Source organism: Triticum aestivum, chromosome 5B (genome assembly GCF_018294505.1).
Source record: "Triticum aestivum cultivar Chinese Spring chromosome 5B, IWGSC CS RefSeq v2.1, whole genome shotgun sequence".
Taxonomy (NCBI): Eukaryota; Viridiplantae; Streptophyta; class Magnoliopsida; order Poales; family Poaceae; genus Triticum; species Triticum aestivum.
In genome coordinates, this window is record NC_057807.1 from 270,337,611 (window position 1) to 270,409,699 (window position 72,089).

Here is a 72,089-nt window from a genome sequence, read left to right on the forward strand (position 1 = left end):
ACTGGTTGAAGTGATGGTTCAATAACCATATCAAGTCTCCACCATCCTCCCACTCAACTCTTTCGAGAGAAACCTTTCCTCGAGAAAGGACCCGATTCAAGAAACAATCCATATTGCTTTCGGATATGAATTAGGAGGTATACCCAACTGTTTTGGGTGTCCTATGAAGATGCATTTTATCCGCTTTGGGTTCGAGCTTATCAATCCTGAAACTTTTTCACATAAGCGTCGCAGCCCCAAACCTTTAAGAAATGACAACTTAGGTTTCTCCAAACGGTGTCGTCTCAACGGAATTACGTGGTGCCCTATTTAAAGTGAATGTGGTTGTCTCTAATGCCTAACCCATGGACAATAGTGGTAATTCTATAAGAGACATCATGGTACGCGTCATATCCAATAGGGTGCAACTATGATGTTCGGACACACCATCACACTATGGTGTTCCAGGCGGTATTAATTGCGAAACAATTTCCACAATGTCTTAATTGTGTGCCAAAACTCGTAACTCAGATATTCATCTCTATGATCATATCATAGACATTTTATCCTCTTGTCACAATGATCTTCTACTTCACTCTGAAATTACTTGAACCATTCAATAATTCAGACTTGTGTTTTATCAAGTAAATATACTCAACATCTACTCGAATCATCTGTGAAGTAAGAACATAACGATATTCACTGCATGCCTCAGCACTCATTGGACTGCACACATCAAAATGTGTTACTTCCAACAAGTTGCTATCTTGTTCCATCTTACTGAAAACGAGGCTTTTCAGTCATCTTGCCCATGTGGTATGATTTGCATATCTCAAGTGATTCAAAATCAAGTAAGTCCAGACGATCCATCTGCATGGAGTTTCTTCATGCGTATACACCAATAGACATGGTTCGCATGTCTCAAACTTTTCAAAAACGAGTGAGTCCAAAGATCCATCACATGGAGCTTCTTCATGCGTTTATACCATTATGACTTACATGGCAGTGCCACAAGTAAGTGGTACTATCATTACTATCTTACATCTTTTGGATGAAAATGTGTATCCCTACGATCGAGATTCAATAAACCATTCCTTTAGGTGCAAGAGCACTTATTCAGGTTTAATACTAATCTTGATGGTAGCGGGAGCGTGCGATGTTTGATCACATCAAACTTGGAAACACTTCCAACACATATCGTTAGCTCACCTTTAGCTAGTCTCCGTTTATTCCGTAGCTCTTTTATTTCGAGTTACTAACACTTAGCAACCGAACGGTATCTAATACCCTGGTGCTACTAGGAGTACTAGTAAAGTACACATTAACATAATGTATATCCAATATACTTCTATCGACCTTGCCAGCCTTCTTATCTACCAAGTATCTAGGGTAATTCCGCTCTAGTGAACATTCCCCTTATCACAGAAGCACTTAGTTTCGGGTTTGGGTTCAACCTTGGGTTTCTTCACTAGAGCAGCAGCTGATTTGCCGTTTCATGAAGTATCCCTTCTTGCCCTTGCCCTTCTTGAAACTAGTGGTTTCACCAACCATCAACAATTGATGCTCCTTCTTGATTTCTACTTTCGCGGTGTCAAACATCACGAATACCTCAAGGATCATCATATCTATCCCTGATATGTTATAGTTCATCACGAAGCTCTAGCAGCTTGGTGGTAATGACTTTGGAGAAACATCACTATCTCATCTGGAAGATCAACTCCCACTCGATTCAAGTGATTTTTGCACTCAGACAATCTGAGCACAAGCTCAACAATTGAGCTTTTCTCCCTTAGTTTGCAGGTTAAGAAAATCGTCGGAGGTCTTATACCTCTTGACGTGGGCACGAGCCTGAAATCCCAATTTCAGCCCTCGAAAACATCTCATATGTTCCGTGACGTTTCGAAAAACGTCTTTGGTGCCTCAACTCTAAACCGTTTAACTGAACTATCACGTAGTTATCAAAATGTGTATGTCCGATGTTCGCAACATCCACAAACGACGTTTGGGGCTCAGCACACTAAGCGGTGCATTAAAGACATAAGCTTTCTACTGTTCGCATAATCGCTACTGTCAACTTTCAACTATATTTTCTCTAGGAACATATCTAAACAGTGGAACTAAAGCGCGAGCTTACGACATAATTTGCAAAGATCTTTTGACTATGTTCAGGATAATTAAGTTCATCTTATGAACTCCCACTCAGATAGACATCCCTCTGGTCATCTAAGTGATTACATGATCCGAGTCAACTAGGCCGTGTCCGATCATCACGTGAGACGGACTAGTCATCATCGGTGAACATCTTCATGTTGATCGTATCTACTATACGACTCATGCTCGACCTTTCGGTCTCCGTGTTCCGAGGCCATGTCTGTACATGCTAGGCTCGTCAAGTTAACCCTAAGTGTTTTCGCTGTGTAAAACTGTCTTACACCCGTTGTATGTGAACGTAAGAATCCATCACACACGATCATCACGTGGTGCTTAGAAGCGACGAACTGTAGCAACGGTGCATAGTTAGGGGAGAACACTTCTTGAAATTTTGTAAGGGATCATCTTATTTACTACCGTCGTCCTAAGTAAACAAGATGCATAATCATAATAAACATCACATGCAATTATATAGTTGTGACATGATATGGCCAATATCATATAGCTCCATTGGTCTCCATCTTCAGGGCTCCATGATCATCTTGTCACCGGCTTGACACCATGATCTTCATCATCATGATCTCCATCATCGTGTCTTCATGAAGTTGTCACGCCAACGACTACTTCTACTTCTATGGCTAACGCGTTTAGCAATAAAGTAAAGTAGTTTACATGGCGTTCTTCAATGACATGCAGGTCATACAATAAATAAAGACAACTCCTATGGCTCCTGCCGGTTGTCATACTCATCGACATGCAAGTCGTGATTCCTATTACAAGAACATGATCAATCTCATACATCACATCACATTCTTCTTGGCCATATCACATCACATAGCATACCCTGCAAAAACAAGTTAGACGTCCTCTAATTGTTGTTTGCATGTTTTACGTGGCTGCTATGGGTTTCTAGCAAGAACGTTTCTTACCTACGCAAAACCACAACATGATATGCCAATTGCTATTTACCCTTCATAAGGACCCTTTTCATCGAATCCGTTCCGACTAAAGTGGGAGAGACTGGCACCCGCTAGCCACCTTATGCACCAAGTGCATGTCAATCGGTGGAACCTGTCTCACGTAAGAGTACGTGTAAGGTCGGTCCAGGCCGCTTCATCCCACAATACCGTCGAAACAAGATTGGACTAGTAACGGTAAGCATATTGAACAAAATCAACGCCCACAACTACTTTGTGTTCTACTCGTGCAAAGAATCTACGCAATAGACCTAGCTCATGATGCCACTGTTGGGGAACGTAGCAGAAATTCAAAATTTTCCTACGTGTCACCAAGATCTATCTATGGAGAAACCAGCAATGAGGGGAAGGAGAGTGCATCTACATACCCTTGTAGATCGCTAAGCGGAAGCGTTCAAGAGAACGGGGTTGAAGGAGTCGTACTCGTCGTGATTCAAATCACCGGAGATCCTAGTGCCGAACGGACGGCACCTCCGCGTTCAACACACGTACAGCCCGGTAACGTCTCCCACGCCTTGATCCAGCAAGGAGAGAGGGAGAGGTTGAGGAAGACTCCATCCAACAGCAGCACAATGGCGTGGTGGTGATGGAGGAGCGTGGTAGTCCTGCAGGGCTTTGCCAAGCACCGTGAGATATGAGGAGAAGGGAGAGAGGTAGGGCTGCACCAAGAGGAGAAGTTCTCATGTGTTGGCAGCCCCAAAAACTCAAGTATATATAGGGGGGAAGGGGGCTGCGCCCCCTTTAGGGTTTCCCACCCCAAAGGGTGCGGCCATCCCTAGATCCCATCTAGGGGGGCGGCCAAGGGGGAGGAGTGCCTCCCAAGTCAAGTGGAGGCCTCCCCCTTTAGGGTTTCCCCTTCCCATGCGCATGGGCCTTGGGGGGGCTGGTGCCCCTGGCCCATTAAGGCTAGGGCGCCCCCCTACAGTCCATGCTACTGTATTGGACGTGGTGGAACAATTTCCGGACCTCCGGACCCCTCCGGAATCCTCCGGAACCTTCTGGAAGCTTCCCGGTACAATACCGAAAAAACCCGAACTTTTTCCGGAACCCGAACAACAACTTTCCATATATAAATCTTTACCTCCGGACCATTCCGGAACTCCTCGTGACGTCCGGGATCTCATCCGGGACTCCGAACAACATTCGGTAACCACATACAAACTTCCTTTATAACCCTAGCGTCATCGAACCTTAAGTGTGTAGACCCTACGGGTTCGGGAGACATGTAGACATGACCAAGACGTTCTCCGGTCAATAACCAACAGCGGGATCTGGATACCCATGTTGGCTCCCACATGTTCCACGATGATCTCATCGGATGAACCACGATGTCAAGGACTCAATCGATCCCGTATTCAATTCCCTTTGTCTATCGGTATTTTACTTGCCCGAGATTCGATCGTCGATATATCGATACCTTGTTCAATCTCGTTACCGGCAAGTCTCTTTACTCGTTCCATAACACATCATCCCGTGATCAACCCCTTGGTCACATTGTGCACATTCTGATGATGTCCTACCGAGTGGGCCCAGAGATACCTCTCCGTTTACACGGAGTGACAAATCCCAGTCTCGATTCGTGCCAACCCAACAGACACTTTCGGAGATACCTGTAATGCACCTTTATAGCCACCCAGTTACGTTGTGACGTTTGGTACACCCAAAGCATTCCTACGGTATCCGGGAGTTGCACAATCTCATGGTCTAAGGAAAAGATACTTGACATTAGAAAAGCTTTATCATACGAACTACACGATCTTTGTGCTAGGCTTAGGATTGGGTCTTGTCCATCACATCATTCTCCTAATGATGTGATCCCGTTATCAACGACATCCAATGTCCATAGCCAGGAAACCATGACTATCTGTTGATCACAACGAGCTAGTCAACTAGAGGCTCACTAGGGACATATTGTGGTCTATGTATTCACACGTGTATTACGATTTCCGGATAATACAGTTATAGCATGAATAAAAGACTATTATCATGAACAAAGAAATATAATAATTGCCTGTAGGGCATATTTCCAACACCTCCAACAGCCACTCCACCAGCTCCCACTACATCAATTGATGCCTACATCCTTGGAGTTTTGTCTACACCACCTCCCAAAGACCAAGCCTGAGAGACGCATAGCACTATGCATTTTCGAATTTTTTGGTAACTTGTTGCCAAAGGGGGAGAAATGTATAGATCATAGGCTTCGAGAGAGAGTGTTTTGCTTCTTTGTCTCTCTTGCTTTTGATTGAACTTTTTGTGTGCTTGGTTGATACTCTATGTCTGTGTGAGACACTTGTTTTGATCATGTGTTTGATCATATGCTACTTTAATGCTTGCTTGGATGATATTATCTCTTATATCCCTTATATGACCATTCACTTTGCTTGGTGATGAGTGCATGCTTTTAATTTCTATCATTTTGAGCGCTCCATCAAGATGTATGTGACATGGAAGAGTAACCCATGATCCTAATCAATTGTGCACTTGCATTCAAAAGCAAATTTTAAATAATGCACAAATTTAGGGGGAGCTCTTGCTTATCACATACTTCTCAAAGCGACGATGTATTTCAATCTTATGATCAATTGCCGAAGCTTTGATCTATATGTTGTCATCAATTACCAAAAAGGGAGAGATTGAAAGTGCAACTATCCCTTGGTGGTTTTGGTAATTCCTAACAACATATAGCTCATTGAGCTAATGCTATTTCAAGATAAATATTTCAGGAAAGCTCAATGATTGGCATGGCATGGATTAGAAATGTGGACCCCTCAAAATGCTAAGGACAAAAGATTGGCTCAAGCTCTAAAGCTCAAGACTCTACATTTTACTTTTAGTGATCCAAGATCACATTGAGTCCATAGGAAAAGCTAATACTATTAAAAGGGGATGAGGTGCTGCTTAATGGGTTGCTTGCTCAAAGTGCTTAGTGATATTCTCCAAAACACTCAACCACTTTCTCATATCCACATATGTCTCAAACCAAAAAGTCAAACTTGGCCCCACCGAAACATTCTATCCGGCGCCATTGAGTTCTCTTGACATAGCCACTGCCACAAACCCTAGTCACTTCGATCTCGTCGATAGGGGTCTCGGTCTCACCGAGATGGTATTGCAAACTCTTTGTTTGCCTTCGTGACGTTTTGGTCCAACCGATATGAGTGATCGGTCCCACCGAGTTCGCAATGCAAACTCTCTGTTTCCCCTTCGTAACGTTTCGGTCTCACCGAGATGAGCGAATCAGTCCCACCGAGTTTGCCTGACCAACTCTTTGGTTAACTTATTACCAAAATCGGTTCCACCAAGTTTGTGTAATCGGTCTCACCGAGATTAGTTATGCCCTAACCCTGATGGCCATGGTGGGATAGACAAGGTTGCTTCTTCATGGACCCTTCGTGGGTGGAGCCCTCCATGGACTTGCGAAACTGTTACCCTTTGTGGGTTGAAGTCTCCATCAACGTGGATGTACGATAGCACCACCTATCAGAACGACGCCAAAAATCTCCCTGTCTACATTGCGTTTGCTCCCTCCAAACTCCTCCCTTTACCTTCATGTGCAATGTTTTACATTCCGCTGCTATACTCTTAGACTTGCATGTGTAGGTTGATTGCTTAACTAGTGCTAAGTTGCTAAAATCTGCCAAGACTTAAAATTGGGAAAAGGCTAGATTTTTATTTGGTCAAGTAGTCTATTCACCCCCCCCCCCTTGTCGGTGTCAAAACCGGCGGATCTCGGGTAGGGGGTCCCGAACTATGCGTCTAGGCGGATGGTAATAGGAGACAAGGGACACGATGTTTTACCCAGGTTCGGGCCCTCTTGATGGAGGTAAAACCCTACGTCCTGCTTGATTAATATTGATGATGTGTGTTACAAGAGTAGATCTACCACGAGATCAAGGAGGCTAAACCCTAGAAACTAGCCTATGGTATGATTGTTGTTCGTCCTACGGACTAAAGCCATCCAGTTTATATAGACACCGGAGAGGGCTAGGGTTACACAGAGTCGGTTACAATGGTAGGAGATCTACATATCCGTATCGCCAAGCTTGCCTTCCACGCCAAGGAAAGTCCCATCCGGACACGGGATGAAGTCTTCAATCTTGTAACTTCGTAGTCTTGGAGTCCGGCCGATGATGATAGTTCGGCTATCCGGACACCCCCTAGTCCAGGACTCCCTCAGTAGCCCCCGAACCAGGCTTCAATGATGACGAGTCCGGCGCATATATTGTCTTCGGCGTTGCAAGGCGGGTTCTCCTTCAAACTTCATGTTCCTGTCGAATAGTGTCTGGCTTCCTTATAAATGTTGCGCTCCTTGGCTTCTACGCCCAATAATGGCCTTCTTCCACGTCTCGTATAATGCGAAAAGCTAGGGTATTTTTACATTTTTCCCCTAGCCGTGCGAACGAGCCGCCTATAAGAGAGGCGAGGATCTAGATCCAACTCACACCATTCTCCTTCCGCAAGTACTCATCAAAGCGCCTTTGACAAAAATCCACTCTATCATGGATAGTCGACGCGGCTCCTCCTCTCGCGCTCCCAGCCCTAAGCCGGGAGATTGGGGAAGATGCTCAGTTCCACACAGCGAGCTAGTGGCGCTCCAAACCAAGGTATATCTTCCCCCAGCCTTCATGGTTCCGGTTCGAGCCGGACTGGCCACCTTCAGGGGTGGAAAGCAGGCGGAGAGCGTCCCCAACCCCTCCAAAGGAGAGCGGGTATGCTTTGTCCCTTATCTAATAAGGGGACTCGGATTTCCCATACATCCATTTCTCCGGGGGCTCCTGGAGTTCTACGGACTCCAGCTTCACCACCTTACACCTGCCTCCATTTTGCACATCGCAGGCTTTGTAGCTCTTTGCGAGCTGTTCTTGGGCATCGAGCCCCATTTTGCGATGTGGAAGAGATTGTTTTGCCTCGTACCCCGTTCTCACGAGGGGTCGATATATCAAGTGGGCGGAGCCGAAATATGGCGCATCGCCGGGACCGGATATCTATCCGGCACCCCGAAGAAGGCGTCCGAAGACTGGCCTTCGGAATGGTTCTACATGGAGGACGCCCCTTTGCCGGATCCAGTTCGGATCGGCCTCCCGGAGTTCAGCAATGCTCCCTTGAAGAAACGCCTGAGTTGGCGCCCGCGGAGCCCTCAACGGGAGGATGATGGGAGCGTCCATTATCTGATGGGCCGGATTAGGTTACTGGCCCACTCCGGATTGACCATGATTGGAATCATGGCCACGTGCATTATGCGAGGGGTGCAGCCGCTCCAATATAGGGGCCACCCCATGTGGGATTTCAACGGGGAGAACGACGCCACCCGTCATGGCCGCAAGGGGCCGGGATCGGCCGCGGATCTGGTGAAGATCCTGTCCAGCTTGTACAAGGGGGAGAAGGAGGACTTCCTCCAGACGAGCCCATTGAATGGGTTCTCCATGAATAACCCTCGGAGCTGGGTAAGCGAACGTTTATTCATCCGACCCGTGCTTTCGAAGTTAAATGCCTTACTTTATGATTTTGACGCAGGAACTGCGTCGGGATGTGGAGGGCATACACAGTCCGGCTCCACAATCCGAGGATCCGGGAAGATCCCTTGATCCGGCCTCCGAAGAGGATCCGGACACAAAGGTGGAGCTAATTGACAGGGTGTTCCACCAACTCAGCATGGACAATGCTTTAGTCACCATTACGGCTGACTACCCCGGTTTATGTCCGGCTTCTCGGGTAATTATGACCAGAGTTCTGACACCATTACTTCGTCCTTGCGTATTTCAGATCACCGTATACCAACGGTGTCTTGTAGGAGGTGCCTTCAAGGCGAGAAGCCGAACCCGCGGCGGCTGACCAGCAAGGGTCAGTTCGGCCCAGCAGGCGGAAAAGGAGTGCAACGCGAATCAAAGCGTCGCCGCAACGGTACGGTGCACCGCTGTTTTTAAGGGAAGGATCCCTAGGAGGTATATTACCGCCCATAACTTTTCCAGGAGAAAGAGTGCTTGCCGGACAATGTCCGGAGAGGTTGCCAATCAAGCCTCCGCCAGCCATGCTCCAACGCATGGTCCGGAAGGGGAGGCGAACACAAGGCATGAGTCGGATGCTCCTCCAACGGAGGATGCCGACAGGCTGTCCGCCACCCGTTCCGAGGTGGAGAGCGCCATGAATCACAGGCGTCGTCGGACAGTTCTTCGTGACGTGTGTTTTTCCCCGGAGGCGTTGAATGCCTTTGATGCGGGAGACGTGCACCTCCGTGCCGCTCAAGATGGTTTAACCAGAGCCATGGAGCAGTATGTGAAGGACATACGGGTAAGTAATTTTAATAGTTATATATGCCAGTAGCCCCCGAGACTTAAAATAGTTAAAATAACTGATTTAAGGATCATTTATTATGCAGGATCTTACGGAGAAGAATACCCACCTGTCCCAGGAGCTTCAAGAGTGCAAGGCCCAACTTGAGGGCGCACTGACAGCCGCAGGAGGAGACACAGAGACCCCCTCCGGTAACACATATTTCAAAAATGTTTTATGGCGTGCGGCGTGCGTATAAATCTGACAATAATATTGCAGATGTTGCCGGACTTGATCCGGACAAGCAACAGCTACTGCGCCAGTTGAAGGCCGGCGAGAGGGTGCTTATGAAGGTGCAGCAGGAGAGGAACAAACTCCAAGATGCCCACACCCAGCTTGGAGAAGAGCTAAAAGGTGTTCGGGCCCAGCTGTCTGGCTCCTTGAAGGAGAATCAGCGGCTTCGTCGCGGCATCTATAGTAAGTGCTTGAGCAAACTCTTTTGAAAAGAAGAGTTCGGCGAGGAAGTCGGTTGACAGAAATATGTCTGTAGGTGTGCTCACAGGTCGCCCTATGGAGGAAATGCCCGGTTCAACGGGTGACCAACTTCCCGAGCTGGTGCAACTGCTTGAACGTGTTCGGCAGGCGATGAGTGGCGTCGTTCAGGCCTTATGGCCTTCCGTCTCCCTACCTGAGGGCCTTGGAGGGCTTGCTGAGAAGCTTCAGGGAGTACGGCGACGTCTCCGTCTGTGGAAGATATCGGCCTGCCGTCAAGGCGCCAGGGAGGCCTGGGCCATGGTGAAGACGCGGTACCCGAAGGCTGACCCAAACCACATGGCCGAGGTCGGACCTGTGGGGCCTGATGGGAAGGAGATCCCTGTGAGCTTGATGTACGGCCAAGTAGAGCTGGCCGCGAAATATTCCCAACAGGACTGTAAATTAGACAGCCTGTTAGATGGGATTGAAGAGGAGTACAATCAGTCAGTTTGACGATGTAATTTTAAAATGACATGTAAAATGCCTTCTAGCCGGATTGTAGATCGTTTGCCTTTGCGGACCTTTTCGCTTCAACCTCGGGACCCAACAGTCCGGAGTGTGTCCGAATACCCTGACGGTTATAAAAGAACCGGGGCATGCATGGAGACAAGGCGTAGGGGTCATAATTGCTTTATCAGACAAGTGCCCAACTAGCTATGTTATATTACATGGTTAGTAAGAAACATCTTCCAGGGAGAATAGTTCCGTTAAGGGTTCCTTTCCCTGGGAGGCATGCCCTAAAGTGCATGTCCGGACTGCGAAAATAGCAGAAAAAGCATCTGGGGGCAGATAAATAAGTAAGTAATAAATCATCTTTCAGGTCACCGACCGAATATTCCCTTAAGAACGCTAGCCTTCGGCTTCACCCAGTCTGAGGTACACATCCGGCTGACCCGGCAGTAACAATCGCAGAGGTGCTCCCTTTACCTCCTAGCCGAACAATCGGGAACGTAGGGGTAAGCACAGGAGCCAGGCAACCCGGCTTGGCCAAAACTTAAGTCATATCGATGCATATAATGGTGATCAAAAGGTACATGCGGAAGTGTGACACATGTGGTGGGCATGAAGCCCATATAAATAAGCTTCTGTTAAAGAAGCCCCCAGGTATAACGAGTGCGAGTAGCACATCGAGCGAGTGCGAACAAAGCGCAGATTAGCCCTCAAGAGGTTTGTACTGAAAGAGGGAGGAAAAGGGAGGGAAAACAAAGACAGCGAAAAAACATGAAAGGTGGACGGAGGAAGGAGACGAACCCTGAGTCCGGCGCTAGGCGTAAAATCTTCGGAGACGGGCTGCGTTCCATGGGTTTGGCTCGAGTCGGTTGTCAGATGCGTTGCGTAGACGGTATGCACCGCCGGTAAGGACTTGGTCGATGATGAAGGGACCTTCCCATTTGGGCTTAAGTTTGTCCTTTTTCTTGTCCGGCAGGCGTAGAACTAGCTCGCCAACATTGTAAGTTTTGGCCCGTACTTCTCTGCTTTGATATCTTCGAGCCTACTGTTGATAGAATGCGGAACGGGATTTTGCCACGTCGCGCTCCTCCTCTAAAGCGTCCAAACTGTCCTGCCGATCCAGCTCGGCTTCTCTTTCCTCGTACATGCGCACGCGAGGTGAGTCATGAATTATATCGCAGGGCAAAACTGCCTCAGCACCGTATACCATAAAAAATGGTGTGAATCCGGTTGTGCGGTTTGGCATGGTCCGCAGCCCCCAGAGTACGGAGTCGAGCTCCTCTACCCAGTGCGTGTTAGATTCCGTGAGGGACCGCACTAATCTGGGTTTAATGCCGCTCATGATTAGACCATTTGCTCGTTCCACTTGACCATTAGTTTGAGGGTGGTAGACTGAAGCGTAGTCGAGCTTGATGCCCATGTTTTTGCACCAGAGTTTAACCTCGTCGGCCGTGAAATTCGTGCCGTTATCAGTGATGATGCTGTGGGGGACGCCAAAACGGTGTACTACCCCGGATATGAAGTCTATCACAGGTCCGGATTCTGCCGTTTTAACCGGCTTGGCCTCTATCCATTTGGTGAATTTGTCCACCATGACCAATAAGTATTTGTGCTTGTGGGTTCCCCCTTTAAGGGGTCCAACCATGTCAAGCCCCCAGACCGCGAACGGCCAAGTAATGGATATAGTTTTGAGGGCGGTGGGTGGCATGTGGCTTTGATTGGCAAAGAGCTGGCAACCGACGCATCGTTGGACTAAGTCCTGAGCATCTGCCCGGGCGGTCGGCCAATAAAATCCTGTACAGAAGGCCTTGCCTACAAGGGCCCGGGCGGCGGCGTGGTGCCCGCCGAGTCCGGCGTGAATTTCAGCCAGGAGATTTCGCCCTTCCTCTTCAGAGATACACCTTTGAAGGACTCCGGATGTGCTTTTCTTATAAAGTTCTCCCTCATGGACCTTGTAGGCTTTAGATCGCCGAACTATGCAGCGGGCCTCATTTTGGTCTTCGGGAAGTTCCTGCCGGATTAGGTAGGCTAGGAATGGTTCCATCCATGGGGCAATTATTACCAGTATTTCATGGGCTGAATCTGTTATTTCATTGGCTGAGCCACCGATTGTGTCAGAATGTTCTGCGTTAGGTGATGCAGTTGGTTCCGGATTGTTATTTTCGGACTCCTCTTCCCATAATATGGATGGCTTAAAGAGCCGCTCCAGGAAGATGTTTGGAGGGACGGCATCGCGTTTTGCACCGATGCGTGCCAACACGTCTGCTGCCTGGTTATTATCCCGGGCTACATGGTGGAATTCGAGTCCTTCGAACCGGGCTGACATTTTTAGGACAGCGTTTCGGTAGGCTGCCATTTTCGGATCCTTGGCATCAAAGTCTCCATTTACTTGGGATATTGCGAGGTTTGAATCCCCGCGCACCTCTAGGCGTTGAATACCCATGGAGATTGCCATCCGGAGGCCGTGTAGAAGGGCCTCGTATTCAGCTGCGTTGTTGGAGTCCGTGTACATTATTTGAAGCACGTATTGGACTGTGTCTCCGGTTGGGGGCGTCAAGACGACGCTAGCTCCCAAGCCAGCCAACATTTTGGAGCCGTCGAAATGCATGATCCAATTGGTGTATGCGCCGTACACTTTAGGGAGTTCGGCTTCGGTCCATTCGGTGATGAAGTCAGCCAGAACTTGTGACTTGATAGCTCGCCGTGGCTTGTAGGTTATATCAAATGGTAAGAGCTCAATGGCCCATTTTGCAATCCTACCCGTCGCATCACGATTGTTTATAATGTCGTTGAGAGGTACTTCGGAGGCCACCATTATGGAATACTCTTGAAAGTAGTGTCGCAGCTTCCGGGATGCCATGAACACCGCGTACGCTATCTTTTGATAGTGTGGGTACCGGGACTTGCATGGAGTTAAGACAGTGGATACGTAGTACACTGGTTTTTGAAGAGGGAATTTGTGCCCTTCTGTTTCTCGTTCGACGATGAGTACCGCCCTGACAACTTGATGTGTTGCTGCGATATATAACATCATTGGTGCGCCCAGGTCGGGCGCGGCCAGGACCAGATTTGTTGCCAATACGGCCTTTATTTCTTCGAGTCCGGCCGTGGCAGCATCCGTCCATTCGAAATGTTCGGTGCGCAGGAGGAGGCGATAGAGGGGCAGTGCCTTTTCTCCCAAACGGGAGATGAAGCGGCTTAGAGCCGCCACGCATCCAGTTAGTTTTTGTATTTTCTTGAGGTCTTTTGGGATATCCAATTGTGACAGAGCTCGGATCTTGGCTGGGTTTGCTTCAATTCCTCTACCGGATGCAATGAAGCCCAAGAGCTTTCCGGCTGGTACGCCGAAAACGCATTTTTCCGGGTTGAGCTTAATGTCATATGCTCGGAGGTTGTCGAATGTCACCCTCAAGTCGTCTACTAGAGTTTCGACGTGTTTGGTCTTGACGACCACATCGTCTACGTATGCCTCTACTGTTTTGCCTATCTGGGTAGCCAGACATGTCTGAATCATGCGCTGATATGTTGCGTCGGCGTTTTTGAGTTCGAAGGGCATTGTGTTGAAGCAGAATGGCCCATATGGAGTAATGAATGCCGTTGCGGCCTGGTCTTTTTCCGCCATCTTGATTTGATGGTATCCGAAGTATGCGTCGAGGAAGCACAATGAATCGTGCCCTGCGGTAGCATTGATGATTTGGTCGATGCGAGGGAGAGGGAAAGGGTCCTTTGGACAGGCCTTGTTAAGGTCTTTGAAATCGATGCAAAGGTGCCAGGATTTGTCCTTTTTTGGTACCATTACTAGGTTGGCTAGCCAGTCCGGATGTTTTATATCTCTGATGAATCCGGCTTCTAAGAGTTTGGCTAGCTCCTCTCCCATTGCCTGTCTTTTGGGTTCGGAAAATCGCCGAAGAGCTTGTTTGACTGGCTTGAATCCTTTTAGGATATTTAGGATGTGCTCTGCCAGCCTGCGTGGGATTCCTGGCATGTCTGAAGGATGCCAGGCAAAAATGTCCCAATTTTCCCGAAGGAATTCTCGTAGTGCAGCTTCTACATCAGGATTTAATTGTGCCCCAATGGAGGCCGTCTTTGTGGGGTCCATTGGATGGACCTGGAATTTGACTATTTCGTCTGCTGGTTTAAAAGAGGTGGACTTGGACCTCTTATCGAGTATCACATCGTCCCTATCCACCATGGAGCGCAGCGCAGTTAGTTCCTCTGCCGCTAGGGCTTCGGATAATGCCTCTAGGGCCAGTGCGGCTGTCTTATTTTCAGCGCGGAGTGTTGTATCCTTGCTGTGGAGGGATTTAGAGCGGCACCGCTGACGCCGGCGCCTGGGCTGTTTCTTGGAGGGGTCATCCTCCGCTGTTGCTTCGCCATTTCCATCCTTTGGGATATCCACCATGTGTATGTCATATGATGAGGTGGCTTTCCAGTGCCCGGTAGGCGCTGGTTCTTGGTCGTCTCCGGCATCGTCGTCCATACCGTCGATGTCTTCGGAGTTGTAGTCTAGCATGTCGGTTAGATCATCGACAGTGGCTACTAAGTGTGTGGTGGGTGGGCTTTGAATTTCTTCGTCGTCCGCATCCCAACCGTCCTGACCGTAGTCCGGCCAGGGTTCTCCTGATAATGAGAGATACTTTAGCGAACTCAAGATGTCGCCAAAAGGTGGGTGTTGAAAGATGTCCGCTACGGTGAACTCCATGACCGGCGCCCAATCAGATTCGATTGGAGGGGGCGCGGGAGGTTCGGAGTCCGGCAAGGAGTCCGGCACCTCGGAGTCACGAGCTTCATGAGGGACAAGGTCAGTGTTCGGCTCTATCGTCGTAGAGGTTGCAGCCCCCGAGGAGGTGTCTAGCCATCCGTCCTCGATCTGCGCAGCCGGCTCCGAATTGAAGATCGGGGCGGACTCGAGTGCGGCCTCTAGGGTACTGTCCGGCTGCAGAGCTAAATCATGCCCATCGTGACAGTGCGGCGCGCTTGGCTGTGGCCCGAACCCATCGAAGATCAAGTCCCCGCGGATGTCAGCCGTGAAGTTCAAACTTCCAAATCTGACCTGACGGCCAGGGGCGTAGCTTTCGATCTGCTCCATATGGCCAAGTGAATTGGCCCGCAGTGCAAAGCCGCCGAATACGAAGATCTATCCGGGGAGGAAGGTCTCACCCTGGACTGCGTCGTTGTTGATGATCGAAGAGGCCATCGAGCCTATCGGTGACGACACAGAGGAACTCTCAATGAAAGAACCAATGTCGGTGTCAAAACCGGCGGATCTCGGGTAGGGGGTCCCGAACTGTGCGTCTAGGCGGATGGTAATAGGAGACAAGGGACACGATGTTTTACCCAGGTTCGGGCCCTCTTGATGGAGGTAAAACCCTACGTCCTGCTTGATTAATATTGATGATGTGTGTTACAAGAGTAGATCTACCACGAGATCAAGGAGGCTAAACCCTAGAAGCTAACCTTTGGTATGATTGTTGTTCGTCCTACGGACTAAAGCCATCCGGTTTATATAGACACCGGAGAGGGCTAGGGTTACACAGAGTCGGTTACAATGGTAGGAGATCTACATATCCGTATCGCCAAGCTTGCCTTCCACGCCAAGGAAAGTCCCATCCGGACACGGGACGAAGTCTTCAATCATGTATCTTCGTAGTCTTGGAGTCCGGCCGATGATGATAGTTCGGCTATCCGGACACCCCCTAGTCCAGGACTCCCTCACCCCCCCCCCCCCCCCTCTAGACATACTTCCGATCCTACATAAAGTTGTTATTTATATTTCCTTATATCATGATAAATGTTTATCATTCATGCTAGAATTGTATTAACCGGAAACTTAGTACATGTTGAATACATAGACAAACAGAGTGTCCCTAGTATGCCCCTACTTGACTAGCTCGTTAATTAAAGATGGTTAAGTTTCCTGACCATAGACATGTGTTGTCATTTGACAAACGGGATCACATCATTAGAGAATGATGTGATGGACAAGACCCATCCGTTAGCTTACCATAATGATCGTTAAGTTTTATTGTTGTTGCTTTCTTCATGAGTTATACATATTCCTCTGACCATGAGATTATGCAACTCCCGAATACCGAAGGAACACCTTGTGTGCTATCAAACGTCACAACGTAACTGGGTGATTATAAATATGCTCTACAGGTGTATCCGAAGGTGTTTGTTGGGTTGGCATAGATCGAGATTAGGATTTGTCACTCCGAGTATCAGAGAGGTATCTCTGGGCCCTCTCGGTAATGCACATCACTATAAGCCTTGCAAGCAATGTGACTAATGAGTTAGTTACGGGATGATGCATTACAGAACGAGCAAAGAGACTTGCCGATAACGAGATTGAACTAGGTATTATGATACTGACGATCAAATCTCGGGCAAGTAACATACCGATGACAAAGGGAATGACGTATGTTGTTATGCGGTTTGACCAATAAAGTTCTTCGTAGAATATGTAGGAACCATATGAGCATCCAGGTTCCGCTATTTATTATTGAACGGAGATGTGTCTCGGTCATGTCTACATAGTTCTTGAACCCGTAGGGTCTGTACGCTTAACGTTCGATGACGATTTGTATTATGAGTTATGTGTTTTGGTGACCGAAGTTTGTTCGGAGTCCCGAATGAGATCGCGGACATGACGAGGAGTCTCGAAATGGTCGAGAGGTATAGATTCATATATTGGAAGGTAGTATTCAGACATCGGAATGGTTTCGAGTGGTTAGGGTATTTTACCGGATTACCGAGAGGTTACCGGAACCCCCCGGGGAAGTGTTGCACCTACATGGGCCTAAGGGAGAGAGAGGGAAGCCCGCGGGGGGGGGGGATGTGCCCCCCTCCTAGGGAGTCCGAATAGGACAAGGAGGAGGGGGCGCGGGCCCCCCTTCCCTCTCCCTCTCCCTCTCCTTCCTTTTCCCTCCGGTGGAAGAAAGGAGGGGGGCGTGAATCCTACTAGGAGTGGAGTCCTAGTAGGACTCCCCCATGGCGTGCCCCTCCTGGCCGCCGGTCTCCTCCTCCCTTCCTTTATATACGGGGGCGGGGGGCACCCCAAAGGCACATCAATTGTTCTCTTAGCCGTGTGTGGTGCCCCTCTCCAGAGTTTACTCCTCCGGTCATAGCGTCGTAGTGCTTAGGCGAAGCCCTACGCGGATCACATCACCATCACCATCGCCATGCCGTCGTGCTGACGGAATTCTCCCTTGACCCTCTGCTGGATCAAGAGTTCGAGGGACGTCATCGAGCTGAACGTGTGCTGAACACGGAGGTGCCGTACGTTCGGTACTAAGATCGGTTGGATCGTGAAGACGTTCGACTATATCAACCGCGTTAACCTAATGCTTCCGTTTTTGGTCTACGAGGGTACGTGGACACATTCTCCCCTCTCGTTGCTATGCATCTCCTAGATAGATCTTGCATGATCGTAGGAATTTTTTTGAAATTACATGCTACGTTCCCCAACAATGACATACCTTTGAAAAAGAGCTATAAAGTGCAGAAGCTAATTCAACATTGAAGTAGTAATAGATTTAATCTCCTTATCCTACTATAGATTAAAAAGTGTTGAATTATCGAATAATATATGCATGATGACTTGAGAAAGTCAAAAGGCTGATTAAATTTAGACAAAGATGTAACAACCTGATCAGATGTTGCAATGGATTGTGAATGAGCTACACCAATCATTGAGAAACAATGTTGAAATAGCCGTTGACAATAGATGTTTTGAAAGGTGATCTAAGGCAGCATTATGCTGAATAACAAAGCATAAAAAAGAGAAGACCCTACCATAATATTCATGAGTGCAAATATAATGGAACTGTAAAGTTTTTCTTGAAGGAAAACAGAACATATTTGCATTGCTAACGGGCTTATCGGTTTCAAATATCTACCATGATCAACAGCTAGATGCCAATACGTCGACTAACATCCATGGAAGAGTCAACATATTTGTGTAGCTTGTCGGTGCAACCAAATTAAGTTAAATAGTCAACGATTAGCTAACTTTGTCTTAATAGATGGAAGATATAGTTACGTCACAAATAAAGTCTAGAATCAATAATGAAGTTTACTAATCAAATAGCTTTCATAACTACTACCTCGATCACACCTTCAACTATAAATTCAGATTTGGAGAATGCAAGGGGATGGAAACATTCATAAAACCTATATGTAAGATGCATCGGATGAAATGCAAGGCATTAGTCCTCGTACCATATAAAGAATTAAAACTCAAGGATACATGTTCAATCGGCAAAAGTAAATTCAGATTTGGATAAACAAAAAATTATAACATGGAAAATAACATAAAATACATAGCTATGTATTTAATCTAGTAAAATTAAATTGAAATATAGTACTCAAGCACACCAAGATTCAGAATTAGTGATGGATGGATACAATATCTACCTATAGGATGAGGTGCCTGGGTATGCAGCGAGGGTAGAAGAACCAAGATGACTACTCGGCTGTCCAAATCGTGCAGCACCTATTAAAGTCTAGATTTGTTATTCAAACATTATAAGTCATGAGCAGAATAAATTAAGCATACAAATCCAAAAATAACGGTTAAATACTAATCAAGCACACACAAAATCAGAATTCACAATAGATGGCAACAATATTTACTACTCCCTCTACAAAGTTTTATAAGACGTTTTAGGACACTATTACCTATAGGAGCCATAAATCCGAGGTGCCTGGGTATGCAGCAGGGGAAGAACAACAAAAATGGTGGCCCAGGCATCCAATTCGTCTAGTACCTGAGAAAGTCCAAAATTGTGATCAACCAACAATATATCATAGGGATGTTGAGGAGGAGTGGGGAGGGAGTTGCTCACCCATGGTAGCGCTATGAGCGATATGGCAGACGCCCAGTATGGAGGATGATGGGAACAAAATGAGTTTAGGTGGAGCACCGAATTTAAACGGGAATCCATCAGTTTCTTGTGGAGATTGTGGGGAGAGGTAGTGAAGCGTTAATCATCAATGACCTGCAGCAGAAGGGTTTCTTAGCTTTTTAGGATATAAGCGTTTATTTGGTGGTCGTACATGGCAACGTAGAAGATAAATAATGCCGGTCATTTGGAGCATTGGGCTGCACAGGTGTATCTGATTTCCACTAGACGACCTATACACCTGGACGGGTGCTCCTATTCGGCGCTTCAGGCGCCAGGGAAGCTCCCTGGCGCCAATGTGCCTATGCTGGTGGGCCGGCCCATGTAGATTTCGCATTTTATTCCCCCATGGTTTGCTCAAACGCATTTAAAAAATGAAAAAATTCACAAAAACAAAAAAATGTGAATTAAAAAATGTTCAGGGATTTTAAAAGGATTCATGAATTTGAAAAAAATTCATCAAATTTGAAAAAAAGTTCATCAAATTTGGAAAAAAAAAGTTCATCGAAATTGAAAAAAGGTTCATGGATTTTAAAAAATAAAAGTCCAAAAATTTGAAAATTTTCATCAAATTTAAAAAAAGTTCATCGAATTGAATAAAAATCATTAATTTTGAGAAAAAAAGTTCAGATTTGACGAAAAAGTTCATGAATTTGGAAAAAAAAATCATCAAACCAGAAAATAAAAAAAAGGAAGAAAAGTTGGAAAAAGATGTTAGTTATCAGATCGTGCTAGGTAACGTGGTGGTTACTGCCGCGTATCTCGATGCCAGAGATCGCTAGTTTGATTCACCATGGGATCACTTTTTTGTGTTTAAAAAAACAGAAAAGAAGGGGAGACACGCCGGTCCAGCGCGAAGGTGGTGTGTGCGCCCGTTTGAAAATTGCATGCTAATGGGCGCTTGAAGCGCCAAATAGGAAACACCCATTTAAACAGAGAGAGTAGCAAAGCAGCCATCTACGACAGAAACTACGATAGAAGCTCTTTTTTCTGTAATCCTGATCAGTAATAGATCCAGTATGCACCTGTACCGATAATACAGCTAGGTTCAGAGAACGCTGGTTCGATTCAGCACGGGGTCAGTTCTTTTGCATTTTAAAAAGCAAAAAAGAAGGGGAGATGGGCCGGCCGTGGTGTGTGCGCCCGTTTGCAAATCGCATACCAACGGGCGCCTAAAGCACCAAATAGGAAACGCCCATCTGAACAGAGAGAATAGCAAAGCAGCCATCTACGACGGAAACTACAATAGAAGCTCTTTTTTCTGTAATCCTGATCAATAGGAGATCCAGTATGCACCTGTATGTACCAATAATACAGCTAGGTTCAGAGACGCTGGTTTGATTCAGCGTGGAGTCACTTCTTTTGCATTTTAAAAAGCAAAAAAGAAGGGAAGATGGGCCGGCCGTGGTGTGTGCGCCCGTTTGCAAATCGCATACCAACGGGCGCCTCAAGCACCAAATAGGAAACGCCCATCTGAAGAGAGAGAGTAGCAAAGAAGCCATCTACGATTGAAACTATGATAGAAGCTCTTTTTTCTGTAATCCTGATCAATAGGAGATCCAGTATGCACCTGTATGTATCAATAATACAGCTAGGTTCAGAGAACGCTAGTTTGATTCAGCGCGGGGTCTCTTCTTTTGCATTTTAAAAAGCAAAAAAGAAGGCAAGATGGGCCAGCCGTGGTTTGCAAATCGCATACCAACGGGCGCCTGAAGCACCAAATAGGAAACGCCCATCTGAACAGAGAGAGTAGCAAAGCAGCCATCTACGACAGAAACTACGATAGAAGCTCTTTTTTCTGTAATACTGATCACTACAGCTAGGTTCAGAGATCGCTGGCTCGATTCACCGCGGGATCACTTTTTGGCGTTTTAAAAAACAGAAAATAAGGGGAGATGGGCCGGCCCACGGAGAAGGTCCGTGCACCCGTTTGCAAATTGCATACTAGTGGACGCCTAAAGCGTCAAATAGAAACACAGAGAGAATAGTAAAGCAGCCATCTACGGCAGAAACTACAACAGAAGCTCTTTTTTCTGTAATCCTGATCAGTAGGTGATCCAGTATGCAACTGTACCCATAGTATAGCTAGGTTCAGCACGGAAAATACTCTACCTAAAAATTCTCTTGTCCATGCAAACCTCACACTCAACATGGAAGAAAATATAATAATAATGTAGAGAAATCTAGCAATTTAACCGACTTCAGCAGCCAGAAACAAAATGTAAACAAGAGTAGCTGCACTTATTTTTTTGGAGAATCGGCAGTTGCTCATTTATCCACAGAGATAATCATGTTGAATACAGTCAAAAAATAAAGTCACGCTCATCTAAAAGAAAGAGAAAAAGACAGGCACATCCGCCGACCATAGTCTGCCACTCCAAAATCTGAATATTTGTGCTGCATTGTACAAAGCAAAATCTGAATATTTGCAATTAGCACCTGAGTGATGTAAGGTACAGGATGGGATTCACTCGAACTAGCTTGATCTCACTCACGAATTCAAGTCTGGTATCTCGATTACAAGGGAATTGGGATTACAGAAAGAGGAATATCTGAAGAGAAGAACTAGGGTAAGCCGCCGCCGCCGTTTGCCTTGATCCACTGGATGTCCTGATCACCGAGGGGCGTGCCTTAAGTAGCCGGCTGTGCGGTTGGGCTCAGCGGGCCCACTACGGCCCAGAGTTGGTTGGGTTGGGCTTCTTGGTCCTGATGGGTCGAGAGGCAGCGACGGGGTTGCTGCCGCCTGGGTCCTTCCTGTCAGCGATCAGAGTAGGGTCACCTGGACTAGGGGCACTGACATCCCCTCCTCCTTGCGACGAGGCTTGCCCCCAAGCCTCTGCTGCAGGAAAACGTGCTTGAAGAGCCGCTCGGTCCTCCCAAGTATCTTCCAGGGCAGATTCATCCGACCAACGAATGCGAGCTTGCTCAATCATGGTGCCATTCTTTTTGCGCCATCGGCGCTGCAGAACTGTGACTGGAACAACAGGAGCATCAGTATGTTGAGGAAGAACAGAGTGAGCCATCGTACCCAGTTGCAAGCAGTGCCTCAGCTGGGAGACATGGAAGACGGGGTGCACTTGGGCTTGCGGAGGTAACTCCAGCTTGTAAGCTGCGTCATTGACCTTGGCGATGATCTGGTACGGTCCATAATACTTGAATGCCAATTTGTGGTTGGCACACCTTGCCACTGAAGTCTGAATATAAGGTTGCAGTTTGAGATAAACCGAGTCGCCCACCGAAAAGGTGCGCGGGGATCGACGCTTGTCTGCTTGAGCCTTCATGTACTGTTGTGCTCTGTTCAAGTGCTGTTGCAGCAGGTCCTGGATGACGACACGCTCGTCCAGCCAAGAGTGCAGTGCTGGCACCGTGCATTCACTGGTCGGAGTGATCCCCCAGTGTCTTGGTTCATGCCCGAACATAGCTTTGAATGGCGACATGCCGATGCTGGAGTGGTGCGAAGTATTGTACCAAAACTGCGCCAATGGTATCCAATGACTCCACCTGGTTGGGCAGGCATGCACGAAGCAGCGGAGGTAAGTTTCAAGACACTGATTGACTCGCTCCGTTTGCCCGTCAGTTTGCGGATGATTTGCCCTACTCAACCGCAGCTTGGTGCCCGCATACTTGAAAAGTTCCTGCCAGAAATGGTTGGTGAAGACAGGGTCGCGATCGGACACGATCGATGCTGGGAAGCCGTGGATCCTGTAAACACTGTTCATGTAGAGAAGTGCAACCTTGGCTGCAGTATAGGGGTGCGCCAGAGGGAGGAAATGGGCAAACTTGGTGCGCTTATCGACAATGACCCAGATGCAATTGTGTTTACCGGATTGCGGGAGCCCGTCGATGAAGTCCATCGTAATCATCTCCCAAGGCTGTTGTGGGATTGGAAGGGGTTGAAGGAGGCCTGGAGATGCTGCTCTGTCCGGTTTCGCTTGCTGACAGATTGAGCAACATCGCACGTAATGCAGCACGTGTGTCTTCATCTTGGGCCATGCGAACAGACGACGGATGCGCCGGAAGGTAGCTGGAACCCAGAGTGCCCTCCCAAGGGGCTATCGTGAAATGCCCCCATGATCTTTTGTTGAAGTGCCGTGGAACCCCCGAGCCAAATACACCCACGGAAACGAATGACGCCATTCTGCAATGTGAAACGCCCTTTGGAATCCTCTTTGATAGCTAGTTGTTCCAGCAGCTTTTGCGCCTGAGGATTGCAATTGTAACTTGCCACCACATCTTCGAGCCATGTTGGTTGACACGAAGTGATAGCTGAGAGAATCTCTGAAGAGCCCGCACGCGACAACGCGTCTGCGGCTGTGTTTTCGGTGCCTTTCTTGTACCGAATGGTGTAATGCAAACCCAGAAGTTTTGTGAAAGCTCGCTGTTGCCATGGGGTGGAGAGGCGCTGTTCCTCCAGATGTATCAGACTTTTTTGGTCTGTGTAGATGACGAACTCACTGTGCTGCAGATATGGTCGCCATTGGTCCACCGCAACAACAATGGCGAGGTACTCCTTTTCATAAGTTGAAAGGCCTTGGTATCTGGGACTAAGGCTTTTGCTCATGAAAGCGATAGGATGCCCCTCCTGTTGCAAAACTGCCCCTATCCCTTTGTCACAGGCGTCCGTTTCAATCGTGAATGTCTTGGTGAAGTCCGGCAATGCCAAAACTGGAGTTGTGATCAGTTGTTGTTTGAGCAGTTGGAAGGCTTGAGCTGTGTTGTCTGTCCAAACGAACGGGATGCCCTTCTTGAGAAGATTGAACAGAGGCCTTGCGATGATGCCGAATCCACGCACAAAACGGCGATAATAACCCGCAAGGCCGAGGAATTGCCGGACCTGTTTGGCGTCTTGCGGGGTTGTCCATTCTTGCACCGCACGAATCTTGCTGGGTTCCGTGGCCACGCCTTTCTCGCTGATGACATGGCCCAAGTATGACAATTGTTGCTGACCAAATTCACATCTAGATCTCTTAACTTTCCATTGATCCTTGCGCAGCAGCTCGAGAACCTGGCGAAGGTGAGAAACATGCTCTTCCCAGGTACGGCTGAACACCAATATATCGTCGAAGAACAGGAGTACGCAGTGCCGAAGTAGTGGTTGCAGGGTGTCCGTAAGTTCACTGATGAATGTCGCCGGTCCGCCTGCTAGACCGAAGGAGAGTACCTTAAACTCATAATGGCCCGAGTGCGTTTGAAATGCGGTCTTGAATTCTTCCCCCTCTGCCAGCCGGATCTGATGATATCCGGCGTGCAGATCAAGTTTGGAGAACCACTTCACTCCATGTAATTCATCAAGCAGCTCGTCGATTACAGGGACAGGGAATTTGCTGATGCGCGTCATGGCGTTGAGATGGCGGTAATCAATGCACAGCCGCCACGTCCCGTCCTTCTTCTTGACCAGGATCGCCGGCGACGAAAAACTGCTGTGGATGCGCTGAATAACCCCCGACTGAAGCAGTTCAGCTACTTGCCGCTCAATTTCTGTCTTGTGCTCTGGCTTGTGCCGATATGGTCTGATATTAACTGGTTGTGCGCCCAGCATCAGTGGTATGGTATGGTCATACGCACGATGGGGTGGCAAGCCTGTGGGTTTCTGGAACACATCCTCGAATTCAGTTAGCAGTTGCTGCAGCTCTCGCGATCCCTCCGAAACAGACGACTCCTCCTTGATCGGGCAGAGCAGGATGATGTGAAGGAGAGAGCCTTGATGGTGTAGGTTCATGAGCTGAACCCGATTGATCACATGGCATGTTGTGGAGTTGGCTTCGTGGCCGAACAGGTGAACTCATCCCATAGCAGTGGGAAATTGGATGTACTTGGCGCGCCAATCGACAGTCATAGGGCTGTGCTGTTCAAGCCAATCCATGCCGAGGATGGCATCGTACGTGCCCAGCGGCAGTATCTTCATGTTGGTGTTGAAATCGTGGCCCTGGGAAGACCACTGACAAGAGGGAATTGCAGCAGTGCAGGTGAGTTCCCCTCCATCAGCAACACGGACACGGCTTGGCTGCTCGAGTGGCACCACTCCTGTCATTTGCCGTGCCACCTTCTGGTCGATGAAGGACGTTGAGCTGCCGCTGTCAACGAGAAGAAGCACCTCGCGCCCTTGCATTGTGGTGAGCAGTTGAAAGGCCTTGGACGAAACGCTGCCATCCAGTGCTGAACGCGAAATGGCCATGGCTGTGTCGCAGGTGGATGTAGTGGCCTTGGCCTCGTACTGCTCGACGTCCACGCCGAAGAGTTCGAGCATCTCCTCCACCACATGGAGTTGTACTGTGGTGGGGCAGACATGGTCTTGTCCCCAACGCTCTCCGCACTTGAAGCAAAGCCCTCGGGCCCGGCGGTAGTCGCGGAGCGCCTTCACCTTGGATGTGTCCGCACGCGCTGCCTTAGTGCCACGGCGATCGGTGGTGCCGTTCGGTGGAACCGCGCGCGGTGGAGGTGGAGGTAGGGGCAGCGCCACTCCCGGTCGGTGGTGTGCTTCGGGTGCTCGTGTGAGGGAGCCCGAGGCCCCATCCGCCACTTCCTCTTGTAAGAGCGCCAGCGCGCACGCTGTATCCAAGTCCGGCGACCGTTGCACCAAGACCACCGCACAAATGTCTTTCCGCAGCCCCTCCATGAAGCGAGTGAGAAAATAGAAGGGATGAATTGTGTCAGAATACGAACTGAGATGATTAATGATAGATTCAAATTGCTCAATGTAATCCGCGACCGTGGATGTTTGGCGCACGGTATAAAACTGACGGATAAGCGTCTGGTGACGATCACGCCCAAAACGTGTGCATAGCAGAGAAGTAAATGATTCCCAATCAAATTCTGCAAGTCTTTTCTGGATAGACTGCAGCCAAATAGCTGCAGAGCCAGAGAAATTTAGTGCTGCCATTGGCACCCAAAACGAAGGCAGAATCGCAAATATAGTGAAGTACTGTTCACAAAGAGTCTTCCACAGGTTCGGGTTGTCCCCCGCAAATTGTGGAAACTGGATGGATGGGTGTGCTTGGCCCAAGCCGCTGAGCAGCTAACTGGCATGCGCGATGGCGAAAGGGCAGGGGGAGATGGGGGAAGTTGAACTGACCCATTTGCCGGGAGCGGCGGTGGCGTCATGAACGACGCCGTGGACGGCCCCCGTGCGGTGTTGAAGACGCCATGGCCATCGGGCCCTTGTGTAGTTGTGGCCACGCCAAGCACGGCCCCGGTGTGGGTACCGGTCTTCGCAGGCTGTGTTTGACTCGCCATCGGTGCTTGGTGCAGCACGTCTTCCGAGCGCGACGGTGGTGGTGGTGGTGGTGCGAACTGCAGGGCCGCCACCGAATCGGTCAGATCGGCGACGCGCCGCTCGAGATCGGGCCGCCACGCCACGAGATCGTCGACCTTGGCGTTGGAGGCCTGGATCGTGGCGGTGTGCTCCTTGAGCGTGGTCTCCAGTCGCTCTAGGAACTGTTGGGGAACGCAGTAATTTCAAAAAAATTCCTACACACACGCAAGATCATGGTGATGGCATAGCAACGAGAGGGGAGAGTGTTGTCCACGTACCCTCGTAGACCGTAAGCAGAAGCGTTAGCACAACGCGGTTGATGTAGTCGTACGTCTTCACGATCTGACCGATCCAAGCACCGAACGTACGGCACCTCCGAGTTCAGCACACGTTCAGCTCGATGATGATCCCCGGGCTCCGATCCAGCAAAGCTTCGAGGATGAGTTCTGTCAGCACGACAGCGTGGTGACGATGATGATGTTCTACCGGCGCAGGGCTTCGCCTAAACTCCGTGATGATATGACCGAGGTGGAATATGGTGGAGGGGGGCACCGCACACGGCTAAGGAACGATCCGTCGATCAACTTATGTGTTCTAGGGTGCCCCCCTGCCCCTGTATATAAAGGAGCAAGGGGGAGGCCGGCCGGCCCTTGTGGGCGCGCCAAGGAGGAAGAGTCCTCCAACTAGTAGGAGTAGGACTCCCCTTTTCCTACTCCTACTAGGAGGGGGAAGGGGGAGAGGGGGGAGGAAAGAGGGGGGGCGCCGCCCCCCCCTCCTAGTCCAATTCGGACCAGAGGGTGGCCGCCCCTCTCTCTTTCCACCAAGGCCCATGTGGCCCATTATCTCTCCCCGGGGGGTTTCGGTAACCCTCCGGCACTCCGGTTTTCTCCGAAAACGTCCGGAACACTTCCGGTGTCCGAATATAGTCGTCCAATATATCAATCTTTATGTCTCGACCATTTCGAGACTCCTCGTCATGTCCGTGATCACATCCGGGACTCCGAACAAACTTCGGTACATCAAAACTTATAAACTCATAATAAAACTGTCATCGTAACATTAAGCGTGCGGACCCTATGGGTTCGAGAACTATGTAGACATGACCTAGAACTATTCTCGGTCAATAACCAATAGCGGAACCTGGATGCCCATATTGGTTCCTACATATTCTACGAAGATCTTTATCGGTCAAACCGCATAACAACATACGTTGTTCCCTTTGTCATCGGTATGTTACTTGCTCGAGATTTGATCGTCGGTATCCAATACCTAGTTCAATCTCGTTACCGGCAAGTCTCTTTACTCGTTACGTAATGCATCATCCCGTAACCAACTCATTGGTCACATTGCTTACAAGGCTTATAGTGATGTGCATTACCGAGAGGGCCCAGAGATACCTCTCCGACAATCGGAGTGACAAAACCTAATCTCGAAATATGCCAACTCAACATGTACCTTCGGAGACACCAGTAGTACTCCTTTATAATCACCTAGTTACGTTGTGACGTTTGGTAGTACCCAAAGTGTTCCTTCGGTAAACGGGAGTTGCATAATCTCATAGTTACAGGAACATGTATAAGTCATGAAGAAAGCAATAGCAATATACTAAACGATCAAGTGCTAAGCTAACGGAATGGGTCAAGTCAATCACATCATTCTTCTAATGATGTGATCCCGTTAATCAAATGACAACTCATTTGTCCATGGCTAGGAAACATAACCATCTTTGATAAACGAGCTAGTCAAGTAGAGGCATACTAGTGACACTATGTTTGTCTATGTATTCACACATGTATTATGTTTCCGGTTAATACAATTCTAGCATGAATAACAAACATTTATCATGATATAAGGAAATAAATAATAACTTTATTATTGCCTCTAGGGCATATTTCCTTCAGGAACGACTGGATGGATGGATCCATGGCCATGAGGCGAGATCGCGCCTGACGCAGGGCTCTTGTCTCCACGAACTGTGCCAGATTGACGCGGCGGAAGGGAGTGGGATTGGTCTCTGATACCAGATGTAAGGTACAGGATGGGATTCACTCGAACTAGCTTGATCTCACTCACGAATTCAAGTCTGGTATCTCGATTACAAGGGAATTGGGATTACAGAAAGAGGAATATCTGAAGAGAAGAACTAGGGTAAGCCGCCGCCGCCGTTTGCCTTGATCCACTGGATGTCCTAATCACCGAGGGGCGTGCCTTAAGTAGCCAGCTGTGCGGTTGGGCTCAACGGGCCCACTGCGGCCCAGAGTTGGTTGGGTTGGGCTTCTTGGTCCTGATGGGTCGAGAGGCAGCGACGGGGTCGCTGCCGCCTGGGTCCTTCCTGTTAGCGATCAGAGTAGGGTCACCTGGACTAGGGGCGCTGACAAGTGAGAATCCAATGACATTGTGCCCCATGCTAACCAAGGCTTCAGAATCGTTTCCGTTATCACTTGTTGCCAGTCTACAGAAAAAGGACCAAATGACATAATTGGCTCGACTTAACAGCCATACGGCGGTGAATCCGGGCCTTGTACAATCAATACTTCACTAACATTGACGAAGAGAGAAGTTGTTGGTTTACATCCAGAATGCCACAGGATCCACCAAGAAGGCAGAGTATTCCGTCACTGACTTGGGCAGTTCAAAGGACCGAACGCGACGGCGCGCGGCGGTGCGGAGGTCTCCATTCTTGTCATTCACCAGCGAAAACGTGGTCAGTCGAAGCAAGTAGCGCTCACGCTCAGGCAGGTACTCCCTGTACATGCCCTCCTCACGGTCGTCCAGGGAGAGACACTGCACGAGACAGAACATGCTTCTGCAGCCCGTGTCCAGGTAGACAAGGGCGGCGCCGATGTGCTTCTCGTTTGGGTCCTCACAGAAGAGCTTCTCCTTGCTGAGCTTCCAGGCCGGGGGCTCTCTACCGCCGTTGTAGTCCCCGTCGTCGTCACCGGTAGACGGCACGTCACAAGAGCAGAGGTGGCCGAGCATGTCCGGGTCTCGGGCGAGGCCAACCCAGGCGTCCAGGTCACAGTCATAGTGCGCGGGGCCCTTGAAGGGCAGCTTCCAGTTGCCGCTGCGCATCCAGCGGGGGGAGCTCGCCGTGGTGTCGAAGCTGAACGTGGCGCCGGTCTTGCCGTCGACGCTGACGAAGATGGTTCGTCCGTCATGGTGCACGGCGTGAGAGGTGACGCGCTCGCGCTTGAAGGGCGGCGGCGGGAGGCGGCGCCACGACCGCCACTTGGGCACGTCCATGCCGCAGTTGGGGTCGACGAGCGGCGGAGGCGGATGGAGCATCTCGAAGGTGTCGAAATCCAGGCCGTAGAGCCTGTCCGCGACGGGTACGTAGATTGGGGCGCTCGGGTCCCTCCGCATCCGGGGGCCGAAGCTGAGGCACCGCGTGCGGACGTCGAAGACGGGGACGTAGCGCCTGGGCGTGTGGTGCAAGGCCATGATCTTGGTGCCAAAGGCCGCCGTGAAGTGGTCGGCGCCTTGGTGCGGAGCCTCCAGGCGGAAGACCGCCGGTGGCAAGCGCCGGTCGGAGTGTTTACGTGGGCTGTTGCCTGCATGTTCCTTCTCCGAGGTGTGGATGTCGGCATTCGTAATCCTCCTCCAGGTCTACCTTGCGGATGCTGTATCCCTGTTCCCAGTCTTCCGTGACGAGGTAGAGGTGCTTCCGCCGGCGAGGACGCTTGGCTGCACGGCCACCGCCGGTGGCATCCGCTAAACGCCTTGGCATCCTTGATCTTCTTTCCTCTGCGCCTTGATTTCCCACCTCCCTTGCAGGGCAAAAGATCAATTTTCCCACCTCCCTTGCCTTCTCTTAGGGCATGTTCGATTTTAAATAAGTCATCAACTTATAAGTCGAAAAGTAAAAAAAATGACTTATTTTGCCAAACAGAGTCGATTTATAAGTCACCCCAACTTATAAATCATAAGTTGCTCCACCCCAACTTAAAACTTATATCATGATAAATGTTTATTATTTATGCTAGAGGCAATATGGGACCCACGCAAAAGGAGCGAGGGAAATGGCTTGACGGCGCGGGAGTTGGGGCAGCACTGGTGTGGCTGCGCACACCAATGAGGAACACAAGAGGGGCCGAGAAGCAAAGAAGGCGGCGAGGGTCCGAGCTCGTGAGGGTTGGGAGTCGCCGGATGCTACCATGCCCCCCTTTCTAGCTCCCGCTGCACCGACGGAATCAGGAAATAGCGCACATCTTAATCAGGAAAGGCAGACGGAAATGAAGCCAACAGAAGCTGAATAAAGTAACAGAAGGAAGTGTGGCTTGCCGCACCCGGCAGCACACCGCTGCCGGGTATAGTCATATCCAACCCAACAAGCATTGCAAATATAAAAAATAGCAGATAAACCAATTATCACAGTAACTTCAACTTCCATCATGGACAGTCTATATATAAACCAATTATCTTATACACGAAAAGGAATTGCGTCTACATATCTAAATTAAGCTCAATGCTTTCAACACATGCATGGATACAACCATGACGCAAGACCCTGAGGTTCTTGTAACTGGCCCTAGCCTTCTCCCCGACTGCCTCCTGAACCGAGCAAAGGAAGCAAGCAAACGAACCAAGTGATGCAGCATTGAACTACATAAGAAGAGCAAGTCAAGAGAGGAAATCCAAACCAGTTCACTGCACAACATCAGTAATTAAGGCACCAATCTCATAGATCTTGTTTATGAATGCAAATTTCCTAATGTCCCAGGTTGGCACCTAATTTGTTACCACATACCAACATGAACCTTGAGCCAGAGCCTAAGACACTAACCTAAGATCTCTTGAATAATTCCAGGAAATAGACATTGCAGGTTTTAGATAATGCTAAATTGCACGGAGAATAGTTCAGGATCACATCTTATTTCTTATTGATGTTGCTCAAAATAAAATTCACCTTTCATACTTAAATAGGCGTGTCCTTAAACTAAGAGAGCAGAGGAAGGCACGGAACTACACCATCAATCTTACCGGGTGGAGACCAATGTAGCTGTTTACGGCGGATGCACTCCACACTTTTAGGGCTGATACTCGACATGCGGTCCTGCGCATTGATTATAATGTGAAATTTAGACATGATTCATATATATTGTTTTCTAACGAATATTGCCAACAAACTCTGATGATAATTATAAGTCGCCACAACGGAAGATGCTACCTCTTGTCTTGGTCCTCCCACAAAGGCATGGTTCACTGCACATAATCTTAACCTCTGGGCCTCTACCTGAATAACCAAACCAATTGTCATGGAAAGCATGAAATTACCTATACAACTCAGAGGCAACGTTGTTTACTACGCAATGTATATATGTCTATACCTTCAACATCAGTGAGATAGATTGGGTTGTCGATCGTCGATCCTGTCAATGTGCTTACCACCTAAACCCTGGTAAAAGTTAAATTCAAACCAAGAGTATTGATGTTAGCATGGACCCGGCATGGTTTGTCATAATATAAATACCAAGATATCACATTAGCAAGCAAAACAGGAGGGTGTGGTATAATTGAATGCATAGACGATTGCTATATCTTTTGTATAATTGAATGTATATATGGTTGGTACATTTTCTATATCCACGCGTGTATCAATCAGCAGGAAATTAATACTGGCAATCTATTCCAAACCGGGCAGTCTTTATCTACTGCTCGCACATCTCAGAGTCAGCTATCCATGTTCAATCAGATAGAAAATTAGCAAGGGGGAGGAAGAGAAAGAGAGACGACAGATAGAGGAAGAGTGGGAGGGTGAGGAGATAGGTGCAAGAACAAATAAAAATGTATAGTGGCCGAATCTGCGAGCCACACCATCCTACCCTTCTTCTTTCCATGGTTCTTTCCTGTCCTGGATACACAGGGTAAAAGAAAGCAGGTCAAGCGATATTTGAGCAAGAGAAATATGGAGAGGCGTGAGGGGAGTTCCATCAGGAGGGAGAGGGATGGGGTTTGTACCTTGACTATGTTGAGTTTGCCGTAACTGCACCTCCAGATCCAGGCAAGGTACTTTGTAATTTAGAAACAGAGAGAAGGGTATCTTCTTGACTTCTTGTATCCATATCCTCTGCCTCTGTCTTGTAACTGGACCGAATCCAACACAGCACAAACCAGCCTGATAGTATTTATTGCCTGTATATAGAAACAACAGTATAATTTTGAGAAAAATGAATCAGTTCAGAGGAGGAAAACAAATAGCTGACATATGTGATAATTTTTCAATGCTTAAAATATCAGGAATCTAAACATCTATAAGATAGCAGCAACCCAATGAAAATCATCATGGATATAAAAAAACCTGAGACAAACATACAACAACTCATTCATGTAATAAGGATTTAAAAGCAAGGATCAGCTCACTTTAACAATGACATGGGTTTATAGCAAGGTAGATTATGTATTCTTTTTAAATGCTCACCGGCGCAAAGAGAAATCAGAGTAATCGCTAGAAATCACCACTCTAATATATCAAGTTTATATTAGAAGCACTCTAACATAGCAGTTGGTCCAGGCAACAACAAAGTAGATAGTTCTCATGGAAGCTGCTTTAGCAATTATATGCAACAGATACCTGAAATGAAAAACCACATACGGCATGCTCTATTTCTCGCCCTTGGCTTACCTCCTTCGAAACAACAAATAGATATGCAATATCCATAGAAAAAAAACGAAGTTATGTCAGAAAATAACTGACGTATCTCTACTGGCATGAGATAATATGGATTGAAAATCAAGGAAAGGTAGTGAGCATAAAAACACAAGGAATTATCAATATCGAAGCAATACACTAACTGGTAGGATAGTGATGCACATGAAAAACTGGTATAGTGGTGATACCAAGATTAACCAATAGAACTTAGTAATTTTACCGGCTGGAAAAAGCATTCATTCATTAGGAATAGTATATGAGGCAATTATGCAAGGCAGAGCAGTATTCGCATAATTAAATGGCATCACAGTTATCATAACCTCAAAATGCAGGAAGGTTTGTACCAAAATAAAGATCGAGGCAAGCTTGAACCATATAGAAACTTTTTAAATTTAAGTAACTACCATATTTAACTATGTGTGTTAAATTAGAGAATGAATGTTTCTGATTATCCTACCGCCTTGTTGGGTACAAAAGTCCATCTAAAAAACCAAACAGGGGGCTGCAAGTAAAGATGGTTTCAAACACAGGAGACCAAAAATGGAACTACTAATGATGTTAAAAATAACACCCCTCCCGCCACAAACTCCCATTACTAATATTTTTAACACAAGGGATTTTCTTAGGCCAGTTGGCAGCATGGTCCTCCCTCGGTTAATATACAGAATTACAACCATACTCCATGATATCTTTCCTGGAGAAATATCAAATTATATATGCCACTTCGCAACAGAACATAAATTCTACTAACAAATTCATGGAAAAGATGAGCTACAATTAAATACCTTTTGTGGCAATCGGCACTGGCTCGCCTCGACTCGCTGCGCAAAAACAGTAGCAACACCTGTAGTACACCGACAAAAGGCAAGCATGTCAATCGCATGACACAAGTGAAAAAACACAAAAGGCTCATTAGCTGGTCAGAGTGATTGCTAAACCATGAAACATGAAGTCATATGAAATCAATCAAATTTGCAATGCAAACAACTGATGATTAAACGCAAGACAGTTGGATAAACCATGAAAGAAGCCACATGCCCTGAGAATGCTCCATTTTGTTCCACACTCTAACAATGCGATGCTGTTAGATACTGGGCGGTGCCGAACCTTCGGCCTTACCCTGATAGCCTCGATCTATTTTAAAAGATTGGGCAAAGGAGAAGGAGGATAACTATGTAAGCATGTAATTGTAACTAGAACTCCTATAGAAATCAATATGCACTAACCATGGCATGGTGCTATTGCTAACCAAGGTAGATTACCATCTTAGCATAACCTCTATCTGGATAAAAATAGAAACCTAGAACATATCTTCCTGAAACCATCTAAACTGGCGAGCGGAATTGACTCAAAGTACTCTGTTTGAAAATTTGTTTGTAGAGTCAAAACATCTTGCTATGTTTAGCTAGCTTCAATGGTATACAAAATTAAGTTAACCATGTTACAACAGAAGCAAAGAGCAGTGTCTTAAATTAGATAAAAACCCACTTACAGACTATATATTAGTCATCAACACGCTTTAAAAAATCAAGAGGGCACACTAATACTCTAGTTATCAATGTATAGAAATACAACATGTGTCTACAGTCAATTTGTAACTTTCTACCTCAACCAGTCTCACTACATAAGCAGATATCCTCTAAGCAAGTCAAAGCATGTTATCCAAGCCAAGGCGATAAAACTAAATAGTTTCTAGATAAGTCGCAATCGGCAGTTGGAACTGAAGCCTCATAGTGTCTAGTAGAAGCGACCTAGAGCATCCTTCATGTAAATGGTGTCTATGACTAAAAGATCTTTATGGTAAAACAAGGATTAAGAGTAAGCCAGCGGGACAGTTATTACCTTGTTGGTCGGTGTTGCGGCACGTCACACCCCTGCGCTATGCAAAACAACAAACCTAATAAGCAGCAGCATTAAAGATGGAGAGAAGTAACAATGTTGAGAAAAAGGTGAACAAAAAACAACCTCTTCCAATGCACAACAATGAAGAACGGCAGGTAATAAAGGAAGGCAAGGGAAGGCCATATACATGCCAAGCAAATGCCAATAATAATATATGAAATATCCATCTATCTATACCTTCAAATGGTGTACGGTCATTTACGGGCTTATGAAATCAGCAAACTTCAAATAATCTGCATAGAAAGAAGATAGATAAATTAAATCTGAACTTGAACATGGGTTTAATTCATAGAAGCAAGAAATGATAGTGTAATATATGACACATGATTATCATGGATCAAAAGAGAGTAGTTAGTACTATATAGTATTCTACTTTGGAATTTATGAGTGAACACACTGCAAAAAGAAAATCACGTATTAAGGGAGAGAAGCCTAAGACCAAATCTAAGGAAAGATATTGAAGGGATCACATTCATGGAGGCTTCTCTATAGGGAACACTGAAAAATGCAATGGCACAGGCATACATATACAAAAGTTTTGCCAGTGAAAATTTTCTGGCATGATAACTAAATACATGACATCTCAACTCAAAAAGCAAAACTAACCTACAACTTTAAATGTTAAACCTCTAAATAAAAAAGAACCGCATACTGCCAGCATGATAAATTCACAGTTTCCTCCAAAGAAGGTTTGTTCTACATCAAGACATTAGGACAATAAACACCCATTAGGACCACCAATAAACAGGTGAAATGATCATACTTTCCATAGGATTCAAATTTTACAAAGAATCTCCTCATACCATAGTAAATCACAAGTCTTCCTTTGGTAAATCTAAAAAACATACAAATAGTCAAAAATCTATGAGCTACTAAAGAAATTCACATAACAAAAAAATTAAATCTAAAAAACATACATAGTGTCATAGTGTGATTGGTGCATGAAACCTGAACCCAATATAATTAAGATAGCATATGTTCCTAGCTGAATTATTTTAGAGGTCTACCTCTTTTGCCTCAAAACAAAGTATCCAAATTCAGTCCCCAATTCCATGAAATAGGTTCAGATGGTGTCGAGTTTCAACTTTGACTTGCTGGTCCTGATAAATGTAAAAGTAAGACATGATTTGTCATAGATGAAAATGAACCAACTATGCACTATATATTGCACGCAGGAATATAAAACGAAGAGTGGCCCTTGTCCTGGCGCTTGTTGGGGCCGAAGAATCGCATCTCAGGTTCTATTGCATCTCCTCCAAGACTGCAGCAGAGAGGAGCTTCATGAAGAGAGCAACACAAGCAGCATCGCATCGAGAAGGGGAGGAGGGCACCTTGACGGGGTCGGAGCAGACGAGCTGCCCGGCCGCACGAGAACGGCAGTAGCCGCTGCCACCTCCTCTTCTCCTAGCGCGCGAGCAACTGGGGAGGGCGCGGATCCAGATGAACCGCGGCAGCCGTGGTGGATCTGGCCGCCGCCTGGCCTGCTCCCCGTCCCCATCCGTCCATCCATGTGGGTGGGTGAGGGGCGGGGCTAGGGTTTTGGGCGGTGTTACCTCGTCCGTCCATCTGAGGAGGGAGGGAGGGAGGTCACCAGTGGTGGTGAGATCTGCCTCTCCTCTCCTCTCAACTCCGGGTGACGTCCGGCGCAAGTTGGAGGAAGGGGTCGCCTGGGTTGGGGGCGACGGCGTCGGAGGCGAGGACATGAGGAGGAGAAGGGGAGGCTAGGGCGTGGAGGGTGGTCGACGTCCACGGGAGGAGAGGAGGCAGGGTGGCGGCGTGGGGGACGGGAGGAAGAGAGAGGTTTGTTGCTGCTGCTCCCCTCCGCCGCCGCTGTGTGCTCCCCGTCCTCCCTCCGCTGCCGCTCATCGTTGTTGGGCGCCATGCTGGTCAGCGGCGACTTGCCACGTTGGCAGGGCATGGCACCATGACCCTCCAGGACAGGACTCCATGCCATGATCATGACGCCCCTGCCCAAGGCGCCATGCCCCTTGCGTCAACAAAACAGAGCATCCCCTGTTTTCCCCTTCATAAACCCTCACTTTTCCCCTTTCTTCACTCCGGCCGTACCACTCAAGGCCCTCCCTAATGCCCACAAAATTTCATGGATCGGAGCTTCAAATCGGTGATTTATCCTTCCCTTCGACACCTCAAGGTATTCTCCATCATCCCTCCTCTTTTTGTTGGTTGAAATCTCCACATTGTGGGGATTTGGGGAAACACTAGGTCATCCAATTTTGCTATTTTTGTTGATGCATTTTGGTGTTTATGATTCTAGATGGCGAGGATCGTCCATGTGCATCATGTGGACTTTGTCTCATTTGAGAAGGGAGATGCGGAGTATGGTGACCCGAAGAAGAACCCGGTAGTGATGGTGTTTCCCACAAGTCCTAGCCTTGAGGAGGTTTTGATTGAGCTTCGAAGAAGGTTGAATTGGATGGAAGAAAGCGATGGAGTAGACTTAATCGAAAGGTATAATGTTGGGTATGGGAAACATATTCGTTGGAAGATAATGCCTCTTGACTCCGAGTTTCATTGGGAAGCATATAAAGAGAGTGTGTTGGCCTCACAAGATAAATCATTTGAGTTATTTGCCACAAAGGTTGTTCATGCTCCGTTACACATTGATTTGAATCGTTGTGCATCTTCATATGATGTTATAAGCCCGGTTCGAGATTCAACACATGTCACTCCGGATGTGCATGACACAACAATGAGCCAACCTCCAATGACCCAATGTTTGAGCCCCGTCGGGAATGACCAGGTTGATAATGAAGACTTGCACATGGATGATGGTGAGTTTGAGGGTGATGAATCGGAGGCTTATCTTCGTGATCATTATGTTGGTGATGTTGAGGCAAACCGCATGGAAGAGGACATGGACCATGAGATTCCATACAATAGGTCCTATGCATGGGACTCGGAGGATGAAGGCCCGGATGAAGAAATAGATGATGTTCGATTGACGGCTAAAGAAGCCAATGCTTTCAAGAAGGTAATAGGCCGTAGTCACAAGACATCATTGTTTTATGATCTAAGCCTAGCCGATAAGGCGATTGTTGATGGTGGCACAAGTAAAATTCTAGCACGAAGGTTAACTTCAAAGCGAGATACCAAAGCAAGTGTGTATGGTGTTACTGAAGGAACAATCTTTGAAAGCTTGGCAGAACTTCAAATATGGGCCAAGGACTACGCGGTTAAGTTTCATCAGCCATTCTTTGTGGAGAAGTCAAACTCCAAAGTGAGTTATGTGGTCAAATGTGAGGAACACAAGAATCATTGCCCTTGGGTTATCCGTGCAAGATGTGTCTGCTACGTCTTGAGCTTGTGTTGGTTTTTCTTGAAGAGGAAAGGGTGATGCAGCAAAGTAGCCTAAGTATTTCCCTCCATTTTCTAGAACCAAGGTATCAATCCAGTAGGAGGCTCCTCAAAAGTCCCACGCACCTACACAAACAAATAAGAACCTCGCAACCAATGCAATAAAGGGGTTGTCAATCCCTTCACGGCCACTTGCGAAAGTGAGATCTGATAGAGATAATATGATAAGATGAATATATTTTTGGTATTTTATGATATAGATTGGAAAAGTAAAGATGCAAATAAAAGTAGATAGTAAAATTATATGATAAAAGATAGACCCGGGGGGCATAGGTTTCACTAGTGGCTTCTCTCAAGATAGCATAAGTATTACGGTGGGTGAACAAATTACTGTCGAGCAATTGATAGAAAAGCGAATAATTATGAGATTATCTAGGCATGATCATGTATATAGGCATCACGTCCGTAACAAGTAGACCGACTCCTGCCTGCATCTACTACTATTACTCCACACATCAACTGCTATCCAGCATGCATCTAGAGTATTAAGTTCATAAAGAACAGAGTAGCGCATTAAGAAAGATGACATGATGTAGAGGGATAAACTCATGCAATATGATATAAAACCCATCTTTTTATCCTCGATGGCAACAATACAATACGTGCCTTCCTGCCCCTGCTGTCACTAGGAAAGGACACCGCAAGATTGAAATCAAAGCTAAGAACTTCTCCCATTGCAAGAAAGATCAATCTAGTAGGCCAAACCAAACTGATAATTCGAAGAGACTTACAAAGATAACTTAATCACACATAAAAGAATTCAGTGGAGATTCAAATATTTCTCATAGATAAACTTGATCATAAACCCACAATTCATCGGATCTCGACAAACACATCGCAAAAAAAGTTACATCGAATAGATCTCCAAGAAGATCGAGGAGAACTTTGTATTGAGATTCAAAGAGAGAGAAGAAGCCATCTAGCTAATAACTATGGACCTGAAGGTCTGTGGTAAACTACTCACAACTCATCGGAAGGGCCTTGGAGATGGTGTAGAGGCCCTCCGTGGTCGATTCCCCCTCCGGCGGAGCGCCGGCGCTCGCGGATACAGAAGGTTACGGCGGTGGAAATAGTTTTTCGTGGTGCTCCTCAATGGTTTCAGGGTACGTGGGTATATATAGGAGGAAGAAGTAGGTCGGTGGACACTCAAGGGTCCCACGAGGGTGGGGCGCGCCCACCTGTAGGGGGCGCGTCGGGCACCCTCGTGGCCGCCTCCTCTGTTGCTTGACGTCCACTCCAAGTCCCCTGGATCACGTTTGTTCCAAAAAGATCGCTCCCGAAGGTTTTATTCCGTTTGGACTCCATTTGATATTCCTTTTCTTCGAAACACTGAAATAGGCAAAAAAACAGCAATTTGGGTTGGGCCTCCGGTTAGTACGTTAGTCCCAAAAATGATATGAAAGTGTAAAGTAAAGCCCATAAACATCCAAAACGGGTAATATAATAGCATGGAACAATAAAAAATTATAGATACGTTGGAGACGTATCAAGCATCCCCAAGCTTAATTCATGCTCGTCCTCGAGTAGGTAAATGATAAAAACAGAATTTTTGATGTGGAATGCTACCTAGCATAATTCTCAATGTAATTTTCTTTATTGTGGCATGAATGTTCATATCCAAATGATTTAAAATAAAAGTTCATATTGACATAAGAAATAGTAATACTTCAAGCATACTAACTAAGCAATCATGTCTTCTCAAAATAACATGGCTAAAGAAAGTTCATCCCTACAAAATTATATAGTTTGGCTATGTTTCATTTTCATCACACAAAATACTCCCATCAAGAACAACCCCGGTTTTAGCCAATCAATTGGTTCATACTTTTTAACGCGCTTCAGCCTTTTTCAACTCTCACGCAATACATGAGCGTGAGCCATGGATATAGCACTATGGATGGAATAGAATATGATGATGGAGGTTGTGTAGAGAAGACAAAAAAAGAGAAAGTCTCACATTGACGAGGATAATCAACGGGCTATGGAGATGCCCATCAATTGATGTCAACATGAGGAGTAGGGATTGCCATGCAACGGATGCACTAGAGCTATAAATGTATGAAAGCTCAACAAAAGAAACTAAGTGGGCGTGCATCCAACTTGCTTGCTCACGAAGACCTAGGCCATTCTGAGGAAGCCCATTGTAGGAATATATAAGCCAAGTTCTATAATGAAAAATTCCCACTAGTATATGAAAGTGACAACATATGAGACTCTCTATATGAAGAACATGGTGCTACTTTGAAGCACAAGTGTGGAAAAGGATAGTAACATTGCCCCCCCTCTTTTTTTGGGGGGGGGCTTTCTTTTTGGCCTTTCTCTTCTTCTTTTTTTCTTTTGGGGGGGGGGGCAATGCTCTAATAATGATGATCATCACACTTCTATTTATTTACAACTCATGAATTACAACTCAAAACTAGAACAAGATATGACTCTATATGAATGCCTCCGGCGGTGTACCGGGATGGGTAATGAATCAAGAGTGAAATGTATGAAAATTATGCATGATGGCTTTGCCACAAATACGATGTTAACTACATGATCATGCCAGGCAGTATGACAATGATGATGCGTGTCATGATGATGAACGGAACGGTGGAAAGTTGCATGGCAATATATCTCGGAATGGCTATAGAAATGCCATAATAGGTAGGTATGGTGGCTGTTTTGAGGAAGATATAAGAAGGTTTATGTGTGATAGAGCGTATCGTATCACGGGGTTTGGATGCACCGACGAAGTTTGCACCAACTCTTAAGGTGAGAAAGAGCAATGCATGGTACCGAAGCGGCTAGCAATGATGAAAGGGTGAGAGTGCGTATAATCCATGGAATCAACATTAGTCATAAAGAACTCATATGCTTATTGCAAAAATTTATTAGCCCTCGAAGCAAAGTACTACTACGCATGCTCCTAGGGGGAGGTTGGTAGGAGTTAACCATCTCGTGCCCCCGACCTCCACTCAAGGGAAGGCAATCAAAAGAGCACTACATGCAATAAATTTGTTACAGAACTTTTATCATGCGTGCATGCTACGGGACTTGCCAACTTCGACACAAGTATTCTTTAAATTCACAATCACCCAACTAGCATGACTCTAATATCACCGCCTCGCTATCTCAAAACAATTATCAAGTATCAAATTGACCATAACATCCAATTCACTTCTTGTGATAGTTTTTATTATACCCAACTTGGATGCCCATAATTTTAGGACCAATTTTATAACCATAGCTAACCATGCTGTTCTAAAAGATTCTCAAAATAATATAAGTGAAGCATGATAGATCAACAATTTCTTTAAAATTAAGCCATCGCCGTGCTCTAAAAGATATAACTAAAGTACTAGAGCAAAAACTATCTAGCTCAAAAGATATAAGTGAAGCACATAGAGTGTTCTAATAAAATCTAATCAAGTGGGATTCTCCCAAAAGGTGTGTACAGCAAGGATGCTTGTGGTAATCTAAAAAGCAAAGACTAATATCATACAAGACGCTCCAAGCAAAACACATATCATGTGGCGAATAAAAATATAGCTCCAAGTAAAGTTACCGATAGACGAAGACGAAAGAGGGGATGCATTTCGGGGCATCCCCAAGATTAGGCTTTTGGTTATCCTTGAATATCTTGGGGTGTCATGGGCATCCCCAATCTTAGGCTCTTTCCGCTCCTTATTCCATAGTCCATCAAATCTTTATCCAAAACTTGAAAACTTCACAACACAAAACTCAACAGGAAATCTCATAAGCTCCGTTAGTGTAAGAAAAAAAAACACCACATAAGGTACTGTAATGAACTCATTATTTATTTATATTGGTGTTAAACCTACTTTATTCCAACTTCTCTATGATTCATACCCTACATATTAGCCATAGATGCATCAAAATAAGCAAACAACACACGAAAAACAGAATCTTTCAAAAACAGAACAGTCTGTAGCAATATGTAACTCTCGAATACTTATGGAACTCGAAAAATCCTACCAAAATAGGAAGTCCTGGGAAATTTGTCTATTGATCTACAGCAAAAAAATCAACACAAAAGCACGTTTCTCTGAATTACTAAAATTATTTTCGTGCATGCAAAGTTTATGTTTTTCAGTAGAATCAAATTAACTATCACCATAGGTTATCCTATAGGTTCTACTTGGCACAAACACTAATTAAAACATGAAAACACATCTAAACAGAAGGTAGATGAAAAATTTATTACTAAATAGAAGCAAAAACAAAAAAACAAAAATAAAATTGGGTTGCCTCCCAACTAGCACTATTGTTTAACGCCCCAAGCTAGGCATAAAAGCGAGGATAGATCTAAGTAGTGCCATCTTGGGCACTCAATTCATAAGTAGCTCGCATGATAGATTCATAAGGTAATTTAACTTTATTTCTTGAAAAGTGCTCCATGTCTTTCCTTAATGGAAATTGGAATCTAATATTCTCTTCCTTCATATCAATAATTGCACCAATCGTTCTAAGGAAAGGTCTACCAAAAATAATAGGGCAAGAAAGACTGCAATCTATATCAAGAACGATAAAATGTACGGGCACATAATTCCTATTTGCAACAATAAGAACATCATTGATCCTTCCCATAGGCTTCTTAATGGTGGAATCCGCAAGGTGCAAATTTAAAGAGCAATCATCAAGATCATGGAAACCTAGAATATCACATAAAGTTTTCGGAATCGTGGAAACACTAGCACCCAAATCACACAAAGCATAACAATCATGATCTTTAATTTTAATCTTTATAGTAGGTTCCCACTCATCATAAAGTTTTCTAGGTATAGAAACTTCCAAGTTAAGTTTTTCATCATAAGATTGCATCAAGGCATCAACAATATGTTTGGTAAAAGCTTTATTTTGACTATAAGCATGAGGAGAATTCAACATGTATTGCAACAAGGAAATACAATCTACTAAAGAATAATTATCATAATTAAATTCTTGAAATCCAAGATAGTGGGTTCAATGCTATTTAAAGTCTTGACCTCTTCAATCCCACTTTTACCAAATTTAGCATCAAGATCTAAAAACTCTGAATCATTGGGACGCCTTTTAACTAAAGTTGAGTCATCTCCAGTCCCATCATTATTAAGATTCATATTGTAAAACAAAGATTTAATAGGGAACACATCAATAACTTTTAGATCTTCATCATTATTTTCACGGAAACTAGAAGAACACGCTTTTACAAAGCAATCTTTCTTAGCACGCAACCTAGCGGTTTTTTCTTTGCACTCATCAATGGAAATTCTCATAGCTTTGAGAGACTCATTGATATCATGCTTAGGAGGAGTAGATCTAAGTTTCAAAGAATCAACATCAAGCGAAAGTCTATCAACGTTCTAGCCAAATCATCAAATTTAAGCAATTTTTCTTCAAGCAAGTCATTAAAATTCTTTTGAGAGATCATAAATTATTTAACATTATTCTCAAAATCAGAGGGCATCTTATTATAATTACCATAAGAATTATTGTTGGAATTTCCATAATTATTAGAGGAATTACTAGGGAACGGTCTAGGATTAAAGTATCTATAAGCATTGTTACCAAAATTATTCCTACCAACAAAATTCACATACATAGATTCATTATTATTCTCAATCAAAGTAGACAAAGGCATATCATTGGGATCGATAGGAGCATTCTTAGTAGCAAACAATTTTATAAGTTCATCCATCTTTCCACTCAAAACATTAATTTCTTCTATAGCATGCACTTGTTTACAAGTAGATCTTTCGGTGTGCCATTGAGAATAATTAGCCATAATGTTATCAAGGATTTTAGTAGCTTCTCCTAGGGTGATTTCCATAAACGTGCCTCCCATGGCCGAATCTAAAAGATTTGTAGAAGCAAAATTCAATCTGGCATAAAAAATTTGTATGATCATCCATAAATTCAAACCATGAGTAGGGAAATTGCGAATCATCAATTTCATTCTTTCCCAAGATTGGGCAACATGCTCATGATCAAGTTCTTTAAAATTCATAATATCGTTCCTAAGAGAGATGATCTTAGCAGGAGGAAAATACTTAGAGATAAAAGCATCTTTGCACTTATTCCATGAATCAATACTATTCTTAGGCAAAGACGAAAACCAAACTTTAGCATGGTCTCTAAGTGAAAACGGGAATAACTTCAATTTAACAATATCATTATGCGTATCTTTCTTCTTTTGCATCTCACACAAATCAACAAAGTTGTTTAGATGGGTAGCGGCATCTTCACTAGGAAGGCCGGAGAATTGATCTTTCATAACAAGATTCAGCAAAGCAGCTTTGATTTCACAAGACTCAACATCATTAAGAGGAGAAATCGGAGTACTAAGGAAATCATTATTATTGGTATTGGAAAAGTCACACAATTTGGTATTATCTTGTACCATCGCGACAAGCAATCCAACACACAAGCAAACAAAAAGGCAAGCGAGAGAGAGAGGATATTGGGAAAGAGAGGGCAAATAAAACGACAAGGGTGAAGTAGGGGAGAGGAAAACGAGAGGCAAATGGCAAATAATGTAATGCGAGGGAGATGAGTTTGTGATGGGTACTTGGTATGTCTTGACTTGAGCGAAGACCTCCCCGGCAATGGCGCCAGAAATCCTTCTTGCTACGTCTTGAGCTTGCTTTGGTTTTCCTTGAAGAGGAAAGGGTGATGCGGCAAAGTAGCCTAAGTATTTCCCTCAGTTTTTGAGAACCAAGGTATCAATCCAGTAGGAGGCTCCTCAAAAGTCCCACGCACCTACACAAACAAATAAGAACATCGCAACCAATGCAATAAAGGGGTTATCAATCCCTTCACGGCCACTTGCGAAAGTGAGATCTGATAGAGATAATATGATAAGATAAATATATTTTTGGTATTTTATGATATAGATTGGAAAAGTAAAGATGCAAATAAAAGTAGATGGTAAACTTATATGATAAAAGATAGACCCGGGGGCCATAGGTTTCACTAGTGGTTTCTCTCAAGATAGCATAAGTATTACGGTGGGTGCACAAATTACTGTCGAGCAATTGATAGAAAAGCGAATAATTATGAGATTATCTAGGCATGATCATGTATATAGGCATTACGTCCGTGATAAGTAGACCGACTCTTGCCTGCATCTACTACTATTACTCCACACATCAACCGCTATCCAGCATGCATCTAGAGTATTGAGTTCATAAAGAACAGAGTAACGCATTAATAAAAATGACATGATGTAGAGAGATAAACTCATGCAATATGATAAAAACCCCATCTTTTTATCCTCGATGGCAACAATACAATACGTGCCTTCCTGCCCCTGCTGTCACTGAGAAAGGACACCGCAAGATTGAAACCAAAGCTAAGCACTTCTCCCATTGCAAGAAAGATCAATCTAGTAGGCCAAACCAAACTGATAATTCGAAGAGACTTGCAAAGATAACTTAATCACACATAAAAGAATTCAGAGGAGATTTAAATATTTCTCATAGATAAACTTGATCATAAACTCACAATTCATCGGATCTCGACAAACACACCGCAAAAAAAGTTAGATCGAATAGATCTCCAAGAAGATCGAGGAGAACTTTGTATTGAGATTCAAAGAGAGAGAAGAAGCCATCTAGCTAATAACTATGGACCCGAAGGTCTGTGGTAAACTACTCACAACTCATCGGAAGGGCCTTGGAGATGATGTAGAGGCCCTCCGTGGTCGATTCCCCCTCCGGCGGAGCACCGGCGAAGGCTCCAAATGAGATCTCGCGGATACAGAAGGTTACGGTGGTGGAAATAGTTTTTCGTGGTGCTCCTCGATGGTTTCAGGGTACGTGGGTATATATAGGAGGAAGAAGTAGGTCGGTGGACGCTCGAGGGGCCCACGAGGGTGGGGGGCGCGCCCAACTGTAGGGGGCGCGCCGGGCACCCTCGTGGCCACCTCCTCTGTTGCTTGACGTCCACTCCAAGTCCCCTGGATCACGTTTGTTCCGAAAAGATTGCTCCCGAAGGTTTCGTTTCGTTTGGACTCCATTTGATATTCCTTTTCTTCGAAACACTGAAATAGGCAAAAAAAACAGCAATTCGGGCTGGGCCTCCGGTTAGTAGGTTAGTCCCAAAAATGATGTAAAAGTGTAAAGTAAAGCCCATAAACATCCAAAACGGGTAATATAATAGCATGGAACAATAAAAAATTATAGATATGTTGGAGACGTATCAGTGTCAAAGGCAGGCCACAATGAAAGATTACAAGTTCCTGTTTCACCATCGATGTAGTGGCAAGGATATTGATGATGATGATGTAAAGGATGATCGCCGTCAATTGACCTCCAAATTCATTGCATGTCGATTTTCAGCCTCCATAAAGATACTCCCGACATATCCCATTCGGGCTTTAATGGAGATGGTGAAGGAGGTTTTTGGGTACGAGGTGAAGTATGGGAAGGCATGGAAGGCCAAGCAAGCTGCCTTTGAGATATTGTATGGTGGTTGGGAAGAATCATACAACCGCCTCGCGATGGTGTTGAAAGCGATGGCAGCAGAAAATCCTGGCATGTACTATATGGCGGATCCAGATGGCGTGAGAACAAGGATATACAACGATGCAATCGTTCGAATATTTGGACGTGCATTCTGGACTTTTGAGCCATGCGTTAGGGCCTTCAAGCATTGTAGGCCGGTTATGTCCGTGGATGGCACATTTCTGACTGGACGGTTCAAGGGCACATTGTTGGTCGTCGTTGCTAATGATGGTGGTGACAAATTGGTTCCATTGGCGTTCGCTTTGGTGTCGGCGGAGAACAATGACAGCTGGGAGTGGTTTCTTACTCTAGTGAGGACCAAGGTAATTGGACCTCAAAGAGAGGTTTGCATCATCTTGGACCGCCACCCATGGATACTCAATGCAGTGGAGATTGACATTCCAGGACATCCTCGCATGCACCATAGGTGGTGCATGAGGCATTTTGTGTCTAACTTTTACCGAGCATGTGGAGACAAGGAATTGTCTGACCTTCTTCATGATTATTGTCTCGCATTCACCACTAGACATTTTGAGAAATTGTGGGACGAAGTGTATGCCAAAGCAAACAATGGTGGCAAAGATTTCCTAAATAGGAATCTTGCCGATAAAGGAAAGTGGGCACAGGCTTTTGACAACGATGGAGTGAGATACGGTGACATGACAAACAACGTGGCTGAATATTTCAACATGGTGCTAAAGGGTGTCCGTGCATTGCCGATGACAGCAATAGTAGAGTATACATTCCAGAAGTTGAATGTCTATTTTCAAAAGTATAGTGAAGAAACATCCAACTTGATGTCCGGAAAAAACAAGACCAAAAAGATGTACAAGTATCCACCAAAGGTCAACGATTGGATGGAATACCAAGTAAGGAAGGCGGATTCACACCGGCGGACTTCCCTTGTACCCCTGGCTCCCTCCCTATGAATCCAACCATAATATCACGCCATCCATCAGATTCTGTGCTAAAACAAATAGGCTCTCCTTTGATGGGAAGTCCAGTGATCAGAGAAACATCCTGCAAAGTGACCGTCATCTCCCCAGCATAGAAGTGAAAAGTATGTGTCTCAGGGCGCCATCGGTCAACGAGTGATGTGATCGCACACGGGTTCATCTTCCGCATCGAACGAGACACGAGTGAGATGAAAGGGAGAAGCCCCATCTTCCGAATATACTCCGTGTATCGCTCGTCATACTCCATCTTGTCATGAACCGAACCGGACCTCAGGTGAAGCTGGTCAAAAACCCTTCCTTCATCTGCCATGAACCGTCCACGATGCAATTGATCATACGATGGATGGATAAAAGAACCCATCCTGCAAATTACAAATGTATATGGTAAGCCCCGTTTTCATTTGCAAATATCCGCACTAGTGCAAAAACATACATACATGTGCAAAATTTCTACACTGATTCTTCTTCCATACACCATATATGTGCATATAAATTTCTACAATATCATACACCATATATTTGCACTAATTCTTCCATACACCATATATGTGCGTACATATCCTAACCAAATTCATAGCACTTTCATAAAAATCCTATATTATACATATTCTAAGCCATACATATCCTAAATCACACTAATCCCCACATTATCACACAAAAATCCACTATCCATTTAACAAAAGGATGAACTAGGGTTTCACCCAAATCAATCAAATGCAAAGATTTCAACCAATAGAAAGAGGGGAAAGGGAGGGGAATACCTTGAGGATTCGAAGGGCAACCGGATCCACCAATCTTCGGCTCAGATCCGCAGCTCTTGAGTGGGGAGAGGGAGGGGCGATTTGAGGGGCGCCATGGCTGGGAAAGAACAGAGGGAGGAGAGAAAGAAAGAACAAAAACCAGAGGGGCTCGGGCGGCGATGTGGTGAAGGGGTATGGCGCCCCAGGCCGGGGCGTCGTGCTTTAGCCCATGGCGCCCTGGGCCGAGGCATCATGGGCCCAAGGCCATTCCGACGTGTCAGTCAGCGCCAACCCCATGGCGCCTTTGACCGGGGCGTTATGTTATCTAGCATGGCGCTCGGGGCGCGGGCGTCATGTGGGTAGGACCATTTTACGAAATATTTTCAAAAGAGGCCCATTTTGTGCTGAACTTTGGCCAAAGGGCCAGTTTTGTCATTTTTCCTTTCGGGGTACAGACTGCGCGCACTGCCGATGTCTACACAGCATTTCCCTTGCCTTCTCTTATAAATTTACCTACGGGGAGGGGAAGACGGATTTGTGTGGCAGGATTTTTGAAGGACTTTCTGAAGATGTTACGGGCAGGTATTAGGAACTAATGAACTGGGGGCAAATTTGAATGGATCCATGGTTAATATGTGTGGAGACAGTTATTCATGTAAATTTGAACCGGTGTCTTTGTGTTTCGACTTTTTGTCGTTCATTTATCAAGTTTCAGCAGCTGAAACTTAACAAAGTTACAGAAAACAAGTCAAAACAGGTCTTATTTGAAAGCCCTCGTCACAAAAAGCATGCATATGAACACGAAACAAGTCAAAGATACAAATATGGAAGATTTCAATCGAAAGCACACACAAAAAAAAATGATGTAGGTGCCCCCCAGCACCTGCATACCACCTTGACGGTGTTGAACATTATAAGCACCATGAAATCAATCATCTCAACGGCTAGCTGCGTCCGTCCTTTGGATAATCAAGCAACAGTAAGGAACAAGATATCACATAATCATTGGGCCCTGGCATACAGCTACAAGCCCTACAAACGGAAGGGCTACCGGCACAGCAGACCTTTACCAAAAGTCATTCCAAAACTATTTCAAGATGCGGCGAACTGATCCCGTCTGCCAGGTCTCTGAGCACCTCCGATCTCTCACACTCGTGCCACTCCCGGCGCCGCCGGACTATCTCCAGGCCGACGAGCTCCCAATCTTCGTCCTCCATGACATGCCCATCCAGCAGGTGGGCGCGCTCCAGCATCGGCGATGCCTGGATGATCTGCTTCACAAAGCCTGTCTGCCACGCCGCCCCGTCGAAGCCAATGACCACGAGTTCTTTCAGGTGATGGTGATGCGGATGGTGTTCCACCTGCACATCTAGTGATCCTGCGGTACTCGCCTTCTCTGAGTTGTTGTCAAACTGCATTCAGGTTTTAGAGTTTCAGGAACCTCTTAGAAACAAAAAAGGTACCGTGCTTGACAAAATCGTAGGATGAACGTACATGAACATGGAGCGACTCCAAGGCAGGCGCGGCAGCAACTAGGCAGAGAATCCAGATTGTATCCCAGTTCATTGGCACGTTTGCAATGAATAGTTTATTGAGATGATTGAGCCGGACAGGAATGGCGGTTGGTTCGATCCACATCTGCATATATGAAGTGATAATTTTGCACTGTCTTATGTAGCGATGCGACGTTATGACCAATAAAAAAAGGATCATTTCAGGAAAAGCTACTCACCTGACGCCCTCTTAACTGCAGAACAAGGTACTCTAGAGATGGCGGTGCCCCTCTAAAGAATTTGCTTAGTTGATATGTCCTGTTGCTACGAGAGGAATCATCCTTGCCATTATCTCCAGTTTGCAAGAAGTTCAGACTCACATGCCTAAGTCGAGGCACATCGCCGTAGCGTATTATAGTTGGCTGACCACGACAAGCAAATGTTTCAAGATAAGGCACCGAAGCCAGATGGACACTCACAGTGTTGTAGTTGTCCAATTGCAGACTCTTTAACTGTGACTTAGGAATAACGATATTAAAAGCAGGTTGGCGACAGCCAGAATCTTTCAGCCTCAAATCCACCAGCTGCGCGCAGTTTTCCAGAATATCAAGAACATGTAGCATGCGTAAACTTTCTTTGCACAGAGTAAGTGATGTGAGGCTCTGAAACGTCAAGGGGTTGGGTGCAAAACGATGATAACAATTGGATAGCACAAGCCGTTTCAGTCGCACATTCTTGCATCCATCCAACAGCCGGAAGTCATAGCGCCAGGAAGAGTTGTCAATGACAAGCTCCAATTCTTCAACGCCCCATCTGCCAATCGCTTCCGTGATCCATTGATCAGTGAAATCGCTCCTCCCACAGGCTTGAAGCCTCAGCTTCTGGATAGAACGTTGCTGAACATTGTCGGGAGCCAGAAGGAATGCATTCACCCGTTTAACATAGCGTCGCATGGCCCAACGCTCATAACGTTGCAGGATGGGTGTTAGCAGACAGACTTTCCACCTCCAGTCTTTGAAGGAATATAACCAGTCTCTAGAAGCATAACTGCCGTCCAACTTCAGTGCATTCTTCTCTGCCTCATACCTTGCCTTAGCCTCCACCACAACTTGCTTCAGTCTGTGGTACCGTGGAGGGAGAATGTCATCAACCGTAAGGTCAAAACCTGTGTGCGAGTGTGTATAGAGATCCTGCCATTGCTTCGAAAGGATAGTGGTGGCTGTCGCTGTCCGTGCATCTAGCTTGTCAATGATCAAGATTAATATCTCGTTAAGTAAGCTGCTGATCTTGTCCTCACGGCAACTGTTGTGCTCCTCGCCCTGACGCATCTAGTTTTGTTTTGGTGAGAAATAAATGAAATAGCAATCAGGGAATTCCAAATAACTTAAGCAGATAACTGGACAACTTGACTTAAAAGTAAGCATTAAAACATTCCTAGTAAATTTCAGTGCATGAACAAGCAAAGCACATGAAAGAGTGGCTCCACCTAAACAACCTAAATCCTCCAAGAGAAGTCCTGCGCGAGAGGATGTGCTCCCAGCCTATCCATGGTGTCCCGTCTTTTTGGACTGAGCGACTCTGACTGCGAATCAAGGGTGCACGCTGCCTCCCGTGCAGGCCTCAAAAGCCTCATTATAACCCGGAAACACTCGGTTGGAGGGCCCACCAAGGCCCATTCCCCACCATGCCTATCCTCACATACGCCGCCTCGCCCCCTCCATCGCCTCTCTCTCTCCCCAACGCCTCCCTCCCAAGTGAGCCGCTGCCGCTGCCGCCACCTCCATTCCTGACTGCCGCCGCCCTCCACCAACGCAGCTCCGTCTCGCGACCCTCCTTCGCCTCCCAGCACCGCCTTGTCGTTCCGCCATTGTGCATGGCCCCGCAGCTAACCCTAAACGCGACAGTTCCCTGGGCGACGGCTCCATGGACGCAGGCACAGCATCCCATGCCTCCGGCAGGCTCCTCTGTCGCCTCGGGTGACACGTTGGAGGAACGATATTGGGCTTGAGAAGTGAGCAAGGAACCTGACATAACATTCCTATGGTTCCTCTGTCCCGGTCTTGCACCACTCTCATATCCATCAATCAATTTCATAGATAGTTACTATGGTTGTTTCTTCCTCCATTCACTAAAGCAAATGGAGCCTTTCCCTCCTCGAGTCAGCAAGCCAACTCGAGTGTTTTACCCTCGTGTCACTAGCGCAACACGAGCCATTCAAAAAAAAAGTCTTGGAACTGAAGAGAAATCCATCTCTATACAAACTCTTTATGAGCCTCCTCCTCCTCCGTTTCCAAGCTCGGGCGCCCAAAGCTACTCCTCCCCGTCTCAAGCAGGCAAGCGAGTTGCCCAGGGTATGCTTCTCTCCACCTTGGTCGTGTATATTGATGATTGGAACATGGTCGTGGGTGTGTAAGATTTTGGTACGGAGAAATCAATTTTGTTTTAGGGATCTAGGAGCAGAGTCTGTTTGTACAATTAGGACCTGCCGGTTGCTTTCTAGGATTAGGTAGCTTCGTTCAGATCTTTGATCCTGTTTGGGGGGACAGGAACTTCCCAATTTGCAACAAATGCTCTGGAAGAAGCATTTTTCTACTTTGAGTAGTCATCATATTGTCTTACTCTTACACATGAGAATTAGTGAGAGGAAGGTTCCTTGAATGTAATTTGTCTCAACGCAATTAGTAGGCAAGCAGCTCCTGCTACATGAGTTCCGTACTCCAGTCTAAATATGCTCTCAGTAAAAGGTAGGCACCCAGATCAACTTTTGATTTGTATTTTTGTATCCCCAGTTCTACACTCTGTAATTTTTATTACGTTTCAAAAATTAGGCATGCCAGTCAAGGTTCCCTTATTATGTATGCTTTTTGTGTGTTATTTTTCCAAACACACGCTTAACAACTGTCACCTCGGTGTTATTGATTACGAAGCATTTTTGTGATCCTCTAATTGTTACCTACTGCCATTTGTGCCAGCATTCATATACTAGCCTACATAAATAGAAATGGATGAGCATCCACATTGTTCTGCATATGCATGTTTTTGCAGGGAGGCAGAAGGTATTTTCCTTTGTTCTGCTATGTTTGAACGTAGAATTCTGAAAACTAATCATTTCATTGTATTTACATTGGTGACATGCAATTGGTGTTTTACTACATTCCGAAAATGTAATTGCATGACACATAATTTTAGTCATCTGTAAAATGTTTTGGAAATATTACGGTAGGAGTGCTACTGGAATATTTCTATACATACATGGACTGCATATGTGAAAATGAATTTCCATTCCCATGTTTCCTACCTCTATGGATGCTTAGAATGATTAGGCACCAGCATGTTGGACAGGATTGTAATGCCCAGTTTTCTTTTTAAAAAAACTCATAGCCCTTTCATTGTGATTGTTAAGAATGTAAGCAAAAGAAAGAATGCATGTGTTCATTCTATGCACTTGGTAATTTGCTGCTATTTTCAAATTGTTTCTGTGTCTATTTTTTGCGAAGCAATCTTGAGCATTGGAAGATTTGAGGTCTTATGTACAAAAAACAAAACTTATAGTGGATCTGTTTATTATTTCCAGTCTAGATTAGGCTAAGCATTATGAGTGATATGCTGTTTTCATCCTTCTGTTGTCAAGAATTGATGTGGGTAAGCTATACTTTTCTCTCTGCAGCCAACTTGCTGCAGTTAGTGAAGAACAAGAGAGATTAAGGAAGGACTATGCTGTACGGCTATGTTGACAAGATAAAAATTTATGGATGGAGTACTGGAGTTGTGTAGAAACTTTAGGAGAGGAGGACAGCCAGCCAGCGTAAGTGCGTACATTACTTTTGTATTTTTGATGGGCTGATGCGCATGCATTATTTGTGCTTCACTCAAATGAGCCAATTAATTCACTAAATTTTCCGTGTGATTTGCAGCTCCTTGTCTAGAATCAACAGAATCCAGTACAAACTTCAATTAACTGGAATTAATGTGTCGATCTGGTGTCCAAGGAGTGCACATGCTGACCTCAGGCTGGAGAATGTTCATGTAGGCAAAAATATTATGTCATCCTACGCTGTACTTTTCTGGAACATGCATATGAAAGGAATCTCTAAATACAAATGCAGATATTCCTCTCTGCCGCCTTTTGCAGTTGTAACTTCTGATAAATGCTTTCTAAACAGGTTAGGTGAATTTCTTTTTTTTTTTTTGAACAAAGAAGGGTTTCCCCCTTCCGATTTCCATTAAGGGAAACCAAGCCCGAAATAGTCAGACGCGATACATCAAAGTATTCGATAAAACTAGGTGAATTTCTCTGCAACGAGCAGCTCGACAAAAGTTCCGGTCAGGCTTTATGTTTACTTGCTTCTTTGTCTTCTGCTGCAGCTGCACTGGTTGACACTCACGGCATCGACCCATTTGACCGAGAGGAGCTGCTGCAATGTATCGTCGGAGCCATCGTATGGGCCATAGTCATCGTTGTAATTCTGAATGCATAGATCCTCATGTTTGAGAGGTGGAAGCATGAGACTATAACATTCATCTTCTGAACTTTTTACCCAATCAAATCATGTGTTTTGCATTTTTGATTGTATCATCAATAGTTTCCTGCCTTAAAGGATGGTCACAGTCTCCGAACAAGTTTTAGGGGTTGATCATGTCACAATTGTTGTTGTGTGGTTCACCCAGGAATTCGATGTTAACATGTAATTGTGCATGCCTGATTAGACTTTATCCATGACTGCAGGAATTGGGCCTCTGTTGGTGCTGGCTAATTGCACATGGCCGAACCAGCCAAATCTGCAGATACATGGCATGGCCAAACCAGGCAAGACAACCATCGATCCAGTCTCAGCCCAGTAGAGGCAGCTCACCAAGGCGCGCATCTGGGACTAGTAATGACAGGACCAGACGCAGCAAATTTAAGAGCATATATGTTCCCTCAGTCCCATAATATAAGTGTCAAAAATGCTCTTATATTATGAGACTGAGGGAGTACATTGGTACTCCATTCAGCTGCAAAACTCCCTCCGATCCAAATTAATTGACGGTCACAATGTTCTACTAAAGGAGCGTCAATTAATCTGGATCGGAGGGAGTAGCAGAATACACACCAGACTGCATTGTCTCTGTCTACAGCACTAGTATTGCTCAACAAACACGGAGCAATCCAGAAGTAAACAGTTATCTGGCACCATTTGGCCGTGAGTTGCGCGTAGATTATTGTAACGATGAAAAATATTCAACAGAAATCACAGGGATGGGTGCCGTACTTACCCGTTTCCGGGCTGGGTAGGCGGCGGCGGTGGTGCGGAGATCGGAGGCCTTCCTGAGCCGGCGGTGGCGTGGAGGATCTGCACCCGTGTCCATCGGGTCCGAGGCGCGATGGCGGCCGACCGGCCGGGGAATGGACGGCGGCGGTGGATTCGCAGGGAGGCTATGGAGGTACGGGGCTGGTTTAGGATGGTGGATTTGGACTGGAGAACCCGATGCGGCCGAGCGCCGACTACTCGGGGCCGCGCCCTCACCGCCGCGACGGACGTGGGTTCGTTTTGGCCAGCTCAGATCAGTTTCTTTTGTTCCATGCCTGCGCCTAGGGCACGTGCCCGGGCTTCACGACGGCGCGTATGACGGCACGAGATTTTTTTTTTTTTGGAGACCATCGGCACGAGAGCTTGACGAAGGCCTCCTATTCAGCGTGCTGGGCCCATTCGTGGCGCTGGAAGTGGGAAGCCACTTGTTTGTTTGTTGGTTTTTTTTTTGCTTTTTTCTGTTTTAAGTTTTTTCATATTTAGAAACAATTAAGGATTTCAAAAAAGTTGGGCATTGTGAAAGAAATCATCGTGAATTAAAACAAGTGCAAGATTTCAAAAAAAATCGTGAAATGATAAATGCTCAGGGATTCAAAAAATGTTCATCTATTCAAAAATGTTCATGAATTCCTCAACAATGATCACAATATTCAAGAAATGTTCGGGAACTTAGAAATTGTTCCCAAATTTTGCAAAATGTTCACAAAATTAAAAGAATGTTCGCTTTCAAAAAGAATTCATGAACTCGAAACAATATTCGTCAAAAACAAAAAATATTCCTAAATTTCGAAAATTGTTCCCAAATTTTCAAAAAATTCTCGCTGGTTCAAATAAATTGTTCAAGTGTTCCAAAAAATGTTCATGAATTTGAAAATGTTCATGAAAAAATGGTCATTAATTTGAAAAATGTTCATGATTTCAAAAAAACTCATGCATTTGCAAAATGTTCATGATTTCAAAATATGTTCACGAGTTTGAAAGATGTTTGCGAATTGAAAAATAAAAAATAAATTTTAAAAATTAAATGGAAATAAAAATGAAATATAGAAAGGAAAGGAAAATAAAAAAGAAGAAGAAATAACGAAAAAAGTAAAAAAAAGTCCAAGGAAGGTTCTAGAACCTTCACAAAACCAGTGGGATGAAATCGGGAAATGGGCCGTCCCATACGAATACACATCGCATGAGGGTGTACGCTCCAGATCGCTGGCTGGCAACCTACGCGCCAAATTGGAGGCGCCAACGGGAGTTTTTTTAGACTATCGGCACGAGAGCTTGATGAACTCCGGCGACAACGCTCTCGATTTTGCAACTGGGCCAGCCCATCAGACTAACGACATTGGACCGACTTGTCGTTTGAAGGACCAGGGTGGTCTGGGCATCATGTCGTCTAAAATGAATATTCCTCTAAATGAAATTTCCTTCGTGTGGCATCTGCCACTTTTGTTTCTTTCCTTAGCGCTTGTTGAGCTGGTGCCCTCAGGAGAACCCTTTGCATGTGACCTTTCATTTGCGTACTTCGATGGAGTGTATGTTGCTACTCTGTCAGCCCTTGTTTGTGCTTGTGGCGGTTTCCTTTATATATAAAGCGGGGAGAAAGTCTATTTCGTTATAGCGATACCTACTAATTTATACCTATTTACCTACTAATAGGGGGTGGTTAATATTCTTGGTTTGATTTGGTCCACTTTGATGATTTTTGTTTTCTTTGTCACCAATCATATTATTGCGTGTGCATTGCAACCGGGCGTAAATATTCTAGTGGCTTGATACGAAACGTGTCAAACATATCCCTTATCCTCATGCATATGTTGCAGCATTGTTAATTGTTTTACAAACCATTCAAAATCGAATAGCACCTTGTCTAGAAACATTTACTTGCCAGCAATATATGGGAGGTAATGTGGTGGCGGCGGGGCCTTCCTCCGGTTCCTTGGTGTCCTCCCAACCCGCTCCCTTGCCGCCTGGCTACTGGCTGCTTCCCAGCTCCGGCGAGGTTCTTACCACCTCGACTTCCCACATCTCCGTCCAACACCTGTTTTTTGAGACACTCTTGCTGAGTTTTATTTATGTCACGACAATGTTTACATGAATGAAAAGAAGATCACCAGATTAACCTAACCAGACATGGCGGCCAAACCCAAGTGATAATGCATTGCTTAGCGAGATTGTAAGCCTCGGTATTCGAGGTTCTAAACTCGTGGACAATATTACATAAAGAAAAGGCCATAGCATGCTCTATGATTTCATGTATAATTGCTCAGTACTCTACTGAGGATTCATGTTTAACTCCGTTAACCACAGTCTTGCAATCCGATGCAACATGAATCTTTTGCACATATAAATCTTCTGTGAGTACTAAAGCCTCTCCGACTCCCAACAACTTGAGAGTTTTCGGATCAGCTAGATTTCCAAACATAATGCAAGAAGCCCCCATAAAACTGCCTTCTGAATCTCGACACACCACAACAACAACACTGTATCTATTGTTCCGTGCAACTGTTGCATCCGTGTTGAGTTTTACATGTTCAACTGGTGGAGCTAACCACCCTGCGGGTCGTGGTGCAGTACTCCTCCGATGGGTTGTCCTTGGTTTGGTTAATATCTTGATGTCAGCCAAGAAAGATTTGATGAAATACTGAGTTGAGAGTGGACTCTGAAATATATCCTCATGGATTGCTTTTCTCCTCGCTTTCCAAATCGCCTACATGGTCACTACCATCAGCTCATGAGAGAGTGTCTCGTTCATCAAGAATAGTCATTCCCTTGCATTCAAATCATGCTTTGCACACATATGTTCAACCATCTCTTCTGTAGCGAGCGACTACACACTTCTAGCCAACATGCATTCAAACAGAGTGTGCTTCCAATTGTCTTCAGATGAACATATTGCGTGGACGGAAGATGTTGCCATATGACGGTGATGCAACACATCCGAGGTAGGCATCGACTTCTACCCCAACCTCCAGAAGAAGTTCTTTCTTAGATGTCACTGTAGTGTTCCAAAGCTTTGTCCAGTTTTGATGTAGGGTAGAACCCTAGACGCCCGATCTTACACGATTGGAGGGGATCCTACGAAGAACACGAGGGGAAACATGAGGGAAATCATGAGGGAAAACAAGAGGAAACAATCAAATAGACAAGAAGCGATCACGCATTTGCTAGATCCTCGAAACACGAAGAGATACACGATCCAAATCCAACAAAGGACGATACATGGGGTAACCGGTTCTTCTCCGTGAGGATGTCTTGAATCCACGAGGGGATCTTCCCGTGAGTGGTCTTGAATCCAAGGTGTCTTCTCCGTAGAGGTCGCGGTCTCTCTCGTGGAGTAGATCTGTATGGATGAGCAAAGCTCTATCTCTAATGAGCTAATCCTTTGCTAACCCTAACTAGGAGGAGGAGGGGGTCTATATATAGTCTAAGCCACGAAGGAGTAAGTGAGAAAGAGGGATACATGGGCCTCGGGCCCGACTCTGCGCCCAAGCAGGCGCCGGATGTCTGGGCTGGGGGCCGAATGTCCGGCCGTTCGCGAGAGGCCGAATGTCCGGGGCACGGGCTGGATGTTCTGGTTGAAGTGGCAGTTCAAGTCCTTCTCTGGATAGGGGATGCCGGACTTCCGGGAGGGATGCCAGATGTCCGGGCGTTGCTGAGGCGCCGGATGTCCGGGCACACGGGTCGAATGTCCTACTAATGATGCTTCGGCCGTCTGTTGGTGCAGCTCCTTGGAGGTTGCACAGGCGCCGGATGTCCGGCCGCTGTAGCTTCGAGCAGATCTGTTTCTTCCGCCGTCGCTTCCAGGCTTCCCTCGCGGATGGTGTAGTTGTTCCTTGGCACTTGCACTCCTAACACTCGTGAAGCTCCGGCAATACCTATGCATGCACACGGGAGAAGTGTCAAGTAGTATACCATCCTCGAAGGGGTCAAATGAGCACGTGTAAAGGAGATGATTCACCTTTGTGTATGTGGAGTAGATGTTGCACGTGTCACTCGCCGAACGGACTCTTGACATGGTGATGTCCATAGGATGCTCCGCATCACCCCCCCCCCCTTGGGAAAGATCCGAGTTCGAATCGAAAACCAAATCACCATGGGAAAGAGATGGCTTCGCCGTGTAGAAGTGGACGTTCACCAAGTACTTGTCATCTTGAAGCTCGAAATGGTCACTCTCCAATGTCACACCGTCTAGTGATTCCTTCAAAAGGAGTAAGGACAACAAACACTTCACTACAAAAAAAAGACACATCCGTGACATTTTGGGCCAAACGAAAAAAAATTATGTCATACATATGACATTTCTATGACGATAATTGTGGCAAAACCCGGTATCATCATAGATGTGGTGGGCTCCTACTTCTATGATAAAAAATCATGATAGAAAATGGGCTTTTCGTCCTGGGCGGGCCGGAGACGCAGCTACATGACATTCTTTGGGCCATCCATGACAGAAAAAACCATGGTAGAAGCGAGGGCGAGGAAAATTTCGAGGAGTTCCCGGTTACGGTGGGTGGTCGGGGACCGAGCGATGCGCGTTTCTCTCGTACACGTACGCGCGTGTGTGCGAGGCGTTGGCTCTAACTGAACCCGAGCGAGGCGTTGGGCTCTAACTGAACCCGAGCGATTGCACTGCAGGCTACGCGTTACTGAACCCGAGCGATCGATCGATGGCTGTTAACTGAACCCGATCGAGCGATTCCTTCGCTATTGCTACTAACTGAAGCCGATCAATGCTGCCTCTCTGGATGAACAGTGAGCATGGCGGGTGGGTGGATGAACAGTGAGCGATGGGAGTGGATGAACAGGACCCGTGGCGTTGCCTCTAGATGAACAAGACCCCGATCGATCGAGCCGGTTGGGGCTGGATGAACAGGACCCCGTGGAGGGTTGGATGAACAGGACGACCCCGTGGAAGGCTGGATGAACAGTAGATGGTGGAGGGGTGGATGAACAGTATCCCGTGGAAGGGTGGTTGAACAGGAGCCCATGGAGAGGGGTGGTTGAACAGTAGCCGGTGGAGTAGCACACGGTGGAGGCTGGATGAACAAGAGCCCATGGATGAACAGTCACAGGTGGATGCTGGAAGAGGTCGACGGTAGATGAACAGTAGCCCGTGGAGGCTGGAGGAGGTCGACGGTGGAGATGAACAGTATCCCATGGAGTCCTGTTTTGCGGCACGCCACACCCCTCCCGATGAACAGGACCCCTGTTTCGACCGTAGCGCTCCAACACAAGTCCGCTTCGTCCGTTTTGCGGTACGCCACACCCCTCTCGATCAACAGGACCCCCATTTCGACCATAGGAGGTCCGTTTCCTCCATTTTGCGGTACACCACACCCCTCCCGATGAATAGGATCCCGTTTCGAACGTGGCCGGTTGAACACAAGGCCGTTTCCCCCGTTCTGTGGTACGCTAGGCCTCGTTTCCATTGCATGTTCCGTCTAAGCCCTCCCGATGAACATGAAGACGCATTCCATTTCGACCCAGCCGGTTGGCTCCCCATGAACACGACGACGACGCTGTTTTCTCCATTCCGACCCAGCCATGTACACGAGCCCTGGCCGTATGTATATATGCGCGAGTAGGCATTCGAGACCCCGCCCGTACGTATGTACACATACGTGGTCGTATTTTATTTCTTGCACCCTGGCCGCTGTATGTACGTGTACATGCTACGTGCGCGCCTCTACTACGACACGTGCGCGCCTCTACTACGACATGTGCGCGCCTCTACGTCCACCAGTATGTATGTACACGTTCGCGACCAGAATGACAACGCTACGTACGCTTCGACCATGTGGGTCCCGACTGTCAGGCACTTCCTTGCGTGCGAAGATGTAGCTGGTGGGTCCCAGCAGTCAGGGGGGCGAATCATTTTTTTCGGATGCACTTCCTTGTGTGCAAAGATGTAGCTGGTGGGTCCCAGCAGTCAGGGGGGCGAATCGTTTTTTTTGCCCGGACGCACTTCCTTGCGTGCGAAGATGTAGCTGGCGGGTCCCAGCAGTCAGGGGGGAAACGTTTTTTTCGCGAAATACGGTGGCCCGTCCGGTGGGTCCCTGCTGTCAGGTGGAGGTATCATTATTTTCCGCATAATAAGGAGGCACTTCCTTGCTGCGGCCATAGACCCAGCTATCAGCCTCTCCACATACAGTCCACTTCAGATGCATGTCGATCGTTGACCATGTTGACCAGGCCGCGCCGAGAGCACCAGGGTGGTGGACGACGGCGAGGCCTAGGAAGGGAACGAGACAGAGGCAGGGAAGACTCGGCAGTTGTTTCCCACGCGGAGGGGAGTACGACTGTATGAGGGTTTACTGGTTCGTCTACCGTCGCCGGAGAATAACAACAGGTGTGGGTGAGTAGAGGGATGGCTAGGCCAGTGATGGGAGTACAGTGGGGCGGTGAGGCCTGCGCGGCAGCACAGCCGGCCGCGGGGGAGGAGGGAGCAGGCAGTCCCGTCGGCGCTTGTTTGAGCGGCTGGAGCGGGAAGAGCAGAGATTGAAGAAGCACGACGGTCGTTGGATGGAAATCCAACAATCACTGCTTGTGTGTCAACCTTTTTTTAGGAAAGCCTCAAATCTGTGGAAAACAACATACATCTCATCTGCCATTATTTCTAATAATTTACAGCTCATTTGCTAATTCTTAAGGTTTTTTTGGAGCCCATATTCTTTTTGTTAGCATTACAACCCATACTGTGGCCACGGTTAAAAAATTATACAAAATTTTGCATATTTCGGTGCGGTCCGAACTGTTTTTAATCCCGAAATTTTGAGTTACATTCAAACTGATTTTAAAAATAAATGTATATCAATATAAAATCCAACAAATTGTCCACTCATAAAAATCTATGCAATTTAAAATCTCGAAATGAAAAAAAAATTGAAACTAATTGCCGGTTTGATGTGTTTTAAAAATGTACAACCCATTTCTCATTACTGATAGGCCATTTTCTCGGCCAGCCGAATGAAGCTCTCCTCGTCTTGAAAGATCTGCAGCCCAAGAGGCCTGACAAAGCGACTTACTTGGCAAATTACAAAAAAATTGGGTTGTGGCCATGGACCCAGCTGTCAGCCTCTCCACGTACAGTACTCTTCCGATGGAAGTCGGTCGTTGACCACATTGACCACGCCGCGCCGAGAGCACCAAGGCGGTGGACGATGGCGAGGCCTAGGAAGGGGAAGACACGGAGCCGGGGAAGACGCGGCAGTGGATGCCCACGCGGAGAGGAGTATGATGGTTCACTGGTTCGGCTGCAGCGTGAGGCTGCCGTCGCCGCAGAATAACATAGGGTGTGGGTGAGTAGAGGGATGCCCTGGGCCAGCGGTGGGAGTAGTACGGGGCGGTGAGGCCTCCGCGACATCACAGCCGGCCACGAGAGGCAGGAGCACGCGGCACGACCGGTGCTGCTTTGGGCAGCTGGAGCAAGAAGACCAGAGGTTGAAGAAGCACTACGGTCGTTGGATGGACATCGTACGGTCACTTCAGCTAGAATCGTTTATATTGACTAAGTTGACAAAGCCCTTGGTACGCGTCAACTTAGTAGGCCCACAGCTCGGATTTGGCAGAGAACATATAGCCCATTTGTGATTTGTAAGAATGTATAGACCATTTTTAATTCTAATGAAATTTACTACAACCCATTTGCAGTTTGTTAAAAGTACAGCCCAACTTCTAGCTAGGACAACGATTAATAATTTCAAACAACCGCTCAAAACAGAATTAAAAAAAATCAAAGGATAAACCGGAGAGGCACATTTTTTATATATAATTAACAAATTAGCGAGTTATTGCTCAAAATAAAAATGAGCGCTTTATTATTAAATTGGTCCTTAAAATCTTCGCAAGCTTTTGTACGCAATCACCGGGATTTTCCTTGCATGTGAGTCAAAAACAACCAGGATTTTTCTTGCCAACTTCCGTTAAACATTTACTTTTATAAGTTAATAACACGTGGGATGTTTTTATAATGTATATATAAGTCTCTATAAAATATACGATAATAGTAATAATATAAATATATATAATGTGGTTAGAAGGGAAAACATAAATTGGCATAGCATTATTATACTTATATATAGATAAATAGAACAGAGACCTGCGTTTTATTAAAAAATACATTGGGTTGTCGATCTTTAAGAAAAAGCCCATAGGCCGGTATGGACCTCAAAAAATAAGTTGAAACCACTATCTCTGTATGTCGTGGGCTACGCATGTTAAAATACAAAACCTAGGCCTAGCTGATACTTGTTCGCCCTCTGGAAAAAATGATACCAGATCTTTGAGCGAACTGGATTAAAGAGGGGGCCGGCGGCACGACTGAAGAAGCACATCAGGAGTAATTTTTTTTCTTCAATGGATGGCTCTCGATAGCGTTTTTTACTTGTCTCTGCACCATACAACTTGTATTTTTAGCCTCCCAGTCTGTTGTGGTGGACCAGCAGCCCATTTGCTGGGCGCGCCAACCTACAGAAACCAGCACTCGATTTTTCATCAAGCCCCAAAAACAACGCAGTACTATGTTTGTTTTGAGGCCGAAAACATTATGACAGGGGTTGAGCAGGGGAGAGGGGAAGACAGAGTAATAAAAAGATTAAAAAGAGTTGATGCGCCGTTGCTACCCTAACAAAGCACATGCAATTCTTCTCAGGAAGAAGGTGTGCCGTTGACACCCACACGTCACATACCCCATAGTAGGCATACTAACAAGTTCACACACAAATACAACAGAAAAGGTAAACATTCGTATCAAACTCAGATTCACAGGACACGTTCATATTCATAGCCAACATTCATTATCAACAACTCAAAAGATTCATATATACACAAGCTCAGCATATCTATGCATCCAAATGATTGATAGATCACACGACAATATTCATGAATAATTCACAAAAATATTCAGATATACACATGTTCATTATGTTTATGCATCCAAATGATTGAGATCACAGCCAATATGATCCATGGACGAACTTTAATTACCTAGGGTACAGACTGGTAAATGGTGTTCAGTCGGAGGTACTTCTTGCTAAAATTAGTTCTTGTACGAGTAAACTTTCGAGTACATAAGAGGCAGCACAGACAATCTGAACTTTGCTTGTAGGTTTATCCTCAAATAGTGGCCTCGTGCCGAGCGAGGTTTGAGCAACTTGGCCACTACTTTCATCCAACTAGTTTACTGGCTCATCTTGGTCCTGTAGCTCGCCAAAATTCTACATTGCAGACGAGAAAGGAGGCGGTTGAGACCCAAATTTTTTGTGCAGTTCAACTGAAATGAAGCATCCCTGGCATGCAGACTGATTAAGTGCCAGATGAATATACGCGTCAACCAACTTGTCTGGAATCTTTAGACTCCATGCCATACAGTTCGCTACCATATCTGCCGATAACCAAAAGGCACAAGTTGGGACCAAAGACGGGACTGTGTTTTTCTGGGCTATGCGCCAAGCAATATTTTTGACGTTCACTCTCCTAATACTTGGGAGTTTGACAACTGGTTGACGCCGGTTGATACTCGAATGAATATAGGCACTTCTTGTCAACATCGATGCTTGTGTGAGTGAACTTCGGAGTACATGATAGCAGCATAAGTATCTGCCCATCTGATCATTTTGTGAAGTTCTACTGAAATCACCCAATGCAATGATTTGCCTGCGAGTTCAGGCTCCAAGTTACTCCTTTATAAAATCGGCAAATAGTAGCACAATACCAAATTACCAATACATGACAAGCACAATAATCAGGATAAAGACCAGTACCAACCTATGTGAGGTAGCATATCAATTACTATTTCCTTTGACTGGAAGCCGAGATAAGTGAAGCGACTGACAGCGAAGGAAGAAAGCAAGCCGAGATTAGCGACTGACAAGAAAGGACGGAAGTTGTCGAGGCAATGAAGCACCCAAAGTTTTTGTGCAGTTCCACCAAAATCGAGCATCCCTGTTGGCACATATATTGAGAGAGTGAGATTACTGTAATAGTGGGACTAGTTGATGAAACATACACTAACAAATAGAAGCACCCTCATTATTTTAATGGGTAAAGTTAGCAGCATAGTAGTCTTGCTTAAAAAGAGGTATTAGTTTATTTAATTAGTGCAAATTAGCTCAACACTCAAAGCATTGCCATTTATCATAGGTTGCAAAACTTTAACGTGCAAAGATAAAGGAGTTTCTCAGGACAGTAGCACGATACAAATAGAGATGACAACAAACTAATATGGATGAAGGCCTTAGGCCCGTACCAACCTGAGAAAAAAAAGCTTATTCATGTAGTCCCATAAGAGATGATAAAGCACTCATGGAATCACACAGTAGTATATATTTTTGTGCACTTCAAATATATGGTTGAAATCACTCTTGTTTACCAGTGCTGAGATTATATCGAAAGATTATCAAGAACTTCCAGCAGAGTTAAAGCACTGGTTGGGATATAGTTCATTGTATTGTCTTGTGTAGTTCCACTAAAATGTATGATTGGCACAACATGATCCCTGTTTTCACCATTTGCACAAGTAGGAACAAGGTGAAACCTTCATTAGCTTAGTGAGAAAGGATAGGAAGACATTAGCATATTACTCAAACAGTAGCATCAAATTCATAATGGACAATACGCAAAACATTGCCTCATTGAACCAATGGCAATAAATTGACATGCAAAACAATAACACTATTATGTCATGACACTAATAATATTCCATCCCTGCTCCACCACATGATTCACCTCCATAGACAAACATACACACGTACTTCTTCCGTCCGAAAATACTTGTCATCAAAATGGACAAAAAAGGATGTATCTAAAACTAAAATACATCTAAATACATCCCCTTTTATTCATTTTGATGACAAGTATTTCCGGACGGAGGGAGTACATGATTCAGCATAGGGTCCTACTAAAGATTTGTTTAACTCCGATAGGAAATTAGGCAGCAATAAATTAGTGGTACTTAAGTACTCCTAATTAATTAAGTGAGACAACAGAAGTGGAAGGGCTCCCTGGAGGATCGTCTCACATGTAAGGTAGTCGTTGCCGGAGCCCTAGAATGGCCTCGACTGAGGCCTCTGGCTTCAGCAAGATCGCCTTGGCACTGTTTATTCTTCTTCTTCTTCCTCTTCATGCTCTGTTTCTCTTTCTCCTCACCAGTTGGTGAAACCAAGTACATGATTGGCCTTCTAGTTCAGAATTGGTTTTGTCAGTGAGGGAGTACAAGTTTACTAGTAAAAAATAGCATTGTTTTCTCATGGCAGTCGGAAAATAGAGATGAACACATGCATTAAATATCATTCTTACCTAAAGGAAGGTTATGGCACCAATATGGATGATGAGGATTGGATCACAGATCTCCCTTTGTGCAGTTCCACCAAAATGAACCAACTGTTCTATTCTGACATTCTAGTTAAACAACACAAAAGTCACTTCTTTTAAGAAGAGCTTTGTGCAGTGCACCAAAAGGTCACAACAGCAACCAGGTCAATTGGATATCCCTATTTGCACAAAAAGGTACAAAGGAAACAGTCAGAGTCTCAAACAATTATAGGCAAAAACATTTGGCCAAACTTGTCATGTCTTATAATAGTGGCTTCATTTTTACCAGGGACATTAGATTAAGAACAACTAAATATTTGGTATAAGGGCATGGGACAGTGGGTGCACCAGCAGTCCAGCACTATGTACGTAAATAGGGGCATAAAGTGGTGATTCATAGTTTGTTCCCCCGAGAAACAAACATCCAAGAAACATATCTGGGTTGGTCCCATTTTTGTTCACTCTATCCACCTACTCCTATGTGTGGATAGCAAATCTAGTCCTGGTCATACCACTGTGTACAACGTTACCCCTATATTTTCGTTTTCGACCAAGATACCGGTTGGATGACCAGTCTGTACTACTTTCACCCCCTTTCCTTCCTGTTTGTACCAAGTCCGATGTACATACTAAATTCCCCCACCCCCACTTTATTTCTTGTTTGAACCAAGTACTCCCTCCGTCCGGAATTACTTGTCATCAAAATGGATGTGTTAGAACTAAAATACATCTAGATACATCCATTTCAATGACAAGTATTTGCGGACGGAGGGAGTACAAGATTCGACTCCATGAAGTAGCTTTACCTCTAACAATAGAAGAAGAAAAATAGTATGTGATGTTGGACCATCCGATCACGAGGGGCTGAGAGGTAGAAAATGATGCACATGCAGCGATGTAGCGAGCTAGGGAAGTAGAGCTAAGGCGGTTGAGGGAGTTCCGGACTAGGGGGTGTCCGGATAGCCGAACTATCATGATCGGCCGGACTCCAAGACTATGAAGATACAAGATTGAAGACTTCGTCCCGTGTCCGGATGGGACTTTCCTTGGCGTGGAAGGCAAGCTTGGCGATACGGATATGTAGATCTCCTACCATTGTAACCGACTCTGTGTAACCCTAGCCCTCTCCGGTGTCTATATAAACCGAATGGCTTTAGTCCATAGGACGAACAACAATCATACCATAGGCTAGCTTCTAGGGTTTAGCCTCCTTGATCTCGTGGTAGATCTACTCTTGTAACACACATCATCAATATTAATCAAGCAGGACATAGGGTTTTACCTCCATCAAGAGGGCCCGAACCTGGGTAAAACATCGTGTCCCTTGTCCCCTGTTACCATCCTCCTAAACGCACAGTTCGGGACCCCCTACCCGAGATCCGCTGGTTTTGACACCGACATTGGTGCTTTCATTGAGAGTTCGTCTGTGTCGTCACTGATAGGCTCGATGGCTTCTTCGACCATCATCAACGACGCAGTCCAGGGTGAGACCTTTCTCCCCGGACAGATCTTCATATTCGGCGGCTTTGCACTGCGGGCCAATTCGCTTGGCCATCTGGAGCAGACCGAAAGCTACGCCCCTGGCCGTCAGGTCAGATTTGAAAGTTTGAACTTCACAACTGACATCCCTGGGGACTTGATCCTCGATGGATTCGAGCCACAGCCGAGCGTGCCGCACTGTCACGGCGAGCATGATTTAGCTCTGCAGCCGGACAGTACCCTGGAGGCCGCACTCGAACCCGCTCTGATCTTCAATTTGGAGCCGGTTGCGCAGATCGAGGACGGATGGCTAGACACCGCCTCGGGGGCTGCAACCTCTACGGCGATAGAGCCGAACACTGACCTTGTCCCTCATAAAGCTCGTGACTCCGAGGTGTCGGACTCCTCGCCAGACTCCGAACCTCCCGCGCCCCCTCTGATCGAATCCAATTGGGCACCGATCATGGAGTTCACCGCAGCGGACATCTTTCAACACTCACCTCTCGGCGACATCTTGAGTTCGCTAAAGTGTCTCTCATTATCAGGAGAGCCCTGGCCGGAGTGCGGTCAGGACGGTTGGGATGCGGACGACTAAGAAATTCAAAGCCCACCCACCACCCACTTGGTAGCCGCTGTCGACGATCTAACCGACATGCTAGACTACGACTCCGAAGACATCGACGGTATGGACGACGATGCCGGAGACGACCAAGAACCAGCGCCCACCGGGCACTGGAAAGCCACCTCATCATATGACATATACATGGTGGATATCCCAAAAGATGGGAATGACAAAGGAACAGCGGAGGATGACCCCTCCAAGAAACAGCCCAAGCGCGGCGTCAGCGGCGCCGCTCTAAATCCCGCCACAGCAAGAATGAAGATTCCGGCACCGGAGATAATAATACACCGGACAGTGCCGAAGACAACCCACTCCAGCAAGATCCAGCGCAGGAGGACGGAGACGCCAGCCCTCATGAGAGAGCGGCAGAAGAAGAGGTAGAGGATTATATGCCTCCCTCCGGAGACGAAGCAAGCCTCGACGACGATGAATTCGTCGTGCGTGAGGATCCCGTCGAACAAGAGCGTTTTAAACGTAGGCTTATGGCCACGGCGAACAGCCTCAAGAAAAAGCAGCAACAGCTTAGAGCTGATCAAGATCTGCTAGCCGACAAATGAACTGAAGTCCTCGCGGCCGAAGAGCATGAGCTCGAACGCCCCTCCAAAAGCTACCCTAAACGCAAGCTGCTCCCCCGATTAGAGGAGGAAGTGTATGAACCCGCATCACCAGGAGACAATACGGCTGACTGACCACCCCGTGGTCGCGACAGAGAGGCCTCTAGGCCCTTCACTAGACCCGTACCCCGGCATCGCTCGAAAAGCACAAGGCCACAGGGGAACGCTCTAGACTTGCAAGATATATTGGAGGATAAGGCAAGACAATCAAGATCGATCTATGGATCGCGTGGGCACCCCACGGTATGTGACGACAACCGTCGCGCCGGACACAGTAAGTCCGGCCGGGCCGAACAAAACAGAAAGCTCTTTTGAGCTCCGTCGTGATATCGCCCAGTACAGAGGCGCCGCACACCCACTATGCTTCACAGATGAAGTAATGGATCATCAAATCCCCGAAGGGTTTAAACCCGTGAATATCGAATCTTACGATGGCACAACAGACCCCGCGGTTTGGATCGAAGACTATCTTCTTCACATCCACATGGCCCGCGGTGACGATCTTCACGCCATCAAATATCTCCCCCTCAAGCTTAAAGGACCAGCCCGGCATTGGCTTAACAGCTTGCTAGTAGAGTCAATTGGGAGTTGGGAAGACCTGGAAGTCACATTCCTCGATAACTTCCAAGGCACGTATGTGCGACCACCAGACGCTGATGACCTAAGCCACATAATTCAGCAGCCAGACGAATCGGCCAGACAATTCTGGACACGGTTCTTAACCAAGAAAAACCAAATCGTCGACTGTCCAGATGCGGAGGCCCTCGCGGCCTTCAAGCATAATATCCGCGACGAGTGGCTTGCCCGGCACCTGGGACAGGAAAAGCCGAAATCCATGGCAGCCCTCACATCACTCATGACCCGCTTCTGCGCGGGTGAGGACAGCTGGCTAGCATGCAGCAACAACCTCAGCAAAAATTCTAGCAGTCCGGACATCAAGGACCGTAGTGGCAGGTCGCGTCGTAACAAAAACAAACGCTGCATTAATGACGACAATAGTGAGGATACGGCAGTCAATGCCGGATTCAGAGGCTCTAAACCCGGTCAGCGGAAAAAGGCATTCAAAAGAACTGCTCCGGGTCCGTCCAATTTGGACCGAATACTCGACCGCTTGTGCCAGATACACTGCACCCTCGAAAAGCCAGCTAACCACACCAATAGGGACTGTTGGGTATTCAAGCAGGCAGGCAAGTTAATTGCCGAAAACAATGACAAGGGGCTGCATAGCGATGACGAGGAAGAGACCCGACCGCTGAACAATAGAGGACAGAAGGGCTTCCCCCCACAGGTGCGGACGGTGAACATGATATACGCAACGCACATACCCAAAAGGGAGCGGAAGCATGCGCTAAGGGATGTATACGCGATGGAGCCAATTGCCCCGAAGTTCAATCCATGGTCCTCCTGTCCGATCACTTTTGACCGAAGGGACCACCCCACCAGCATCCGCCATGGAGGATTCGCCGCATTGGTCCTAGACCCAATCATCGATGGATTTCACCTCACTAGAGTCCTGATGGACGGCAGCAGCAGTCTGAACCTGCTTTATCAGGATACAGTGCGCAAAATGGGCATAGACCCCTCAAGGATTAAACCTACCAAGACGACCTTTAAAGGCGTCATACCAGGTGTAGAAGCCAATTGTACAGGCTCAGTCACACTGGAAGTGGTCTTCGGATCCCCGGATAACTTCCAAAGCGAGGAGTTAATCTTCGACATAGTTCCGTTCCGCAGCGGCTATCACGCCCTGCTCGGACGAACCGCGTTTGCCAAGTTCAACGCGGTGCCGCACTACGCATACCTCAAGCTCAAGATGCCAGGCCCTCGAGGAGTCATCACGGTCAACAGAAACACTGAACGTTCTCTCCGAACGGAGGAACATACAGCGGCTCTTGCGGCAGAAGTACAATGCAGCCTCTTAAGGCAATTCTCGAGTCCGGCCATTAAGTCGCCAGACACAGCTAAGCGCGCCCGGAGTAACCTACAACAAGATCACCTGGCACGTTCCGAGCACGCGTAGCAGTGCGGCCCCAACCCCGGCCCCTGCAAAACGTCAAAACAGGTCCTTCGCGTACACCATTACGCTCTGAAGATACCATGGGCATGGGGAGAGGGGCACGACCATGATAAGCCCAGACTGCGGCTCAACCACACCAGGGGCTCTCAAGTGTGTCGTTCTTTTTTCTTTTCTTTTTCCTTTTTTACCCACAGGACTCCGTTCGTCAGAGGCCCTGTCCGGCAGCAGACCTGTCGAACTAACGATGCAACAGCCAGGGAAGGATAAAGGCTACAACGAATATCCAGGTGGTCTCCATTACGAGCATTAAATCTGTTTTACGCACCATTCGGCAGCCTACCCCTGGAGGGGGACATGTTTAACAGTCCCATCCCTTGCTTATCGCACCATTTGTATTGTTCTGCACTTACAACAGTCTTTCTTAAATAAACAATGCAGCACCTTTTTGCTTATAATTGCATTTCCTTTTTATACATATGTTCATTTACGGCATGTTGCATCCGTACACTTTGGTACGGCTAAAATACACCAGGGGCTTATGTTTCCCGCATCATGGTGTGATAAGTCCGAACACTTTCACAAGTGCGGCACCCCGAACTTATAGCAGTATATGCATCGGCTCCAAATCATGTCTTGGGT

At 46.2% G+C, this 72,089-nt stretch overlaps 1 protein-coding gene and 1 long non-coding RNA gene across 5 annotated transcripts; both read right to left on the reverse strand.

Moving 5' to 3' along the window:
- Nucleotides 1–30,884: 30,884 nt before the first annotated feature.
- LOC123111316 (uncharacterized) lies at nucleotides 30,885–37,081 on the reverse strand. Of its 4 annotated transcripts, none has more exons than XR_006454366.1 (12): nucleotides 36,402–37,080; nucleotides 36,078–36,331; nucleotides 35,248–35,303; nucleotides 35,011–35,047; nucleotides 33,954–34,012; nucleotides 33,091–33,144; nucleotides 32,478–32,651; nucleotides 32,342–32,370; nucleotides 31,847–31,914; nucleotides 31,687–31,752; nucleotides 31,500–31,572; nucleotides 30,885–31,121 (listed from the first exon to the last, which is right to left on the reverse strand). It is a non-coding gene; the product is annotated as an uncharacterized lncRNA (long non-coding RNA). The 4 variants fall into 4 exon arrangements; XR_006454368.1 differs by having other exon boundaries at nucleotides 35,011–35,042; nucleotides 36,402–37,079; XR_006454367.1 differs by lacking the exon at nucleotides 33,091–33,144 and having other exon boundaries at nucleotides 36,402–37,081.
- A 12,410-nt stretch (nucleotides 37,082–49,491) lies between these two features.
- On the reverse strand, nucleotides 49,492–55,744 carry LOC123111318 (uncharacterized). Its single transcript, XM_044532081.1, has 4 exons — nucleotides 55,380–55,744; nucleotides 50,363–51,451; nucleotides 50,125–50,268; nucleotides 49,492–50,042 (listed from the first exon to the last, which is right to left on the reverse strand). Exons 1-4 carry the CDS (start codon nucleotides 55,470–55,472, stop codon nucleotides 49,707–49,709), a joined length of 1,662 nt encoding a protein of 553 aa, XP_044388016.1. The 5' UTR covers nucleotides 55,473–55,744; the 3' UTR covers nucleotides 49,492–49,706.
- Nucleotides 55,745–72,089: the final 16,345 nt, after the last annotated feature.

Excerpts from the sequence above, each read along its gene's own strand:
- LOC123111318 (XM_044532081.1), bottom strand. The coding sequence starts at position 55,472 with ATGGACACGGGTGCAGATCCTCCACGCCACCGCCGGCTCAGGAAGGCC. Across the intron at positions 51,452-55,379 it reads CCTACCCAGCCCGGAAACGG|ATGCGTCAGGGCGAGGAGCA; the intron begins GTAAGTACGGCA and ends AAACAAAACTAG. Across the intron at positions 50,269-50,362 it reads TGCAGTTAAGAGGGCGTCAG|ATGTGGATCGAACCAACCGC; the intron begins GTGAGTAGCTTT and ends TCATATATGCAG.